Below are 60,948 nucleotides of genomic sequence, written 5' to 3'. Positions count from 1 at the left end.
TTAATTTAAAAAATAAAAAATAAAAATATATGATTAGGTTGGTTTCTGTTCCGTCCTTCCTTAGTGGTGCTTGGTTGTTAAAGGTCACTCATGGTGAGGAGTTGGATAGTGGTCTTTTTCTTGAGATTGATATGGGCTACTCAAGTAACGAGACGTTCCTTCTGCAATAATTGTGTAAAATTGGAAATTCTACTTTCATATTTTCCTTATAAATCAATATTATTGTATTTGGTTGAATAATATTAGATATAATCTTAAAATATGTAAATTTCACTATTCTCTATTAAAATACTGAAATTTATTATTAAAAATAATTTTTTTATATAAATGTCATAGTTTTCTTTTTTTTTTTTTAAAGCATTCGCCACAACTAATTACTGAGTTGTTTTCCCTCCTATTAGTCTTCTTGACTTCTGACCCAGTCTTTTTAAGAAATTTGGGAAATAATTTATATGCATTAGCCAATCACATTCTCTAGTGATCTGGTAAGTCCCCGTTCGGGTGATAGAATCACAGCTTTTGGTAGTTGGTCTCCTACGCTGAAGGTGTTTATTTGCATATTTTTCCGGAGCATTCCATCTTTGAAAACAAAAATGCAACTCTCTTTCCACAGCATCCGTTCTTTCCAACCCCATTAGCTGCTCTTTCCCATTTTCTGACGACTTGTAACCCTTTTGGCCCAACTCTCAGAGACTCAGAGCATCGTTCTTCTCCCCTAAGTCGAAACAAAACTCTATACTTTTTTCTGTAACTTCACGTGAAAAAACACCTTTTCCTGGAATTCTTCTCGATTTCTCAATGGGAAGGACCGGATTGTTTGACCTTGAGAAGCATTTTTCTTTCTATGGCGCTTATCACAGCAACCCAATCAACATAGCTATCCACATGATGTTTGTTTGGCCAATCTTCTTCACTGCTCTTCTTATTCTTTATTTCACGCCTTCCCTGTTCAACCTCCCTCACATCGAGTTTTCTCTGCTTGGGATACATATTATCCTGCTTTTGAACATTGGGTTCTTGTTAGCTTTGATCTATTCGGTGTTTTACGTCTGTTTGGATGTGAAAGCTGGGTCCTTGGCTGCTCTGTTATGCGTCATATCTTGGGTTACTAGCAGTTTTATTGCGAGTCGACTCGGGTTTTCACTCGCTTGGAAGGTACGAATTGTTATTGGTTTCTATTCATAAATTTTCTATCGGTTTCCTTTATAGAAAAATTTTAGGTTTCTACTGGGAATCGTTTGCAGTTGCTACAGCAGACACCTTATGGGGTTCAGAATTTAGATCATCCATGGTGTTCTTCATAAGGGAGTTCTTTTTTTTTTTTTTGGGTCTCTGACAATTTTTCATGGGCCACTTTTACACTTGTCACAACACCAACTTGCTTGTTAATTTTGCATGAGGTCAATGGAATTCATGTTCAAATTTTGCAACGAAAAAAAAAAAGCACTTTTTCATTTCCCCTTATTCTACTGAGTTTGTTTTCAATGTGAATCTTTATATTTCTGAAAGTTAGTGGGAGTTTCCGATTAGTTTTAGGATAATTTTATTATTACGAAAGAGCGTGTCTTGTTGAATGATTAATTTTGGTTCCATGTTGCTAGGGATGTCCGAGCTATATTTGATGAAAGCAAAACGCCGAGCTTTATTTGATGAAAGCAAAACGAAGCTTGCACATTATTTTCTTTGTTGCTTCTGTTATTTTATCTGCGGCCTTATTATATCATATGCCGAGATGATTGCTCTGACTGATTTTACTAAATTGCCATATTCGCATTAGATTAGTGATCAAGACTTTGCCCTACTAGAAACGTTTCTTCTCTGCATCTTAACTCTGCTTGTTAAAAGAGAGCCCCCGGTTTATTTTGGTTCGCTTGGCCTTTTGAGTAGGAACTTTGTAATCAGTATCAGGTAAAAATTGCGGGATGAATTAGTGAAAAATATGGGGGCATTGATATTTAGATTTGTTGACTTCTTTGTATTTCTCTGTTCATTGCAATATTATAATCATAATATAAACATAATAACTATAAAGACACCTTCTTCTTGGAATCTTGCGCTTGTATTTCAATTAGTTGACACTCTGCCCCCCATTATGATATGGCTCAAAACAAATGGCTTGTTCTCGATGTCATAAGGTTGTTTGATGAGTTAGAAATCCTATCACATTTACTTCTTGGTGTAGTTTTTTGCACTGCAAGCATTGCAAGGTTAAGCATGAGAAGTTGGACCTGAGTTTACTCCATAAAGGCCCTTGGTCTCTGTTTGATATAGTTGAGTGAAGGAGGTAGATGTGTGAAACTCACAGAGCATATGGGGCTTTTATCTGTCTAGGTTTGGCAGTCGGAGATGTTTTCTTCTTACATTGCATTTGCTTCTGTTTCTCTGGAAGAAAGTTTCTGGACTGCATTAACACCGGCTTTCTATACGTCCGAGCTTTTCTTGTTACTGCTTTGAGCCATCTACTACTTCTTGATTATCTTCATTATATGAGGGATCTTCGTTTTATCTCATTTATGTTCAACCGATACAAACCTATCTTCAGGTTGTTTTGGTGGCTCAGCTAGTGTGTTGGACTGGACAATTTATTGGCCATGGTATTTTTGAGGTAACTAAATTTCTTGTTCCTGACATGGTTAATGACATGTCATATTTATAAACGCCTTAAACTCAATCGTGTTCTACAGAAACGAGCACCAGCTCTTTTGGACAACCTTGTTCAAGCCTTTATAATGGCTCCTTTCTTTGTGTTGCTGGAGGTATTTTTTTTTAATGTAACTTCAGTTTATTTTCCCGATCCATTATCCTTTCTGATATAGGACTGTTATATATCTGCCTTTTTCATTCCCTCAGGCACTTCAGAACTTCTTCGGTTATGAGCCATACCCAGGTTTTCAGGCAATAGTGCATGCAAAGATAGTGGCTGAAATTGATGAATGGAAAGACAAGAAGCAGAAATTAATTTCTTAGCTTGTGCTAGTGTTTCTGTCATCACATCTCCCTTCGCTTTAGTTTCCAGGAAAAAATGGAACCATAAATACTTTCGTACTTGTATGTATATAATATAAACATTATGACTTATAAGCATCAGATCAGGTTAGATTTGTGATTTTTCCTTTTTTGGATAGCTTCAGATATAAGCTATGAAAGAGTGCATGAATTTATAGCTTTCGCCGAGTCTGGCACCGTTTATTTATCTTCCTCCTCATTGCCCACAACACCCTTGGATACCGAAAAAGCAAAGTATCCCCTCTAAGATCATGCTCTTTTATTTTGTAGGTCTTCAATCAGGTACACCAGAGTTCTTGTTTTGATGGATATTACAAGCTTACCTTCATTATCCCCACTATGGCACACTGTCCCATTTGGCTTCATTTTTTTTTTTTTTTCTTTTTTTCTTTTGGGTGGGATGGGATTGTTTTCAAAATCGAAACAATCTATTGAGCCTTTAGGTTACAACCTGATATCATTTGCGTGACAATGAGTTGATCATATTTGAAGCTTATTATTACATAACGTTACTTGGATCAAATGGGAGGTGAGCCTGGACATTTAACCGCATAATCTTTGTCATATATATACATAACATACTGATGAGACAGAGACATAGGCAGAGCAAGTCTTAGGAACGTCTCGATAGGCTAAGCTTCAAGCCATGAGCCATTGATAGTATTGTCATCATCCTGTACTTCACTGGATGACCTGGCACCAAACTGAATTTGTAAAACCTACACAAAATGGCCAGAGCCATCTTCATTTGAAGGTATGCAGAGTCCTTCCCAAGGCATATCCTTGGCCCAGCCTGCGTGTCATTAAAAAAAAAAAAGAAAAAGACACAAAACATGAATCACTGTAATGTCCCGTGAAGTGTTTATTCTGGTATGAAGCGGTTTCTCAGAAAATACCCAAAAATGAATCCTTGATCATGGACTTACCTGAAATGCGGTGAACTTGAAAGGGGTTGCATTTTGGAAGAATCCATCTTTGAGCCATCTTTCAGGTTTGAATGAAGCTGCATCAGGGCCCCAGTTGTACTCCATTCTACCCATTGAGTAGGGAACATATGTCACCATGCCTCCTGCTTTTACTTTCGTCCCGTCTGGCAGGACATCATCCTCCAAGATGCCCTTGGGGTCCTATAATCGCACAATGTTCATTCGGTGAGTTGGCTCTTAAAATGAGCTTTAGAGAGCATGTTGGTTAGGGAAAAGTTTTAAGAACTTGTGCGAACCCTGAAAAGACAAACTTTAAGATGTGTTTTGCTATGGGTTTTGTGAAAGTAGAGTAGGAAAATTGAAAAGTCGTTTGGATAAAACTTTTTGAAGATGAAAATATATATTCCATTCCCGGCATGCTTTTGTACCAAATGCATATTTGGAGTGGTCCTAGTTTTACATCGAAAATTTCTTTTACTTTGGATTTGTTCCCAACTCCTTAGCACACTCCAAATGGTAATCATTTTAAATGCAGAAGAGTTGCAGGTTTTAAAAGCAATGGTCTACCCTAATGCCCAAGTCGTATGTCATGTAGTGATTCCTGTTCAAAGATGAATAGACTGGGCTTTTAAACCTTTTTCCTTTTTCCCTATTATAGTCATGGCATGCAACAATATGGATTGGGGCAAAACCTGAGGGACTGCCGGGTATAGCCGAAGCGTCTCCGTGATCACTGCATGCAGGTAATATAACTTTCCCAGCGAATCATAATTCAAGAGGCTTGCAAATTGCATTACCCTCTGATTAAATGATTCAGAGTCCTCAATATCATATTGAATCAATGACACATTCTCTTCTTTTGCTTGATCTTCTTCCAATGTTCTGAGCTCCGAGTAGAGCTTGTTAGCTACATCGGCATGTGTCAGTATCATGTATATAGCCCATGAGAGAGTAGTTGCTGTTGTGTCACGACCAGCAATCACAAAGTTCAGGACAACATCTCTGAGATATTTGTCCGTTGAATTTTCCGAGTCTTCACTCAGCTCGATAAATCTTGACAGTATATCATGCTTGATCTGAGAGTTTGGTTGTGTTGAAAAAAAAAAAAAAGAGGTTTTTTTAACAGCCAATATGAATATTCTAATATTGCTAGACGGCTAGAGAAAAGGGCTTTCGAAATAACAGAGTTTCTGCTTTATTACCTTGTTATTTCCGCCAGTCGCTCGAGCTTCTTCTATTTCAGCTTTCCTTCTTCGAATAACCGAGTAGGTGAAATCATCGATGATTTTAATGCTCTTATCAAGTAAAGCTTCTGAGCCCACATTCAGAAATTTCTTTATTTTCCACAGTGGATCAATGAAACGAAGTGTCACAATGATGTTTGCAGTGTCAAAAGCCTGAGCAAAGCGATTGTCTGGCAGACTAGGAGCTAGAGTTCCAATTTCTACACCAAATCCCACCTTGCATATAGAGTCCAAAGTCATCCTCATCAACAACTCCTAGAAAAGGAAATGAAATTTGAATTCTTTATTTAGTTTCCAGAGGGGCTTCTGAAAACTCTATGTAACGAATTTAATAAATTTATAGGAATTTAAAGAGCTTTTGAAGTGACCTGCATGTCTACTTCTTGGTTGTGGAAAGAAGCTGGACTTAGGATATTGGACAGCTTCAGACTATAATCTCTGAAGACTAGAGTGCTGAAATCCCTTAGGTTCCTGGATGCAAATTCAAAGCTTGCAGTCTTCCTCTGTTTCCTCCAATGCTCACCATCTGCATTGAAAATTCCATCTCCTAGCAGCACTTCCATATATGAATGATACACTTCACCCTTCAATCAGAATTGTTCTCTCTCGTCAAAGACAAAAAACATAGAAGATAGACAGGACATATGTAGGCTCAAACTTTATAAATCCCACCATATGCTTGCCACTTACACAATTGTGAACGCAGAATATCATATCAATAATAATATGTGAAACTTTCAAGTGAATATTGCCATCTTTTACCTTTGGATAATTTGCAAAGTTGGTTTTAAGGACATGTTCCACATTTGCAGGATCGGCAATATAAGTGTATGTAGTGAATGGCATCGGCACCACCACAGTTTTCGACTCTGAAAGGTAATTGACAAGCCAGTCGTGCATTCTGTCATAGTTCATGAACTGCTCGATTGCAGCCCCCACAAGTGGCCATGTTTTTGGACCTCTCTTCTTCCTTTGGTACCATACGTGGATAAAGATCCAAGACAAAACCATGCAAGCAAGCATCATTGATATTCCAAAGTTGCATCCATCTGAAGAAGAACAAATTAATGAAAGATTCGTTTCTTCCCCCATATCTGATGAAAAATGAAGGTTAACAAAAGAAGATCTGTGTTACAGGGAAATTAAGCCTAGATGGGGTTGTTTCTTATAAGGAGTATGATAGAGATAATTGAAGTAGTGGTTAAAATGTAGGTAAGTGGTGAGGCTTGTAAATTAGCAATAAAATAGCTATACTTCGTCAGCAATCTTTGTATGTATGAGGATGCTGTGAATAAATAATTGTTTCACCTTCTTTGTGTCATTAACCTAACTCGCCCTAAGCATGATCATCGAAAGATGCAGTAGGAACAAGTGAACAACATAGAGAGAGAGAGAGAGAGAGAGAGAGAGAGAGAGAGAGAGAGAGAGAGAGAGAGAGAGAGAGAGAGAGAGAGAGAGAGATTGTGGCTTAACACGTACATGGAAATGAAATTTTTGACGTGTCTATTTTTATTTACCTAAACAAGAAGTACACATTATACATGTAGAGATCATATGTATGGTGTATTTATGTAGATTAACCCCTTTATGGAAAAGCCTAGCTAACATCTTTACTCTTACTTGAACTTAAATATTTGAAAATAAATAAATTTTGCAATCCAAATATGATCATTTAGACCAAATGGCATAAGGTCTGGTTTCCAAATAAAAAAATCAGCTTTGAACCCACGTCTCCTATATGATAAAAAAAAAAAAAATATATATATATATATATATATATATCATCGATACTTAAAAACATTATCAATAGTCAAAACAGTTCTCGTCAATTTTTGTTATGAATAAATTAAAAATCAAAACAACTTTTATACAATTCAACAAAAACTCTCACAAAGATTTTCTTTCCATACATATTTCAATAAATCCCACCATTCTTTCGAACCCCTAACTCAATCCATCTTTTAAATACTCATTTTTTAAGATTTTCTAAAAAATTATCAAAAAATCTTATATCCAAACATGAGTCGATCGATGGTTGGCTTGCATGACTGGCGCCTGCCAATTTCGTACGACGATGCAAGTTAGTATTGCCATCCTGTCTGGAAGAGTAATTAGACAGCCATGAAAAGACTTTTATGGGCTACACATGAAATAACGAAACACACGAAAAAAAAAAAAAAAAAAATCGTTCACCACACATGTAATTCCCTTTGTATTTATAAGACTCCTTTTATTAGTTTTTTTAAATTTAAATCTTAAATTTTATGATTTTTAACATGTCAATAATTAATATGTAGAGAAGTAAATTTTTGATAATTTTTTCTTAAGTAGATTTAATATTTTCCTAATATTTATATTTATAGACAGCCAATTCTAAAGCCGTAAATAGAAACGGCACAGATGAGTGATAGTGACGTGAATGGTTGACGTTTGTCATACCTTTTTGGATAGGTTTTGAATGGCTAGCTAGATATCAGAACGATTAATTACGTTTGGTTACACATATGAGATAATATATTTTAAATAGTAATAAATAAAATATTATTATAATATAATTTTTTAATATTAATTTTGTATTAGAATTTGAAAAGTTAAATTGTTTATTATATTTTATATAAAAATTTAAAAATATTATAATGATGAGTTGATATGAGATGAGATAAAATTTTTTATTTTGATTAACCAAATAAGACCTTAAAGAACCACCTCCTTCCATAATGATTCGCTCTTATTATAAACTCATTCATATAGAATTCCCCCTTGCCGGGGCCATTGCATTGAGAAGTACATACTATTTATGAATTATAAATGACTCACTACTTATAAGTCTTGAATATACAAATTGTACGAGGATATTTTATATAAATATGAATTCCACTAAAAAATTAAGTTTTTTTTTTATACTTTTTTATAATAGTCTACTTTTTTTTATAAATGATCTATGCAGAATATTTATTGGAGTTTGTACAAATTATTTCTGTTATATACAATTATTAATTGATTAAAATAATTATTTTATATTAAAAAAAGTGATACAGTTAATTATATTAATAAAATATATAAATAATATATAAAAATAACTTAAAATAAAAGTTTTAATAAATATGTTAAGGTACGAAGAAGTAGTGTCTTACGATTATTAGGGTTTGAAATGTCCTCATCACTCCCAACGACATTTGATATCTGCGTGCATGCACTGAAGTTCTTAACAGACGATCATCCAAACAAAAAGTTGCTTTCCACGCAGTTTTTTTGACCAAGCATGCCAGCTCCTTAGGACTGCGTGCATTCATCCTTTCGGATAAGTAACACTTTGATTTATAGCCAATGGAGCAAGGAATACTTGAGGAATTTTTTAGCTTGAATTTGAAAAGATTCCCGATTATTCGTCAAAGTATTCGGTGCCATAATGTCCTGTTTCACAAAAAAATCATGAATGCGACTGATCAATCAAGATATCTTAAGAGGTGTTTGACAAGTTAGCTAGGGAACTGCATCTATAATAAATGGTATAATAGGTTTTCATATACGTGTCGTGTTTATAAAATTTGGGGGGAGGGGGGAACGCATTTAATTAATCCTTGAATTTGTAGAAATTTTTAGAAATAATATTTATAGTCTTATAATATGCAAGTTTCACATACTCCTTTTAAAAAAAATGATTAATTTTGAGACTCACGTAAAAAAATAAAATAAAATAATATTTTTTAATAATGTATCCAACTTTTTTTTTTTTCAAAAAGAATGCGTTCGTGAGACTAGCACACATTGGAACTATGAAAGAGAAGTTCCAATGTGGCCTAGACGGTGATGCCACTGTGAAAGAGAAGTTCGTTTGCCAAGATAGGAAGAGGCTGAAGCATTAACAGACGATTTTATTGCTGGTGGAAAGGCGTAAAGGCCATTTTTAGTAGGACAGATGAGGAGGCATTTCTTGGTCTGAGAGTCCTTCACACAAAAATGAGAAGAATGGAATTCAAAAAAGCAATTGTTATGAAGACAAAACTGAAGAACCGAAACAAGATTTTTTGAAATATCAAGTACATGAAGAAGATTTTGGAGATGGAAAGAGGTGATGTTAGAGGTAAGAGAAGTATTACCAGAATTTTGTATTGGAAGGCACATACCATCACTGATGCGTATTGTCTCGGGACCACCATAGGATTCACTGAAGAGATTGAGATTGCCAAGATCGTGGGTTAGATGGTGAGTAGCTCTAGAATCTGGGTACGAAGTAGGGTCAGAATATGAGGGTGGATACGGGGTGGTGTTTGGGGTTGGGTTTTGGTTTTGGTGTGGAGAGGCATAATTTGTAGAGAATGAGGGTGGGGCTTCATACTGATAGGAATGGTTGAACCGATTCCTGCATTGGAGGGCAATGTGACCCTGTTTGTTGCAAACTTGGCAAGTTGGGCGTTGTTGGATGCTAGGTGTTTGATGAAAGTTTCCAAAGGGTCCACGTCCTCCTCTACAAGAGCAACGGCCCCTACTTCTCCCCTGTCTTCCACCACGAGTATTGCCACGTCCATCGCACTAATCTTTATTACCATAGGAGCTAAAGTTGGTTGAGAACTCAGTAGCAGACTGAGCAGGATGAGTGAGCCTATTTTCATGTACTAACAGAAGTTGATAGTTTTGTTGAGGTAACGGGATCATACCTTGTTGTAATTGATGTTACAAAAGAGTCATAGGCTGGTCCAAGACCATTGAGTAAAAACTGACAATTTGCTTGTCTGGTTAGGGATTTCCAGTGGAGGAAAATGTATCAGCAAGTAGGCAAGCTTTACCAAGGTAGTCTGTAATGGACAAATCTCCTTTAGTTAAATTGGTAAGCTGAAAACGCACTTGGTACTCTTTTACTTGGGATTGTGAAGAGAGAAGACGAAGAGAATTCCAGAGATTACAAGCACTTGTGGCTCGGAGTACGTGACCAAGAATTGAGTTTGACAAGGAAGAGAAAATGATGCTAAGAACTAGCTGATCATTCCTCTTCCAAGTAATGTATTCTGGGTTGGTTTTTGGAATAGATTCAGTGGTAGAAGGAAGAAATTGTGTAGGTGAACGAATAGTTCCATCCACATATCCGTAGAGATCTTGTCCTCTAAGGTACGCATATATCTAAACTTTCTAGAGCAAATAATTCTCAGTAGTAAGCTTGGTAATCACTACGTGAGAGAAGGAAGAAAGAGAGGAAGATGAAGGCGTAGCCATGGATCAAGAGAGACTACTAGTCGAGCAGCTCTAATATCATGTTAGCAAAGAGAGTTTCCTGAATAGTTTTCTATGTATTCATTATCGAATCAATTTATATTTATACACTGTAACAGAGAATCAATTCTGTTACAAATAATATGTAAAATAGCAAAATACAGGAAAATAAGAGAATATTCTAGACTACGTTACAGCAAAGGGTATATGGTTAATATGGAGAAGTAAATTTTTAATAATTTTTTCTAGATAAATTAATATTTTTCAAATATTTAAATTTATAGATGGCCAATTCTAAGGGTGCAACTTAACCCAAAAAAAGAAAAAAAATTTAAGGCCGCAAAAAGAAACAGCGCAGATGAATGACAGTGACAATGGTTGACACTTGTCATACCTTCTTGGGTAGGTTTTGAATGGCTAGCTAGCTAGAGATCAGAACGATTAAAGAACCGGGTAGTGATAGGTTTATTACTTTATCACTATCCATTTACTACTTATAAGGTATTAGAAAATTTTTATTTTTTTATCATTTTCTTTTAAGTATATTTTTAGCATCCTTAGTTATTAAGAAAAAATTAAAAAATATATAATTTGCTAATAGTCACTTCCTTAACCATTAAGTAAAATAAAAAATTAGAAAAATTAAATATAAAATGAGTAATAAATATATAATAAAATGGTAGTAACCCTATCATTTTTCTAAAGAACCACCTCCTTCCATAATGAGACGCTCTTATTATTAATATAGAATTCCCCCTTGCCGGGCCGTTGCATTATTTATTAATTATAAATAACTCAGTAAAAAATATGAATTTATGAATTTTATGCAGATATTTTATAAAAATATGAATTCCATTAAAAAATTAATTTTTTTTATACTTTTTTATAAATGATCTATGTGGAATATATATTGGAATTTTTATAAATTATTTCTATTATATACAGTTATTTTTAAGTACTCATTATATACTTCACTGATATAATTAATTAAAATAATTATTTTATATTAAAAAAGTGATACAATTAATTGTATTAATAAAATATAAAAATAGTACAAATAAAATTTTTAATAAATATATTAAGGTACAAAGAAGTCGTGTCGTCTTAAAATTATTAGGGTTTTCTTTTCGATATTTAAGATTATTAGGGTTTGAAATGTCTTCATCACTCCCAACGATATTTGATATCTGCGTGCATGCACTGAAGTTAAACAGATGATCATCCAAACAAGAAGTTGCTTTCCACGCAGTTTTTTTGACCAAGCGTGCCAGCTCCTTAGGACTGCGTGCATTCATCCTTTCGGATAAGTAACACTTTGATTTATAGCCAATGGAGCAAGAAATGCTTGAGGAATTTTTTAGTTTGAATTTGAAAAGATTCCTGATTATTCGTCAAAGTATTCGGTGCCATAATGTCCTATTTCACATAAAAAATCATGAATACGACTGATCAATCAAGATATCTTGAGAGGTGTTTGACAAGTTGGCTAGGGAACTGCATCTATAATACATGGTATAATAGGTTTTCATATACGTGTCATGTTTATAAAATTTTGGGGCCGGGAAAAAAAGCGCATTTAATTCTATCCTTGAATTTGTAGAAATTTTTAGAAATAATATTTATAGTCTTATAAATTTATAATATGCAAGTCTCATATATTCTTTTTAAAAAAAGTGATTAATTTTGAGACTCACGTAAAAAAATAAAATAAAATAATATTTTTTAATAGTGTAAACTTTTTTTTTTCCAAAAAAAATACGTTTGTAAAACTTGCACACATTGGACTATATGTAACATTATCCAATAATTAGTTGATAAGTGAAAACTAACACTAGTAATTTCTCATGAAAAGATTATGTGCACACTCTATGAATAGTAATCGATGCTCTTATCATGAGAAATTATATAATTTGTAGTCTTGAGTGGGGTACTGTGTCCCATTAATAAATAATGGTAAAAATGGAAAAAAATATTATTTTAAAATTAATATTATTACAATTTAAAATTTTTTTAAATATAAATGCAGGAGCTTGCATGAATCGTCCTCAAATAGAGATTGTATATAGACTATGCAACAATAAAAGGACCAATTTTTATTTGCTTAGCGGTCAAAGCCATGCAAATCATACACCGGATTCACAACTATAGGCTGGCTAAAGCTGCCATCCTGATTCACTTGGGTCTTCCCTGAATACATGTATGGGTATTGGTACGGTATTTCACCAAGCTTTGGGTTTTCAACATCGTCAATTCCAGCATTGCCAACGGTGTGGTGGAAATCAAAGGTCGCATCGTATGAATTATTGTCATACAAAAGTTGTGGACTCAAGTATTCCATATCCAATAGATGACTAATGGAACAGATCCTTGGAAATTTTGATATATGTTGCTCACTTGCATCATTGCCAAATGTTACTAAATCATCCATTTGAGCAGGCTGGAAGACTTCCACTTTCTGCTCCAAAAGATCTCTGGCCATATTCCTCTTCTTATAGATCCTACATAGGACCCAATCATCCAACTGCAATAAACAAAAACAAACCCAAACAAAGATCATATTAAACGAAGAACCTGACCAAATTCTTGAAAACTGAACATGCAAACAGCAGCGAGAGGCTTACTCTCATGGTTCCCTTATGCGGATTAGGTAGTTTTCGAGGGTTATTTAACCGATATTCATGCATAATCCAATCAGTCTTCACACCCTTTGGCGGCCTGCCTTTGTAAAACACAAGAGCTTTCTTCACCCCAACATAATCAGATCCACTATGGATAGCCTTATCCGTGCCCGTGGCTTTCCAGTACCCAGACAATGCTGCTCTATTCGGCCGCACCCCATTTGGGTATTTCCGATCACGCGGGCTAAAGAAGTACCACTCGTTTTCCCCAAACAATGCTTTATCTGTATTACACAAACTAAACTAAGTTACACGTGTACGCATTATAGATTTGAAGTCAATATCAGGCAGTCTATATTGAGTCCAAAATTTAAATTAATCATTCGTAATTATAATACGATAAACAATACGTTATTATATAAAATATTTTTATTTTTATAAAATAAGATTTTATTTAAATCTTTAAATAAAATTTTTTTGAATGTATATGTAGTCCAATAACTTAAAATGAGGTCTCAATGTAAATTTTATACCTCAATTTAACAAGATCTTAAAAAATAATTTAAAATATAAATAATTTATTGTATTAAATATTAAATTTAGTATTATAAGACCTTGAACATTTTAAAAAATATAAAATTTATTTGAAATTTTATTTAATGAAATGGTTTTTATTTATTTTTTTTTTAAATTTTGAAAACTTCATATAAGATAAGGGCGCTAACGCCGCTAAGCAATGTTCTCAATGGCCTTACTATTGAGCCAATCCTGATATCAAGCAAACAGGCATGCATGCAAGTTATTGCGACTTTAATCAATTAAACACTTACCGGGCAATTGCCATGGATCAAACTTGTAAATATCGACCTCAGGGATGATTGATACAGGGCATGGCCTTGACATTGCTTGATTACGAAGGTAATACACGATCAGTTCCTCGTCAGTTGGGTGGAACCTAAAACCGGGAGGAAGGTCAGAGCTACTGGCTTTGCCCTCCATTAATCCACTCCTGCAAAAAACAAGTTAATACAAGAAACAGAGAAAATTCCTAGGACTGGAATGGTGATATTTATGCTTTTCTTGGCCTACAAATGGGTAGTAAGACAGGATTTCGAAAGAAACGAAGAAGCGTTTGAAATGTTGAGAGATAGATGGCTGCTCGCTTTTATTTGCGACGTGTTTTTGTCGTTAATGTGCCCATGCCGTGATTTTGATTGGTTGTTTCTTTGACCATCATTCCTCGTACAATAATTATTAGCTATACTCTCGCGAGTCGCGAGTACACAAAGTAGAGAAATCGACCTTGCATGGTATTTTAGTGCATTGGCAAAGCGCGATTTTTAGTTATTATTTTTTTAAAGACTTTTCAACGAATATAATACGTAATAAATAATTTACTCATTTGTAAAAATAAATTTACAAAATAATATAATTTAATATAATATATTAAATTAAATAAAAATTTTATTATAAAATAGATCTAACGAACTATATAAAATTATGTTAATTTATAAATTTATTTTTATATAACATTTTTGTGTCTGTAATACTTTCATAAAACATTAAGAAGATATCAATCCCTTGTTATCTCATCTCTATAATTAAATTTTTAAAAATTTTATATATTATACTCTTATTTCATTTTTATTTCATTGTGACGAGGTAACAATGTTTATTAACCTTTATAAACAATTAAAAAAAAAAGAATCTCAAGAATTATAAAAATGTTATATTTTATATAGTGAGATGAAAGTAAAATAACGATAGATTTTATGACATTTCTTTAAAATATCTGGATCTTGTGTGGCAAGACTATTTAGATGGAATTTATTCATAAGAATTTATCGTTTAGTTTCTTTTGTCATGTTTTGAGAAAAGTCTTCCTAGCCTCTCACAAAGTGGTATGTAATCTTTTTGGAATCAGAGTTCACATAGAAATTTGAAATTGTAGAGTACGTAAGTACCACATTATTTTTTTAAAAAATTGAGTAAATACTATTGGAAAAAAAAGGAAGGAGAGAGAGAGAGAGAGAGAGAGAGAGAGAGAGAGAGAGAGAGAGAGAGAGAGAGAGAAGCATATAGAAATTTACTAAATTACTTATTGACACTTTTTCCCTTTATATTTGATTTTGTAAGGTTTGAATGAATTATGAAAAATTACAAAATAATGTGAAATTCAATTCTCACCATAATGAAGAATTACAAAATAAAAGTGATCTAAATAGAAAACTTATATAATAAGCAACACCAAGGTATACGTGTATCTAAAAGGTCAAAGTGTTCTTCGATTCTTTATCCATTGGAATATATTAATTTGTTCTATTCAAATAGAAAGTCAAAATGATTATATATCTAATTACTTATACGCCAAGTCTCGTATAAAATACATCGCGTATGCTCCATCGATGAAACATCATATGCCTTGTCTTTTGTTATATATAGACTCTACATAGTAACGCATGATAGAATAAATTAAAATTTTAAAGCATATTTGAACAAGTACAAGATATAAAGTGGAACTATTAAATTAGTGGAAATCTTCTATAGTGTTGATAGTGTATATGCTGGATACTCAATATAATATACCATTAAAAAAGTTTTTATATCTTTTTGTCACTTTCACCGTTACGTGATATAAAAATTTTCAAATAACAATACTCAATATACTATTAGAGTCATATATCTCTTTATAAAAAGAAAAAATCTAGTTACAAGTATAATTATGTATTAATATGTGCATCAATTTATTGTGATTGGTCAAAAAGTAGATTTTATTGAAAATAATACTAATTAAAATTTTAAGTATGAAGAAATAAATATTGATATACAAATTAATACGCGACTTTATTTATATATAACAAAACTCTTATAAAAATCATTATAGTTACTACTTCTTTTCTTAACTTATATATATATATTATTTAAAAATTTCTCATTTTATATTTAACTTTTATATATATATATATATTATTAAAGTCGTGCAGTGAAAGGTGTTACCAACCCCTTATCCTTCCTCTCGCCTTAAAATATGATGGAAAAACAATTCATTGGTTGAGAAGAGAGTACGCCACTTTCCATTACTCGAAGTTACGTGGGTGGTTTTTCGAACTATTCCTGGAACAGTATTCTTGGGCTTGGGGGCTTCTTCGACGAATCGGTTCGCAGATGTCGGCAACAGGTCCCCTTAAAGAGATGACGCGTGTCCTTCCGAAACAAAAGTAGGCTAGGATAAGGTTGTGCGGGAGATGTAGGTCCAGGTTCGTTATGGCTCTTATCTTGCCATGTCACCACCACAGTTCCCTTATTGGAGCAGATGGTGAGCCCCTTGATTTTGACAAGATTTTAAGTTAAAAAGAAAATTATAATTTTCGATTTTTTTTTTACAATTATTTTATATTTTTAACTCAATTTCAGGGTAATTATATAAAATTAAAACTAATATAATAAATTTTTAACATTTTAAAATCATATTATCCACGTGGCATGATTGTATTATTTCTTTCTAATTGCTGATATTCTGAAATTGAAACAGTCAATTCAATCATTTACATTAGTGTGCGTGCAGTAGACTAGTTAGCTTTTTGTCTTTTTCGAAGAAGTTGTCGTGCTGTCTGCTGCTGATGGGTCTCTCTTTCTTTTCCATCTTTTAAAAAGAGGAAAAGCCGAAAGGGAACGAGCCAACAACGTGTTTGGATTTTTTTTTCGGAAAGCTAGTAGAGTTTTGCTACTTTTTTATCTTCATATATTATATATTATTCAAATTTTTAATTTTTAATTTTATTTTTTTAATTAATTAAATTCTTCTATTTATCATTTATATACCATATATTTAATAAGAAAAAAATAAAAAATAAAACTATATATAATGTGTGATATACAATGATAATAGATATAATTTTTTTTATATAATTTAACACAATTTTACTACACATAAATCCACATACCACACTTTTTTTTTTATTTTTTTTATTCTTCTTAAACTAATTAAATTTTTTTACTAATTATCCATATACTAAATATTAAGTAAAAGAAAAAAAAGTGTAATGTGTAATATACAGGCTTATGTTTAAAATTTTTCAACCTAACAATACATAGAAGGATAATGTTATATATAATTTTAGAATATATAATTTTAGCGTATTTTCTTTGGAAACAGTGAGGTCATTATTAAAAATATAATTTTTATGTAGATAATAAATTTATCTACCTTTTTTCAAATAAAATATATAAAAAATGCATACTCTGTAACTACAAATATAATCTTTTACAAAAAATAATATAAGTAGAGCTGTGGAGGGTAAGAAATCTAACAAATATTTCATAGATAATAATATGCCTACAACTCTTTTATAATTATTTTACTACTCACTTCAAATCAACAAATGTATTAAGAGTGGCTTTACAGCCACACATGGAGGATCGACTGGGATCTTGACAGTGCAAACAAATTATTTTTTATGTTTTTGCTTTTTTTTATGTGTATTTTTAAGAGTAGTACGACATATACTTACAATTTTACTTACATTTTTACTTATTAGACTCATTTTATTAGTTTTATTTTGAAATTCAGATTTTGAATTTCAAATTTTATGATTTTTAACATATCAATTACTCACATATGAAGAAGTGAGTTTTTTCGTAAATATTTCTTAAATACATTTAACATTTCCCTATTTTAATGTTTTTAAATATTTTTTTTAAAAAAATCGCAACATCATTAAAAAATACTTACTTAATCATTAAGAAAAAAAAATTACACTGTCGAGATCCCCACGTGACTTTAGTATTTTTTAATGTATTAATTGTGTCACTTTATTAAGAAATATTTTAAATTTTATATAATTATCCTTCATTTTAAATAGAATTAATAAAATAATTGTATACTAGTAGGTTTATCATTTTCCATATTTCATTACAATTAACACAACATAAAATAAAAACGAAATGCAGGCTTTGGGAATATTTGTTTGTATTTTACCCCTTCCCACCAAGGAGGAATTGCACAAAGTTACAGCTTTTGTATAATGAGCGGTGCTACTCTGCGGCCTGAGTAGAGCACCTCTCATTCAATTATCATATTTTGAATCTTTTTATTTTTTAATTTTTTTATATTTTTTTAATATATTTAAATATTTTTTTTAAAAAATATATTAATACACTTAAAATTATTTTTTTAAATTACTTTCTTAATTATTAAGTAAAAAAAATAAAATAATGAGCTGTACACTTAAGATAGCAAAGTAGTATTTCTCTTTGTACAATATGCTAGTGAGACTTTTAAGACTCATGGTTGGTATGGCTGCACTCCACTATTTTGAACCGACCCACTTTCTCTTCCTCATCATTCCCAGGTGAACGATAACTCTTGTAAAAGAAGCCCGAATAAGAAATCTAGATTCTACACGTAATGCATCTTCACGAAACTACACACTCTCTCTCTCAAAGGAGTTGTATATTATAATGGGGGCTAAAATGAAGAAAAAGATGGAATCCTAAGAAAAATATGTTGAGGTCGGCTTTCACAGGTGTGGTTGGACACTTTTTAATTTTTCAAAAGGTGGTCTAATATTAGAAACCACGTGACTATTGTCTTATATATGTACCATCTTATTAATGATGTAATAATGATTAATAATAATTTAATAAACCTTTATTAATATAGGCCCAATATTCTCATTTGAAATGTAAATTGAGTATCAAAGAAGTAAGATTGATAGACTCTTATCATAAATAATTTGTTGTTTATAAATGAGCTTCATGAAATTTTTATTTTAAAAAATGATATTTGCAGTCGTAGAATATATAAGCACTGCATATTTTTTTTTTAAAAAAATGAGTAAATACGGGTCCCATATGAAAAAATAATTAATTTTTTAATAATTGACCCATCTCTTTTTCAAAAAGATTGTATAATATTTACGCATTTCAATATTGGATGTAGTATTACTTAACAAACATTACATATTCATCTAACAAGATTTTCACTTTATCTCCAAGTTATAAGATTTTCACTTTTATAGAATCGATGTGTTTTTGTTAACAGGGCGTTTGGACACTTTTACTTTTATATCATCTCACATAGTAAAAATTTTCATCTTATCCGTGTGTCATCTCATATGCCAAACTTGCCCTAAAAGTGAAAGGAAGAGATGTAGCTTCTCGATTCTACCTAACAAAATAACTTTGTGATTGTATTGCTTTACAAGTTCATTTTCCTAATCCTTGTGCAACACTACTAGTAAATCCACAATCAATTTATTTATTTATTTATTAACATGATTCCATAAGTTTTATAAGCTCAATTAATTAATAACTCCATCAATGATCTTATAACTTGGTGATGTTTATCTCATTTTTTATAAATGTGAATAGCAGTGAAAAAGTAAGTGAAAAGTAATAATAAAATATTGAATAATAGTAAAAAGTAATGAATAATAATAAAAAATAGATGAAAAGTAATAATAAAATAATAAATAGTAATAGAATATGTTAAGAGTATCTCAACACCTAAACACGTCAATGAAACAATCTTATTCATTCCCCTCAAGCGAATACTAATATAAATCTCGTCCAGTAAGAACTCTTATCAGCTTTGTACTTGTACCCTCCAACTACCTTATCAAATCCTTAACCAATTCTAAAACGCTTATACACACACACTCTCTCTCTATATATATGTATGTCCTTTGCCTCCTCTTCAACATTGATAGAGAAATTTGAAATTTTGGTTCAAAAGAAAAATGCAAGCGAGTTCAATATTACTCTTACTACCCAATCCTAGCTTCGATCTTTATTCACCTCCAAGCAGATTTGCAGAAGTCGCTACCAAAGTTACCAAAGATTTGTGTCAAAGATGAAGTTTGACATTTTTTATAACAGAGTTTGACGAGAGCTAATTTCTTCAGCGTATGGCTGACTGACCCTAAAGTGTTGGATTCACTTTGTTTGACAATATGCCCAGCCCCAAAACGAGTACCAAACATTTTGTCAATATCAATCTTGTCGAGAGTTTAACGTTTATTTTCAAAACAAACCCATCTACAAAAGGCCAATCTCTACGTTGTAAGGGGTGAAAAGGTCTATGAGATGAGGCAATTAAGATGTTGCAAAAGACTTGAAGGTGGCGTTTGGATAGTTAGTTGAAATGAGATAAGTTGAGATGAAAATTGAATAAAATATTATCAGAATATTATTATTATTTTGAGAATTAAAAATATTGTATTATTTATTATATTTTGTGTAGAAATTTAAAAAAATTATAATGATGAGATGAAATACTTGTACCACCTCCATGAGGTCTTAGAGATATGGACTGAAAATAAAAATAAAAATAAAAATAAAACCTAAATGTTTATAAGCCAAGTTCAAAGAGAAGAGAGATGGCGTATATGATTGCATAACGGTCTTCGCACATAGTTCAAACATTAAATGGACATGCTAGCAACTATTCGGATGGTGTGCGGTTTAAAGCCTCATTGTACCAAAATTATATGAAAGAGTGATATATGAATTAATGATATATTTTGATAAATTTAAGAGTTCTAAGAGTTGATACATGAATGGGCTAAAATTCTAAGGGGTGAAATCTAAATAGTCATCCACCAAGTTCATGCATTTACAACACAATTAGAGTTGTTATATTCTCAAACCGGTATATAGAGTATACTATTCACATTATTTAAACTATAATATTTAGATGTAAGACTCAAATTTTAAAATTTATAGTCAAAATTAAATTATGTCAGGTAAATATTTTATGAGGTATGAAAATAAAATTTTTCTTATCCATTTAAGAGCATTGGCAATAGCTTCGCCATTGCTCAATGCAAGTCTAAATTAAAAACAAATGTGAGGAAAATCTCTTGCATTGGCCTAGCGATAGTTACAAAGTTTGACATATAAACTATAGTAAATGTTAGGAGCTCGCCATGTTTGGCGAGAGACTGTTCTGGGATCAAACGAATATTTTATTATTTTTCCACTACCTGCTGTTTCTTTCCCTTGTTTATTCTCTTGCCTCATCCCGAAAGTCCCCATTTCCTCTTTCTCTTCTTTCTTTCTCCAAAAACCATTTCCCAGGACTTCCTCTATTTGCCTTAGCTGCTGTGCGATCCCACTCCATAGAACGAAAAAATGGGGAGTTTTCGAAGAAGTCTAATTTGCTTGCACCGAATCCTCAATTCCAATAGAAGTTCCATCGCAGCCCCTTTGTCTTAGGCCATTTTTGGGCCTCGATATTGTGGGGTTTTCGATTTTTCCATGGATGAGAAGGGTATTAAAGCTCTCGTTCACATCCTTGACCTGGTATTCTTCTATGTTCCTTTCTTTGTTCTTCTCATGTTTTAGCTTTGATCATAAGCCCTTTACATCTATCTTTCTTTGTGGGTCTGTGTTGATTGAATACGTTTAGGCAAGTATGTATGTAGGGTTTTCGTTTTTGTTGTTTTGCTGATTTCCTAATTTATTTAGATACCCATGAATTACGGTGGCTTTGGAAATGTCTAGAATTTCTTTAATTTGGATAACTAGGAAATTAAACATTTTTTTTTTCTGTTTTTAAATTAAAGTTTCGGATTCAGCAATAACCGAATTGATATGAGGAAGGTTGATTTGATGATGATATGGGGAAGGTTTGTTTGATGATAGCATTAAGCTCTCTAACTCTGTTTCAAGCCTATGCATTTTTCTTTGGATCCAGTGGTGTATGTAGGAGTATACTACGAATTATAAATCCCCATTTGCTAATTTCCTAATATCTTCAAGAAAGGAAAAACATACCTACTTTGGTAATTGATTTTCCTCTCACCTCAAGTTAGTAGAAGCTCTCGAGTATGAAAATGTTACTCCTGGACAGGATATTGATGAAATATTAGACTTCATGTCCAAAGACATGCATCTTCTTCATTTGTAAATGGTTTATGGATGGCCCAAGATCAACATACAAAATACTCCAATCCAAACATCTCTCGGCCTGGTTATGCAATGGTTACCCTTCTTGCTGGTGGGTCTGCTAAAGGTCTATTTAATATATTAATTTTTGTTTCTGCTTTATCCTACACAAATGGTCAATGAATTGATGTCATTGACTGAAAAAATATTTCAAGATTCAAATTTAGCTCGGTGATGAGATAACAACCTTGATTTTTGTTTGCAGCTGCACGTTTTGTGCATCATTAGCATTGAATTTGTCTTCTAGCTTCTGGAAGCAATATGGGAGAAATGGCAAAGATAAAAAAATCAGTGAGCTACATATTTAGTGTCCAAGAAAGAATTCCTTATATAAAATTATGAAAAGACCCAAACCAAGCCTACCCACTCAAATTGTAAAAGAAGATGTTGGATTCATTTAGAGCAACAATGTTAATCAAAGGGCATTTGGGTTTTGATTCTACACCATATTGATAATATCATTTATATTTTATTGTAATTTTTTTTTGTTTATTAAAGTTTCATTGTTGCATTACTCTCTATATTTTGTGCAATGACACCACTGACTCTCTATATTTTGTTCATTTTCATGGTTCCATGAGTTGTCCTTCCCAGTTCCATGAAGTGTAAAAAAAAAAAAATCAAATATTATTAAAATAAATAATATTATATTATTATTTGGAGTTTAAAATAACTAGTCTAATGTAGACTAATTTAACTAGAAATCTATATTATAACTAAAAGATCATATTTGAATTTCATTTTAGAGTTGACAATAGCTAATACTCTGAGGGGCAAAACGGATGGATCGCTCGTCAATTTGGGCTGGACCATGTTTCGAACAAAGTCATATTCGAAGCAAAACTTAACGCTGGTTAAGAGCCCAACCAGTCAGGGTCAAGCCCGCGAAACCTGAGTGATATTACGCAGACGAGCATTAGGATTAGGGGTTTCTCGTCGCTTGAGTCTTTCGGAGTCATCGTTCTATGTGTTAGGGTTTTCGACTGCTCGAGTACGCAAAAGTTTCTATCGCTTGTAAGTCCTTCCACCCCCATCACTCTCCGTTAGGGGCTCTCTCTATCTCTCTCTCTCTGGGTACGGTATTTCCTCCAATTTTTCTCCCAAATTTTGGAATGTCAACGAAAAAAGTAAAAATTTCACATAAAAAACCTTCTCCACTGCTTCAATTTTGTTTCTTTGAGGTTAAGAAAATTAAAAATATCTGATATTTTCTTATCTAATGTCGTTTCGGTGATATGTTTTATGTGCAGATTAATTTATTTGTAATATACATATCGCTGTATGTGAAAGAACATGTATTCCTCTAGAGGTAGCAATGCGTACGGGCAGCAATCGTACGCTGGGCAATCCACATACGGCGCAAATGTAAGTATTTTTTTTATTTGTTAATCTGAATAAAGATATAATCTTTGACTCTGGATTTAGTTTAGATTGCGAAAGAATGCGTAGTCTCGCATTTTATTATATGCACGGTGTCTTACTCCACCAGTGCCAGTGTGTACTTCTACTTGTTGGAATTAATATAAACCGAAATAAGGGCATATATTGCACCTCGTTCGAGAAACCATGAGGATGTTCTTTTACCGTCTTTAAGACATATGCTATATCGATTCTTTTATGCCTATAACTCAAGGAGTTGTCAGGTCATGTGTGCACCACATGCCTTGTTTGTGGAGTGTGGGCTTGAGGCTTCTTGATATATTGGGGTTCTCATCTGTCCTTGTTCATTTTATTTGGTAGCTGGGAGCTGCTTATTCTGCCAGTTCTGTTGGAAACCCTGATGGGGCCTCGCAACAGTCATTGGCTTCTCGGCATTCAACAATGTTAGGTGGTTCTCAGGAAACTGATGGTGGCGGGTACAGAGCTCATCCTTCAGCTGCAACTCACTACGGGGGGCAGTATAGCTCTGTGTATGGGGCGGCTGCTTTAGGTAGTGCTCAGCAGGTCAGTGGATTACATTTTTCAAATTTCTTTCCTTGTCTTGTTATTTATGAACTATCTCATCCCTGCTCAACCAAACTTCATCCTGAGTCCTGACCATTTTTCTAGGGGTGTGCAATATGTGTTATTACCTGTCTCATAACTTTCATAGCCAATTTAATGATGGTCAGATTAACATTCAATGCGACAAAGATGCTAATGTCTTGCGACCATGATACCCCATATAGTTCTTATTTACTATTTATCTTAGGATCTGGTATTACGTTAATGGGCACCTGTTTACAACTTGTATTTATGTCCTGTCAAGTATGCTCCCAAGCCGCAGACTATGTACGTGGTAGTACTCTTGGAAAGTTTTGTTGCTTGGACCCAACCTCAAGTGTTGTTTCATTTTAGCCAAATTTGTTTGTGGCTGTTCCCTTATCCAATTCTTGGCCTTTATTAGCTGTGAAGTTTGTGCGAATCATCTGTGCCATATAAATATAAGCAGATCTTTTCTCTGTATAGGTTCCTGCAACGAATGTGAAAGTTGCTGGACCATCCATTTTGGAAGGTCGTGGGAGCTATTCTTCAGTTAGACCAGATTCACCTAAATTTGCATCGAGTGACTATGTCTCTTCCTCAAGCCATGGATATAGTCACAAAGGTGATCAATTTTATGCAGAGAAGGTTCCTGATTATGCTGGAATAGATAGACGGCAATATGGTGATCGACAAAGTACTTATCTAGGGAGGGACTTGCAAAGTGAACCAACTGGACGATATGCTGATTCTCTTGGTCTTAGTCATCAAAATCAGGTATGGAGTTTTCATTATTTCTTGACAAGTTTGTTATGTTCTATAGATAAAATATACTTTTTTATTAATCCTGAGGGGTAGTTCAGTTGGTTAGGCTCTAGGTTTGCTCCCCAATGGTAACTAGTTTTTGAGTCCCCTTAGGGTCACTAGAGGTTTACCTAGCCGTTAACTTCAGGGCCCCGTGGGATTAGTCGAGGCGCGCGCAAGTTGGCCCGGACACCCATGTATATAAAAAAAAAATATACTTTGTTATTGAAATTGCTTGTATTTGTTTTTTGTATTGATGATAATATTTGTCTTTTTTTCTAATAAAAATTAATATTGTTCTTGTTATCTAATTTTCCAGAATGATATGTATGATCGCATTGATCAGGCATTGCTTCGACAAGAACAATTGTTAAAAGCTCAATCGCTGCAATCTGCTTCTTTGGATGGGACTGCAAGGTACTTTAGCTTTTCATCGATAGATAGTGACTGTATGATGTTTTAAAATGAACCTTCATTTTCTCATAGCAACAATAATTACTTATGGACCATATGCTTGTCTATATAACGAATGTTAAAGGTCATCTTTGGCTTAGTTTAATGGATTAGTTTTCCTCTCAATGGTGTCGTCTATGCATACTTATGTTGGATGGTAATATATTCCTTACAACTCTAAGTAGCCCAACATTTCTGGCAGACAAGCAGATTATCTTGCAGCAAGGGGTACCACTAGTCATCATCCCACCCAAGATCTTCTTTCTTATGGAGGAAGAATGGATGCTGATCCTCGCAGTTTATCAATGCTTAGTGCTTCTTCATATAGTGGACAACAAGCTCCATCAATATTGGGAGCAGCTCCGCGTAGAAATATGGATGATCTCACGTATACACAAAGTTCTTCAAATCCTGGTTATGGAGTGAGCCTACCTCCTGGTAGGGACTATGCCACTGGAAAGGGGCTTCATGGCACATCTCTCGAATTGGATTATCCAAGTAACACGTTGTCACGTGGTGGTCCTACAAGGATTGACGATCACAAGGATGATAGGGCTGCTTATCTTCGGGAGTTTGAGCTAAGGGAGGAGGAGCGGCGTAGGGAGCATTTGAGAGAGAGAGAGAGGGACAGAGAAAGGGAGAAGGAACGGGAACGAGAACGAGAACGGGAAAGAGAACGTGAAAGGCGTATCTTGGAACGACGGGAGAAGGAGAGAGATCGAGAGCGCAAGCGTGGACTTGAAACCAAGCATGATCGAACTCCACCAAGAGTATCTAGGGACCGGCGTGGTTCCTCTTTGGCGAAGGAGGGGAAATTGTTGCGACGGGATTCTCCACATCGTGATGCTTTGCATAGGTCGATCTTGATGTTTTATTTGCGTCCTCTAGTTCTGAATGTATGGCTGCTTGTCCATCTCTCAGACCTTTTAACTAACTTGGTGTTCTCTTATGCTGAAGGCATCGTTCACCTGTTAAAGAAAAAAGGAGAGAATATGTCTGCAAGGTAAAGAAACCAGTAAAGAGAGAAATTGAATGATATTCAGAATATTTCTCAAGGATCTGCTGTTTTTCCTGTGGGGATGTGGAGTTGAGGGCTTCATAGGATTTAATTTTTACTTATTGCTATAGCTGTTAGTTGGGGCTTTATCTTTGCGAATGGATCTCTCATCTTTAGCTCTGGGTTGAAACTTTTACTCCTAGGGTTATTCTGTCCTGATCATTCCTCCCGTATTGCCGTCAAGACTCAATTTGGTGCCCTCTTCTTTCTTCAATATTCCCCCCTGTTGGTATTTTGGCACTAACTGGGAATATCTATGCCTGAGATTTCTTCTTTGCTCTATTTCATCAATTTCCGTAGCTACTTCATTCTTACAATACATCTCCCTTCTCATTATTTGGCGCTCTGTTTGGTACATCAGATTGGTTTCATATGTCCTTTCTATGGAGAAACAGTTGCTGTCCTTTAGCTTCTCTAGGATTCAGGGCCTTGAACTTGTTTTGGATCTAGTTGGTTTATGAATAGGATTTATATTGATCTTAGTTGTTCGTGTATTTTTATTGATCACTGTTGCAAGTAAGTTCACTGATCTTCTTCAGAGAAGTGAATGAACTTTAGAGTCATGAGATAATTTTATGAAAATTTTGGACTATGTATTTTTTATTTGCTGCTTTGTTAGTCTGCACCTTGAAATGTGCATGTATTTTATTCCCTTTTGTAATCAATGATGCATACTTGCAGGTTTACTCTTCCAGTTTGGTAGATGTGGAGAGGGATTATTTGTCGATAGATAAAAGATACCCTAGACTCTTTGTGTCCCCAGAATTTTCCAAGGTGTGTCTTCGATATTTATTTTCAAGGAGATATCATACTTAGTTGAATATCTGGCTTAATGTGGCATTTTAATTGTTTAGGCTGTTGTGAACTGGCCAAAGGAGAATCTTAAACTTCCAATCCATTCACCTGTCAGGTGCCAGTCTTTGATTCTGTTGATTCAGTGGTTTTGAAAGTTTTACTTATGCTATAATATGCATTCATGCTATTAACCTTTTGTGGGCAATGACAATTTTGTAGCGTTTAACAGTTTTAGTGAAATTACCTAAAAAAAAATAATTTTAGTGAAACAATCTATGATGCATTCTTCTTAGAGCTTGGTTCAGTTGCTGGAAAAAAAGAAGATAAAAAACATGAAATCCAAATCGCAGAACTAACCTTTACTCGAACTAGTCTTGTGATTTCTGACATCCTCTGTTTTTCTATTTCTACTAAAAATTAAAAGGATGGTCATTCTTTTACTCATTTATTTAAATAAGGGAGATATAAGTAGAAGTAATCATTTAATAACTTGTTGAGTGGAGCAGTTTTGAGCATGATTTTGTTGAGGAAGAGAAGCTAACCGTGAAAGGTTCGTCTGCTGAGCTTTTGGCTGAAGAAACCACAAAATCTGGAAATACGGTGTGGAATGCAAAGGTAATTCCTTTTTATTTAAAATAATTAAGTTATATAAGCTGCATAGTGATGGTGTTAACAAATTTTTCCATGGTGTCAAAGTATTTTTTTTTTATCAGTAAGGATTTTATTAATGAGAACTAGGCATAGCCCAGGTTCATGGGACATATACAAGAGCAGCAACTAGGCCTGACTGGCTAGGGAAGACTTGAGCAATTATATTGTATATTGTATGAGCTAGTTGTAAGTCCACGGATAATCGTACTTTTTGTTTCTCGCTCTTAGGGATGAAGTCTTTACTACTTGCTGGAGATGGAAGAGTGTTATTATTCGTAGTGATTACTGCTTTTTGATAAAAAGTTAAGGCATGGTTTGCTATGCAGTAAATTGGTCTGTAGGATAGCATCATGCCGATGTCTCTAAGTCAGGCTGTCATGGGTGCTATTTCAGAGTTTTTCCATGAATAAAATGGATGCCTTCCCAGCTATTAAATGGAAGATTTGCAAAAAAGGATTTTACCTGTGAATTGTTTTGGTCTAAGTAACACGTACGGGTCGGATGAAATGATATGGTGGAACCCACAGGACAAATGGAGTGTGTTGACATGGCACACATGTTAGGTTTTTCATGTTCAAACCACACGTGTAGGATATATCATAGGAAGAGGGAGGGATAAGGCTATGAGGGTACCCTTGTCATAGGACCAGTTGCTGGGGTTTGGAACAATCATGGAATCTTTGTGAGAGAGATGCTGGTTCTTTGAAGGTCAATTTGTATTTTTCTTTATTTTTTGGTCTTTTCCCTCTATTGATCAAATATGACTGTCTCGTGTATGTAGGTATATACTATCAATTGTACTCACTTGATTAACTCTTAAAAACAACCTTCCCTCAATGCAGAGTATCTCAAAGCCTAGTACCCTTGTGATATAGGAGAGGCTACCTTACATTTACGTGTACCCATAAAAAAAAGCATTCTAAATTTTGACCAAGCAGTCTTCTTTAAAGGGACAAAAGAAATCCAATTAAGCTATGTACATGTATAAATCCTTGTAAAAAATAATATATAACTACTTAGAAAAAATGAAACATAAACTTACCCCATTGTACTATGATCTAACTTAAGCGGTGCATTGCAAACAGTTGCCAGTCTGCGGAGGATAATATTACTGCTTTGATCTGTTTGGACTTCTAGGTGTTTTGTTGCAATTGATATATCCGAGGATGGAGTGCCAGCTCTCTTTACATGTTGCAGAGTTTTTCAGCTGATTTGTTTTACCATGATGGAACCATTATTAATGTGTTAATATATTATATATTTATTTCACTCCTAGGCGTTGCTTTTGTATATGACCCGTGTAGTTGGGCTTTTGCCTATTCTTATGATCAGTAAAATTATATTTACTGGTAATTTTTTTTTTTTTCAAGCTTATGGGATAGTGAATTTTATCATGAAGTTCGTTGTGCTTGAGTAAGGTTTCTTTGTCTTCTTGGTTCAGATGATTTTGATGAGTGGACTTAGCAAGAATGCCATGGAGGAACTGTCATCTGAAAACACTTATGATAATCGCATACCCCATATTTGCAATATCATCAGGTTTGCTGTGCTTAGAAAGGACAAGTCTTTGATGGCAATTGGTGGTCCATGGAATTCTGCTGATGGTGGCGACCCATCAGTTGACGACACCTCATTAGTTCGAACAGCCCTTAGGTTTGTATTCGCTATTAGTTTTTTGCATCGGGATATCAATAATTAACTTTTTTTTTTTTTTAAACTTAATGTAATTGTTTTTGTTATGCAGACATGCAAAAAATATTACTCCACTTGATTTCCAGAACTGCTGCCATTGGAATCGTTTTCTTGAGGTAGGACTTGCTTTTAATGATTGTTACATTTAAAGGACCTCTTCAGTTACATTTGAGTTTTTTGATAATTTTGAACCTAGTCCTTGTGGCTTTTATAGCAAATTTATCATGCCTTTTGGGTTGTTTATGGATGACCTGGAATGAAATCCCTGCAAGACTTCTGCTTTGTATATGAGCCATTTTCCTTTTTGAAATATTAGGCTTGTGAATCAGGAGATGGTTTGGTTGTGATTTAAGCTGCCTTGTTATGTTTCAACAGCATGAAGCCTATCTATAACTGTGATGTGCCAAAAACTGTATTTTCATTTCAAACAAGATAGTTTGAATAAATATTCTTACTCTATTCCTCAGTTTTGGCCGTGTTTTAGGATCATAAATATTAGTGATTTAATTTAACCTTTTATATAGCCCCTTTGAGGCTTCTTGGTTTCATCAAATAGGTGGTGTTCAGTGTAATTTTTGTAATCTTTGGAAGCTAACTTCTTCGCTGGTATTTTGTTTTGTTTGGTTGCATCTCACTCATTATATGCCCTACACACAAACTACATAATTGTTTCCACGAATGGGGCATATAAATTATTGGCTAAGTCCATGCAAAGCGATTTATTAAATGCGAATAATATCATCCAATTTAACATCCTAATCTGACCCAAGAAAGATTAGTTGTCACGAGTCATTGGTTGGAAGTTTGTTCAAGAATAAAGTTGTAGTTTGAGGGGGTTTTTGTGTTATTTACCCAGGAAAGATTAGCAACAAAAGAAGAGATCTAATTTGGATGTGCATTTGAGAATTGACATGGTAGTTTGAGGTTGATTTTTGCAATTTATCGGTCTTTTTGTTGAGCTTTTGGCCAGCTGGTCAATTCCGGGTGGGGCTCCTCAAATCAAAGCAGTGTGGAAGATGATCCCCATCTGCATTATGTGGTGCTTATGGCGTGAACGTAATGAGTGGACTTTTGAAGATAAGGAGCGGTCTTTAGAGGAGCTTCGGTCTTTATTTTTCCGTACTTTATGCCTTTCGGCCATAGCTATAGACTTTCATGGCCTAAATTTTCATGATTTCCTTGTTTCTAATATTTCGAACTAGATGGGTGCTCCGCTTGTATACCTTCTGTGTACTTGGACTCTGTCTATTATCATTAATACTAATGTTTACTTACAAAAAAAAAAAAAAAAGATGGATGGAAATGAATTCTGTTCTTGGACTCTTGATTTCCTGGCTTGTACTCGGATATTTTCTGTCTTTAATTACTTGCACGTGCTTCTTGGATTGGGATCTAGTTTTCAATTCTTCTTGGCACATGCAGATACACTATGACAGAGTCGGAAGTGATGGACTGTTTAGCCATAAGGAGGTGACTGTATTGTTTGTTCCAGATTTGTCCGAATGTCTCCCCTCATTGGAAGCATGGAAAGACCAATGGTTTGCTCACAAGAAGGCTGTGGCTGAGAGAGAGCGGCAACTTACATTGAAAAAAGAGGTCTGTAGTTATATTATTTGGAACTGTGGTCTTGTCAGTTTTTTTTGGGTAAGTAAAAATTTAGAGCCAAGTACTCTGGATTTATACAAGAGAAAACACCTAGTTGGGGTGCCAAAAAAAAAAAAAAAAGGATAAACCCATCTAGGAAAATGAGCCTAACAAAGCCCTGTGGTTTTGTCAGTTTTGCTAATGCCAAAGTGTTTTTCAATATATATACACATTTTGATAGCTTTTTTTTCATTATATGTACGGTTCATATTCAAGCAGAAACAAGAACTCAATACGTGCTTGCAGAAAGCATTGTTATTCGTGTGCTTCGAGTATGATGCTTGATATTTTTCAATTCTAGAAAACATTTTGTTAATAAAAAACCATTTTCAACTTTCAAGTCTGTAGCACTACCTGGATGTGCAGCAATCAAACTTGAAGAACTTGATGTGGCATGCATGGTATGACATTAATGTAAAAGTGGTTTTGTTGAAATATGTCTGGACTTAACATTATTCAACTGGCCTCATCCACGGGTTGCCTTTTATTCATCCTTCTTATGGAGCATTGGTGCTCAAGTTTTGGCAACCTTGTCTTGTCATGGAAATTTATGCGCATTTGCTTATTTTGTACTTCAACCCTCTACCATGGGAAATCTTTGAATTTGTTGACTTCGTCACTAACATAATGGTATGTTGTTTCAGAGGTCTAGAGAGAAGAAAGATGGGATCAAAGGTAACTTATAGCTGTTGTGCATGGTTCTCTCTCTCTCCCTCTCGCTTTCCCTCCCTCTCATGAATGTCATCATGATCATTTTTTTCTCTATGGTTTTAATTTAGATAAGGAAAAGGATTCCACAAAAGATCTCAAAAAGATAGACAAATCAGACAATCTGAAGATGTCTACATCCTCTGGACAATCAGAAGATGTTAACAAAAAGGAGAAAGATGTCAACGATGGGAAAGGGATCACAGTTGAAGAAAAGGTTGATGGAAATGACAAAAGACTTGAGAAAAAAGGTGGGACTGAAACAGGTAAGGAAAACATGACAGTGGAGAAGAAGGAACAAGGAGAATCTGTTCATGCTCAGACAAGCGGCGGTGTGAAGCCTGCAAAGAAGAAGATTATAAAGAAGATTGTCAAACAGAAGGTTGTTGACAAGACAGCTCATGATAGTGCCAGCAAACGAAATGACAGCCCAGATGAGAAGAATAATGGAGATAAGAATGCCAACTCAGAGATTCCTGATCTACCAGATGTATCTTCAGGTGCTCCTGCTGGGGTTAAAACATTTGTTAGGAAAAAGGTGATAAGAAAGGTTCCAGTAGTAAAAACTGCTCGGAATGAAGATATTGAAGACAAACCAAAGGATAATTCAGATCCGTGCACTGCTACGGTTGTGCAAGGTACTGCTGTAAAAACAACTGTGAAGAAAAAAATAATTAAGAGGGTGGCTAAAAGAAAGGTTGAAGGTTTGGAATCTGGTGACAGGATTACTGATGCTAAGAAAGATGTGGACAGAGATGAGATTAAGGTAGTTGGGGCAATTGATGAAACAGAAAATATGGTGGGGCAAGCGGCAGATGTAGACAACCAGGTCAGTGAGATCAAAAGATCAGAAAAGAAAATGGTTCCCCGGACCAATACTAAAATTCTTATCACAAAGATGCAAGATGATACTGTTGATCCAAGCAAAACAGAAATAAAGACTGACAAGGATGATAAGGATGAAAAAAGATCGGGTGAGGAAAGTGGCCGGGGGATCAAAATGGAGATTGAGGTTGACAAGCAGAAAATTTCACCGAAGGACGACCATGGTAGCAAGGATGGAAAATCAAAAGATGGGGAGAAATCCAAAGATGAGAAAGAAAAAAAAGACAACGAAGGAAAAGATGAGTCTAGAAGCAAATCAAAAAAAGAATTGAAAGAAAAGAGAAGGCCTGAAGAGCCTCCTCGACACCCTGGATTGATATTACAGACAAAATGTAGCAAGGATTCAAAAGTAGGTTGATGATAGCATTCTTTAAATGAATTTTCATTCTAATTTTTTACCTTATCTAATATATATTTTATGTACCCTCTGCCTGATTATGGATCTTCTGTTACAGCTTCGTTCAGTGTCACTTTCTCTGGATTCAGTCTTGGATTATACTGACAAGGACGTTGACGAATCATCATTTGAGGTTTGCCTAGTGTTTGGTTCTTTTGATGTGGCTCCTTAGATCAAGATTATAGCTTGTTGCTCCCTCCTTAACTGTATTTTTTTTTTCCTTGCAGTTGTCATTATTTGCTGAATCTTTGTATGAAATGCTTCAGTATCAGATGGGTTGTCGTCTTTTAACATTTCTCCAGGTTGGTTTAGACAATCAACATGTACACGATTCCTTTACCAAGACATCTTGATTTACTTGCATTTTCTATTTGGACAGAAACTACGCATAAAATTTGTGGCAAAAAGAAATCAACGTAAGAGGCAGCGGGATGAAGCCCATGAGAAGGAAAGGGACAAAAAATCACCAGCAAAGCGACTGAGGACTAATGAGCTCCATGTGAAAGACAAATCTAGTACTGAAATAGATGGTGTAGCTCATCCAGATGCTAATAAAACCAAGGCTGAGGAGGATAAATCTGTTGATCATGTTGATGAGTTGAAAATGGAAGATGAAACAGATGGTGATGAAGATCCAGAGGAAGATCCTGAAGAATATGAAGAGATGGAGTCAAGTATGCAACATGAGTCATCTTATGTGAATAATGAAGAAGAGGGGAAGACAGACCTGAGTGCTGAGCCTGAAAAGGTGTCTGGAATGGAAACTGACAAAGCAGAGGAAACTCTTAAGGAGAAACCGAAAGCTGCAGAGACAAAGCCCAAGTCTGGTGAGGAAATGCGTAAGAGTAAAGATGGAAAGGCAGATACTGGAGAGATAGAGACTTCTTCTGTGAAGGAGGTTGCTGTTGACAAAGAACTGTTGCAGGTAAGGAACCTTTTGCTTGCTTTAATTATTTTTCTGAAATTATTTCGTGTCGGTTTAGATTCTCTCATAATCATTTTATTATTGTTATTTTTCAAATCTGAAACAGGCTTTTAGGTTTTTTGACCGGAATCGAGTTGGCTACATTAGGGTAAATTTTTTTTTATTCATTTCTTTTAACAGAGCATATCATGATCTGTATGATCAGGAGATTCTGTTGTGTTCAGGTTGAAGATATGAGGTTGATCATCCACAATTTGGGGAAGTTCCTCTCCCACAGGGATGTCAAGGTCGGAGTGTGCAATTCAATTAATGTTTCATTCCCGCCCTGTCCTTTTCTTTTGTTCTATGTTTTTATGTATCTAATGTATTTTCTCCCGCATCAGGAACTTGTGCAAAGTGCATTGCTTGAGAGCAACACTGGTAGGGATGACCGCATCCTCTACAATAAGCTCGTGCGAATGTTCGACACTTGAGAGATTGGAAAGGTCTTTTGATTTTCTTCATTCTTCAAATCGAACTTGCCTTATTTATTGCTCTTGAAAAATGAATACTTCTAGCCTACCGGGCTTCTGGTTTCTACAATTGGGTTCTTGTTTTGTTTCTAATTTCTGCCAAAACTATTCAAAGAAAACGCATTGTTTTGTACTGCTTTTCGATAAAAATGAGGAAGATGACTGATTTGCAAGTTTTCGAATGGTGTAACAAATATACAAGGCATCACTGTTACCAATCTTGCTCGCTGCTGGCACATTAATCTGCGTATGCTTACCTTGTCATTCATGACACATTATTCATGTCAATTACCGATTAGATTTAAAATGTTTTGAACTGCACGCACCGCTCTATTTGACGGCTAGCACATTTGTGCTTTTTTTATATTTTTTTAATATATTTAAATATTTAAAAAAAAAAAAATACTCCAATACGTTTAAAATTGCTTCTTTAATCATTAAGTTAATAATAAAAAAATAAAAAAAAAGCCCAGGTACACGATTGGCACGTACCGCTTTTTTCTTGTATCTAATCTCCCATCCATTGCCCCTTCTTCAATTATCGCCACATTGTACTGGGCCCATTTGTGTCTCCATGTTCCTATCAATGAGAGCGGGATATGGTATCGTCTGGTTAAACAAGATTTGCTAGAACATAACCAAGTATCTAGATCAATTTTTGTCGACTTCGGGTTAAAGAATCATACATTGGCAGAGGATTTTATGTATTTTTTTAGATTGGCACGATGGTTTTCTTGACCAAGCAAACTAGAGTAAAGTGATTCATGTAAAGTTTGAGGCTAGTCTCTAAAGGAACTTTACTTGGAAACATACATATGCCATGGAATATCATTGGTCGAGGACTCGAGACCCAAAAAAAAAAAAAAAAAAAAAAACAACTTGAAGTGTTTTCTGACTAAATAGTAATAGTCGGCAGAAAAGAAAAACAAAAGAAACTTCTTTTAGTTAATAAAATTAAAAAATATGAGAGCAATGCTAATGAAAGCCAAGCTCGAGTAGAGCCCTTAATGCTTGTTTCTTTACCGCCTTTCCGTAAACTCCTTTTCCCAACTTCACACTCCTCTCCATGTCCGCCAATCCATTAGTTTTCTTCGATCCTTCAACCTGCACCTTCACTAACCTCTCATCACTTCCGACTACTTCCAGGACACTATCCACCACTGCATCCACGGCCGGAATCCGCCTTCCCCACCGTTTCATGGACTTTTCTGAACAATAGGTCCCAGAGTATGCAGACCAGAAGGATGCCCTCAAGTAGCCCTTCTCCTTCCCCCTCACCACCCATCTCCTCATACCTTCCTCTAACCTGTAGACGGCACCACCCACATCCATCCCTCTTTCAAGACCCATCTCAATCTCTCTTATCTCTTGTTTTCCCCACATTTCCTCCTCAAACTTGCACCGCTTGCAATTGCACTGAAAACCCCATGTCTTTGACATTTCCTTGCGCTTGCCCAATGGCGAAAGCGCATCATAATACCCAAACGTAAACTCTTCACCTGCCTTGACATCTCTTGAAGCATGAACCATGACATAATCCCCCACATGCAAACGCCTTGCATTAGGATTACATGAATGGTTAATGAATGAAGCCAGTATCCATAGTCCAACACCATAATAATCACTATTCTTCCCCAACACTTTGGCTGAAACCGCATCTTCAACCAGAGAATTCACGTCCAAGATGTTTAAAATCCTACCCATATCAAGCTTCTCATTAGAATGACCAGTCTCCTCCCCCTCTGGCCCAAAGAGACTTATATCCGGAACCTGTAGCCCGTCCTCATCTTCGCTGATCGACAATGTACTAACCAAATTATGGGTTCTAGGACACTTTGTGATGGAGCCGGTAACTCTATCAATAAAATTCTTCCACATGACCAACTGGGCATTCTCGCCCGAATCTTCGCTAGGCAAAATACCCCTCTCCGTGGCAATTGCTTTGGTGACCAACACCAAAGTCCCGGCATCGACATTCTTTGTTGCAAATAGTCCACGCCCACTAATAGCAGATTTCCTTATCTGCGCCGGACCAATGTACTCAGCGAGTTCCGGAGACTTTCCTCGGTACCCATTGACAACCCAATCAGATAGATCAAAAGCTCCAGTCCTGGAGAGAAACTCGAGCCTTTTGCACTTCTCCAAATACCCATTAAGGCATTCAGCGTTTCCACTTGCGTGAGGATCGAGCAGAGCAATCTTGAAGCAGTCCAAAGCCATTGAATACCTATTCAGATTTAGGAGAATCTTACCTTTGCAGAGCAGGGTCTTGAAATGGGCACTCCCAATTTCTAGTGCTTGATCACAATCTTTCAAAGCTTCGGCAAATTCTCGCAGCCTGGACCGCGCTTCGGCTCTGTTGGAGAGGGCTAAGCAGAGGGATTTGTGGAGCTTGGGGAGGTTGTCTGGGTCTGGGTGCTGTCGAGTCTTTGAGATTTGGCCTTGGCAGATATTGATGAACTGAGAATAGGCAAGTACGGCCTCTTTCCATTCTTCTCTGAGGAGTAGCTCCGTTGCTTTGGATCTGAGCTGTTGCGTTAGGTCTTCGGCCATTTCAGGTTGTTGCTGTTCTTCTCCTACCATTTTGACACTAGCGTATAGAGGCAAGCTGGCCCTGCTCTCCTTTTTTGAACGGTAAAGCTTATCGGTGGATTTTGAATACGAGGGGAATCAGGAATGTAACGGTCACGTTCCCTTATTTCTATTCTCTTCTATTTCACCTTTGGTCTCGCGTTTTGTTTTGTAACGCCAACGGCTATGTCGGGATTCTTTTATATTATATTATTATGGTTATCATTTAAATTTGCTATTAACATAAGGGAATGCTTTAGGCTCCGTTTGGGTAAAACACTTTATTACAATTTATTATTTTATTATTATTTTTCATATGCTTTTCACTAACTTTTATTCATATTTATTACTATTCAATATTTTATCATTATCTTCTCATTATTTTTTTTAGAGTACTGCTACATAGCAGCCCTACACCCAACACACCAGTGTAAAATAACAGAAGGTAAAATAATAAATTCACAATTTTTCAATGGTGTGAAAAAGTGTGAGGCTGCTGTGTAGATTTATTCTTTTTTTTTTATTACTATTTATAGAATATTTGAGATGATCTCACAACTCAAAACACAATCTAAAACTAATTAGAGGTTTTTCACTTTTCCATTAACATGTATTTCTAAGTCTCATTTTTTTCACTCAATCCAGTTAAAATAGAAGAAAAAATATATTTACAAAGAGAAAACCTTCCTGTCGGTGTCTCCTATAACCTTCACTTATTGAAAACCAATGACTACGTGCCACGTGTGCGGTACATGAAGCTTCTATCCGAGCGGGCAATGGACCGAATCCCCTCTCTCTTCTCTCAGACTCTCGAACCCCATCTCTGAAGTCTCTCTCACTCTCAATACTTCTCTCAGACTCTCGATCCCCCTCTCTGCTTTCTCACGCTCAAACTCTCGATCTTCCTCTCTCTTTCTCACGCTCAGACTCTCGATCTCCCTCTCTCTTTCTTTGAGCTCCACTCTTGAAACCCCTCCATCTGCTCTCTCACTCTTAGACTCTCGATCTCCCTCTCTCCTTCTTTGAGTTCCACTCTCGAAACCCCTCCGCTCTCTCACTCTCGATCCCCCTCGTTCTGCTCTCTTTGTCAATCCCAAAAGGCGAAAACTTGAGGAAGATGCCAGGAAACTTGTAAGGTACTTTTAGATTTTGATTACGATTCTTTTCCTGACAGTAGATTAGGGTTTTATTTATTCTAATCCTTAATTTTCGGTTGTTTGTTTTTGTAGGCTTTTTTGAGAAATCGATAAATGACCAAACCCTAATCCTCCCAAATTTCACCGAAGATGAAGGTACGAATTTTTTTGCTTCCAGATTGCCCTATTTGTAGTATAAAGTAGATTGCCCTTTTTTTTTTTTTTGTTCTTCCAGATTGCCCGATTTGTAGTATAAAGTAGATTGCCCTATTTTTTTTTTCTTCCAGATTGCCCGATTTGTAGTATAAGTAGATTACCCTATTTGTAGTATAAAGTAGATTGCCCTATTTTTTCCTTCCAGATTGCCCTATTTGTAGTATTAAAGTGATGCCAGAATAATCTTTCATGGAGTATTTCTGTCTCTTCAGATGTTCCATAAAACAGTTTTGAATGATACAATCTCTTTGATTTTGAACAGAATGTTTTGATTGAAAGATTTTGAGCACAGAATATTTTGGTACAATTTTTTTGCCTTTTTTTTTGGCTGTTAGCTACTTGAAAGATTTTGATTGATACAATTTTTTGGGCCTTTTCAGCACATAATGTTTTTTGATCAACTATTTTCTTACTTATATAAAAAAAAAAAAAGAATGTTTTTTGATCAACTTGAATGTTCCATTCTGTTTAGAGGTCGGTCCCATGTCCCTGTTGTTGGATAGCATATGTTCTGAGGTGTTATATAATCCATTTTGGTAGTATAATTGACGTGTAAAATGCAGTATAACAGTGATGCTAGTTCTAGTTCTAGTTCAAGTTCTTGGATTTCAAGAACAAAAGATGAAGTTGAGTTGGAAAGACTATGGGTGAATTCGGTCGGGTCCGGTTGGTCCACAGGGGGATTTGTGGACCAAACCGGACCGAAATGCACTAAGGACCGGTCCGGTCGGTCCCTTTTGGGGGGTTCGGTCCGGTCAGTCCGTCGGTCCAAATATGGACCATGTGGCCCATGGGCCCAATCGGCCCAACAGTGAAATCACATTAATATTTTATCTAATTTTAAGTCAAAAAATACCGAAAAATAAAATATTTGAATACAAAATAAAATTAAGCATAAAAAGAAAATTATCTATATACAATAAATTTGAATAAAAGATTTTACAAGGAAAAAAAATAAAGAAAATTGAAAAAGACCCATAAATTACAAAAAAATCCATAACTTAATGTCTAAATTAATGACTTGCAAAGGACCTATGATTTCATTAAAACTTAAAGAGCACCACTTTTACATCCAAAAATAAAAAATCCAACAATTCATGTCAAATCCTCACATACAAGCAATATTTTATATAAAATGAAATTTAATACATCTAATTCTATGCCAACTAAACATCTATATTTCAAAAGAAAAGGAAAAAAGTTGAAAAGTACATCTAATTCTTAACTAAACATCCAACTAAACATGCCAACTAAACATCCAAAAGTCCAAATAAAAGGAAAAAAAATAAGAAACCAAAAAAAGTTAAGCGAAGGACATAAAAAATATTACAATTTACAATCCATGCATCTAGGCTTCTAGCCATAATAACTAATAAAGTGATATTACGAATTACAAGTGACTAAATAATAACTAATACAAATAACAAATAACTAAGATATGATCTCTAAACGGCAAATACTTAATCCCGTCAAAGCTTTCATCACCAAACGAAATGCTACCAAATAGGACACAAAAATTCAATGAGAGACAATACAAAAGTAAAACTAAATTGGACAAGTCACAATTGAAGAAAATAATCTAAAATTTTAAAGAAAACAATTTAAGTTCTCACCTCATGAATTTGCATTCGATGTAGACATTGTATTTGACGCCTCCATAGAATTTTTACCTTCCTGAGCAAGTGCTATACAATAAAGGAAAAAAAAAACAATTTATATAAATTTTCACTACATATATAAATCATAAAAAGTTATAAAATGAAGTAAATAATAAACATACCCATATCCAACTGCCTCTCAAAATCTTCCACATCATCCATTATAGTCCTAAGGCTGATTAGAGTAGATGAAGAACGAAGCTAATTTTGTGTACAAATGAGGCTCTTAACCATCATCGGAGATAAACTACTTCGGAAAGGATCAAGAACACGACCTGCTGGGCTAAAGCAAGATTCAGAGGCAACTGTAGAGATTGGTATTGCAAGTACATCGCGTGCAATTTTTGAAAGCACACGATATCTAAATGAGTTAACCTTCCACCAAACTAGAATGTCACAACTTGCCCTGTCTGTCTCACACTTTTCATCTAGGTATCTATCAACCTCTGACTTACTTTCAAGGGAGTCCTCCGACTGCAACCGTTGCTGAAATATGGCCATTCTCTGTGCACGAACATCCACGTCTGTACTTGCGCCATCTTCACCAGTAAGATTTACATCTTCATGTGATAAACTTCTAAGCTGTTGTTGTTGTTGTAAAGAGTTGCTCACATCTTCATTTGCAAGGTATGCCTCATACATGCGGGGTTAAAGTATTCTTCACTAAACAACTCAAATCAACTGCTTTTGTGGGATCATGGGCATACATCAGTTCCAACTCAAAGTTAAGATATCGCATCTTGTACCAAGAATCAAGAAGAATCCCAACAAACAACAACATATTCATATTATTCAAGTTGCCCCAATATTTGTTAAATTTTTTCTTCATATTTGTGGCCATTGATCCCACCACAAGTTTTTGATTTTGACACTCCAAATCGATTGCACCGGATATTGTAGCTAACTCTGGAAAAAAAGAGTTGCAAGTTGCATATAGACCCCCCGAAAAATGTAAAGTTGCATCATGAAATAGTTTAAGAAACTTTACAAACAATCTTGCCTTCTCCCAATCAATATTATTGGGAGGTCCTAACTTTTTTGACGTTCTCCTATTCACAACTTGCTCTACATCTTCCTCATCATCGTCATCATCATCTCCAATACTAGTAAGGAAAGCCGAATCTTCTTCTTCCAACCGTTCAAACGCTCTTTGAAATTTTATTGCTCTCTCTAACATAAGATAGGTGGAGTTCCACCTAGTCAGTACATCTAAGCAAATGCCACTTTTGCATGTAATTTCTTCCAATTGTATACATTTACCAAACATACTCCACCTTTGAGGTGAGGACTTCACATATTTTACAACACCTCTCACCTTCGCAATAGACTCATCAAATTCTATCAAACCTTCACGAACTATTAAGTTTAAGATGTGGGCACAGCATCGAACATGCAAAAATTCATGTTCCAAAATAGTATCCTTCCTATACTTGATTTTTTTCTTCAAATAAGAAAATGCACCATTATTAGAACTTGTATTATCAAGTGTGATAGCAAGATATTTTGGTCGCCCCCAATCATGCAAACACATCTCAATGGCCTTACGAAGTGTATCCCCTTTGTGATTCTCAACCAAACAAAAAAAAAGAATTCTCTTGTGTAGATTCCAATCATCATCAATAAAGTGTGCAATAAGACACATATAATTGAGATTTTGCACGGATGTCCATGTATCCGTAGTAAGGAAAATTCGTTGCCCTTGAAGAGCACTTCTCAACTTATTTTTTTCCCTCGTATACACACTAAAACAATCCTTTGCAACCGTAACACGGGATGGAATCGTTACCCACTTAGGGCAAACAGTAAGCATAAACTTTTTAAAACCCTCTCCTTCAACAAACCTAAAGGGTAACTCATCAAGAATTATCATCTCTGCTAAGCTTTGTCTACAAGCATCAACACTAAATGCTATAGACACAAGTTCTCCACTACCACTTCCTCCATCCGCCTTCCAAGTTAGGGTAGTTTGAGACTTATCCGTCCTATTAAAAGGACATTTCTTACACTGTTTTTCAATATGATATTTCATGAACTTTGTACTGTTGGTCTTCGTATCACATGCATACGAAGCAGTACAATAATTACATTTAACCCTAGGTTTACTTGGATCACCGTTTGGTATTCTAGTAAAATGATCCCAAACCATTGACCTATGTCTACCACTTACATTGGGTGCGGGTGGAGGTAGGGTTGTATGACTTTGTGTAGGCATACTTGACTCTACATCATCTGTAATAGAATCTTGAATCTGGTCCATCTACAAAATATACTAAAAGTCAGTAAATGAACTTGCATAAATGTTATTATTATATAAAAATAGTAAATATTATAAACTGCACAAAAAAAAAAATCAGAATATGGCCTAAAGTCAGAATATAAACTTAGGGAAATAGCAAATTTCCTAAATAAACTTAGCAAACTGCTCTTAAAGCCGTGTGGTTAAGCATATGAGTTTCTACTTTGCAGTTTGGTTCCCCCTGGAAATGTGCACTATGAATTAGCAGCACATAAGGCCAGCTTAAGAAGAATGGTTGAAGCGCTAATATCAACCATGGATTTAAGCTTCTTATGGACACTTGGTTAGCAACCAATAAAATAAACCTTAAAAATCTCTATTAAATGCACGCACAACTGCTTTAAAAATCTCTATAAATATCATTGCCTTTGTTTTCTTTAGGTTTCTTCTGTTTGGGGGGATTTGGAAGAGGGTTGAGACTTGGGCGCTATTAAACAACTCAGTAACATTATTTTTATAGGTAACTTTTCAGTAACTTGTATCATGGAATTAACTGGCTGCATTTTTTTTCCCCTATAGGGAGCAGGGCAGGAGGAGGGATTGAGACATTAGAGTTTTAATGACGTTCATGGAAAATAATCAACTGCATTCTAAACATATTCTTTTGGTTGTTAACTAAAATGCAGAAGCTATGGATCGGGAACTCATAAGCACACCCTTCACCCCACTCTTTCAAGGGGAGAATGTGACATTTGAGTTGGAGCTTTTTGGGAACCTGCAATTTGACCATACTCATCATCCTTCCTATTCATATTAAAGAACATTGACCAAGCTATGACGAAAATAATAGTACATACACGTGCATATGAACAAACAAATTGTTGGTGCTACAGCACCAAGACTGGCAACTAGGTAGCCTCTAAAGCAAACTGTGATCTCGAGGCAGAAAGGATACCACCTAAAATTCAGATTTCTTACTTTTCCTGTGCGTCGGTCATCTACGGTGCTACCATTAATATAACTAAGCAAATCACAACTTTATATCTCAACATGAAGAAAATATGATGATTTCAAAAAAAACAAAAACAAAAAAAATGAAGAAAATAGTAAAATACGGTAAATACCTAACCTAACCAAAAAATCAAACTACATTTGGAAATTAGAGGTATTTATTACCTTTAGAGGGAACTGGAAGGGTGCGAATCACCGTTTGGAGGGGTTGGACCGGCTGGTTTGTGAGAACTGGAAGGGTGCCACGGAAGGTGTAGGGTGCGACGGGAGGGGCTGTGATGGAAAGCTAAACTTTCGGAAGGTTCCAATTGTCTTGCGACGGCGCCGTTTGCGATGGAAGGGGGTGAAGGTCTGCGATGGAAGGGGGCGAATGGGTCGGCCGTCTGAGAGGTTAGGGCATCGATGAGCTAAGGGGGGAATTGGGAATTGGGAATCGATAAGCTGAGGGGGGAAGAAGGCTTTGCCTTCCGTTTAGGGATAAAACGGCGCTGTTTGGGGTTAAAATAACTCCAAACGGCGCCGTTTAACAGACCGGCTGGGTTTAAAAAAATAAACTGCGCCGTTTCATGCAACCCGATTTTAAAATTGGTCTCCACTGGACCTAAACGGCGCCGTTTTCTATAATGCCTAATATATTCATCCAATTCTTTTATCTTCTTGTTATTTAAATTAAAAAATATTTAAATTAATATAATTAAAGTTAAGTAAACTAATTGATGTAATAATGTGGATTATTTCATTAACTCAAAAAATAATTAATTAAAATTATATTAATATATTAATTACTATTTTATTACTAACTTAGAGATATAGACTTATAGTATGTCAATGAATTAGTGAGCTATATTAAACTTATAGATGCAAATTTTTTTATATGATCATGAATCATGATTCATAGATGTAGATGTTAATAAACTATAATTAGTTAATGGTGAATTGGTGATAGGTTAGTTAATTGATATCATATATTAGTTCATTAAAATTTACATTAATTGCTTTATATTTAGTTATAAGTTACAACTTAGGTATTTTACAAAAAAATTATCTGCTAACTTTAATTAGATCATAGATGTAGTGTAGTCTTGTATATGTTAATAATTAATAGTAACATAGTTAATGGTGAATTGGTGATAGGTTACTTAATTGATATCATATATTAGTTAATTAAAATTTTTAATTGATTTATATTTACAAAGTTACAAGTTACAACTTAGGTATAACTTGTTTATCTAATAACTTTAATTAGATTATAGATGATAGTTATATTAGTAATTAGTTAATTCACCTACTAATTAGTTAATGGTGAATTTAATCAATTGATAATAAGTATTAATAACTAATTGACATTAGTGTCAATTAGTTAATTACTAGAACATTAATTTAAATTTAAAGTTTTATATTGTTAAACGTAATGGTAATATTTTAGATGAAAATTGCATAATTAATTATACAATTATTATATAAAATAATATATATAATATATTTAAAAATAACATTTTTCTATTCGGTCCGGTCCAAAAAAGGCATGGACCGGGACTGGGACCGAAATTGAATTTTTAAGATCTCTTGGACCGAGACCGACCGGCTCTAAGGCTGGTTCGGTCCAGTCCGGACCGAAACAGTTAGTCCTATCGGTTTTCCCAGTCCGGACCGACCGGCTTTCACCCCTAGGAGAGACCACTTTGCCATTGTAGGATCCCATCAAAGTTAAGGATTTCTGCCAAAGACATTAGTTTTGGCAGACGATTTTTTAATTGTCCAAACTATAAGATGGGCAAACAATGCAGATTTTTTCAATGGATTGATTTTGAAATGGAACAAAATAGTTGTTGCAAAATGACATTGGAGCTTGCTCAAAGAAGGAATGCCTCGATCAATAAAGAACGTGTATTGGCTGAAGAAGCAAAATTCAAAGCTATGGAAAATAAGTACAAGAAAACATTAAAAGTTTTATTCTTGTCATGGTTTTCTATAGTTTTGCTTTGTGTTGTAATTTTATTTCATTGGATGGTTGTTGTAACCATTTAAGTGACAATGTAGTGACCATTTGGGTTCATGTAATGACTGCAAATAGATATCTATTGCAGCCCATATGTAATGACTGCAAGTGTTGTTATGTTTTAGCTATCTCCTTAATTTAGTGGTATTTGCAGGTTGTGTATTCTGGAATATTGTAAATCCCAAATTATTTGCTATTTCATTTATTTCTAGCTAGCATGTGTAGAATCCAATTTGTATAAAAATTAAGTACATTTTCCTTGTCGACCTGGACTAGTAAATGTCAACGCCTATTCCATATGGGAAATTGGATAGGTAGAATGTAATTTTTTTTTAGAATCATTATAATTACAACACAGGACAAATGCTTCTTTAGACACATATTGCCGTGTGCTTTGAGCTACTTCTTCGGACATAAGCTTCATACAACATTCAGCTGTCTAAATTAAAGACCAAATGCTACAACGTACATTAAACAACTACCTTACAAATGCCAACCTCTTCGGAATAATCAAATAGTTCTGAATATTCAAACACAAATACAAATGGGTCTAATAAGCAAAACACAAATATAAGTTCTTGGACTTTGCAAACCCAATAGACAAATACAAATACATTAGATGCTCTAAATACATTTTAATCCCATAAATTCTTGGACTCCATGGAAACAATGCAGTCATCAAAATAGGCATTTCCTGTAACATTAAACACCAACCTCATGTTTCTTGTTCAAGATCCACCCTTTGTGATATGTTGTCATTTACATTTCCAAAATCCCTATAGGGAAGACAAAAAAAACATCAAAATGAATTTATTAAATTAAAACACAAAAAAAAAAAAATTGTTTCGTAATATACCCCAATGAAAGACAGTTATTTTTGGTATGACTCTCAATCTTACAAATGCTACATCGGCTTTTCTTCACTGATTGAGTCTCTCTTGGGTTCTTTGCTCTCAAAGATTTTGGTCTTCCTTTCGTTGGCACCCGTTGAGGATCTTGTATAGTTTGTGAGAAATTTGATATTACTTGTGATCTTAATATTGGGGAATCATTACGTGACATGTCTCCGACTTTGAAATTTTGTTCTTCAACATTACCCGTCAAAAGCAACTCGTTGTGTACCTTGTCCAAGGCCAGAGAAATGTGGTTCATTTTAAATCTTGATTGTGAGCTAAGTTCTGCATTTTAGTAAAACTGCACCATCAAACAGCTTTTTCGCATTGTCAGATCTTCTTGTGTTGAAACATGCTCATCGGAATTTGGTATTTCACGGATAGCTCGACTCTTTGCATTGATGGTCCATCGCTCTAGAACATAGTGATGTGGCAAATAGTCTAAGTTATTTTTCTTCATGAAGACACATACGATATGCCTACACAAAAGGCCCAGAAATTCAAACATATGACATATGCATATTGCCTTTACTTTTCTACAGTCTAAACTGACATAATAAATACGTTTGTCCTTGCCCTTAGGTGCCACCTCATACGTCTTACTCTCACCCTCTTGATGAACTTTTGTTGCTTTATATTGTTGGCAATTGAATAGCTCGTCTTGAAATATATTGAAAGACTTCCTTGTATACACTTTGGCAGTCTCTTCTTCAATTTTTCAACATGTTTTCAAAACCAGCCTAGTGGATTTCATTCTCACATCCTTCTCTTTTTCCTTAAAATAGCGTGCATCTAAAGCTTTCTCGTACTGATGTACAAAGTCACTTACTATCGTGCTTAATCACACATAATCCTTAAAAAACTTATTCATACTCTCGCTCCTTTGTGTGGTTGACATACTGGCACAAAATGTAGTTTGCAAGTAAGCCGAAATCCACTTCTCCTGTCGGTTGTAAATATTTTGCAGCCAATCATTACCGACTAGACCATACTTCACTACTATTGAAACTCATTCCTCCTCAAACTCATCAGATGTTACAGTTTCATGTATACAATGATGGAACTCTTTTTGAAATTCCGGAAACTTGTTATAGACATGTGCCAAATGTTCTGAAAATTTTTATAAAATATACCACAAACACAACCGGTGAGTTGTATTTGAGAGTACCTCTGCAATGGCCTTGGCCATAGCTTTTTCATCATCAGTAATAATGGTTGAAGGGGCACGCCCAAGCATTGCTTCTTGCCATGTTCTCAATAACCATATATAGGATTCAGCTGTTTCATTGACTAACAACAACCAAACATTTTAGTTTGGTGATGATGATTAACTCTTGTGAACGGCACAAATGACATTTTATATACATTTGTGAGGTATGTCGCATCAAATGTGACAACATCTCCGAAATATTGATATGTAGATCTTGATCTTGCATCTGTCCAAAAACAGCTTCTCATACACCCATTCTCATCAATCTGCATTGAGTACACAAACCCAGGTTCTTTACATTGTCGTTCAAGAAAGTAGGCGTACAACTTTTGTACATCTCCCTTTTCAAACAATTTTCTTCTTTTATTTTCCAAATAATTCTCGACGTCCTTTCCAATACAACCAATGTTAAAATCACCACCTGCTTCCTTACTTAACACCGACATTATTTTCCTTGTCAATACACTAGACTCATTCAAAGTGAGAATGAGATTTTTTTTGCACGAGTGTTACTCCTCTATGTCCATGGAGCATACTGGTACTTTTTGGTATGAGTAGCTCATGATTGTGTTGAGGCACGAACTTGTATACTACCCACCTTTCACCGTCCTTTTTTATACACATGGTAGCTTTACACCCAATTTTTGTTTCAGTAGGTTTAGGAATTTGTCTTTCTTTTTATTTGAGACTTTCACGCCTAAATCCTTCTTTTGTATAAACATAGTGTACTCCAATTAATTTTTTGTCCCCTCTCGATAATTGCGTATGGTTGGTCCTTATTGCAAAACCTTTTCGTCTTGCATACGCCTTGTAAAATGTTTGCGTGTCCTCAACTTCATCAAATTCCTTTCCAATGAATGGGTTAAAAGGTCCACTACTAGAAGTAGAAATGAAATTGACTCCATCAACATCTCTCAAATTCACACCATCTATCATATTCAATCCATTGCCCACATTCACATCACATTAATCATCCAAGGTTTCATCCTCAATAGTTTCATTTAGAATTCGTGGACAGTTTTTACTCGTTAGCATCTCAACATCATCACTATCCGAACTCCACCTAAATTCCTTCATTCTAATTTAAAACAATGAAATTAATATTAAATAAATCTCCTAAACCACAATATTATCAAATTACTATTCAAACAAATCTCCATCAAAATGACTTTAAACATTCAGCGAAAATAAGTTTCTAATGCAAGGTAATATATATATATATATATAGGGAAACTGTACTACATCTCAAGGTACAGGAAAATTCCTTAATTTTTTGTCTGCCGAGAGGAACTCAAAATTCAAACTGCAGATAGCATGCAATACTGCAAACAAATACATTTCATAACTTCATAGTCCATTCATGACATTCTCTAAAATTAATCCAATTAGATTTACATAGAAATCTATACATAGACAAACATTGCCAACCAGCTCAAGGTAACACAGATTTCTCATTCTAGATTACAACTGGAAACTAGAGAATAAAAAAACACAAACTATGATTTTCACTGGTTCGTCGTTGTGCAAGTAGTGAGAAATCAAAGACAAAAACCCTACAACAAAATACACAAAACACAAACCATTAGAAATTAGGGATTACAAAAAATTAGGAATTACAAAATTAGAGAAATTCGTACCTGAGGTCCTCCAACGGTGAAGTTGCAATATAGAGAAAGGGATTAATAAATCTGGGTTCTTGATTTCGTAGGAGAGAGATCGTAAAACTGAGAGGAAAAGAAAGAAAGAGATTGTAAAACTGAGAGGAAAGGAGAGAGAGGGAGATTCTGAACTTCGTCTTAGGGTTTTCGTGAGGTAGATCAAAGGAGAGAGAGGGAAGGATACAGATTATGAAGGACTTTCTTGGATTTCAATTCCTTTTAGAATGGGAGAGAGAGAGCTTCAAAATCGGGTTGCAGCTCGTTCACTTCGTCTTCAAAGGAGAGAGAGAGAGAGAGAGAGAAGGAGATCGGGTTGTAGTTTGGAGCTCGAGCAGGAAGGCGTCTTCAGACATGATCATTCCCTGCTTTACAGCCTACATGGTTTCCCAAATTATTACTACATGGCAGCTCCTAATTGGTTTTTGATAAGTGGGGTTTATAGGTGACACCGGTCCGAAAAGGAACTGATTTACAAATCCTTTTACCAATACACTTGGCAGTTATCAGAGATGTGAAAACTTTCCACGTCAACCATCATTTTGTGTTTTGACTTCTTTCAAAATAGCAACAAACCCCATAAGTGTGTTTATACTGACTTAAATGTATATCTACTTTTCATATCACCCACAAGGATACAAATTACACTTGAGTCAACATAATGTGGACTCCAGTCTCCTACTTTTACATGTTCCAACCATACAAGGTTAAGCTGGAAAAAGGAAAAAAAAAACATAGAATTATAAGGTTAATAAAACTCATAAGTTGCCTTTTGCTTAAGAAATTATTAGAATCACCCGCAGAGTCAGCGTGGATGACACCTTAACATTGTTGACATGACAAGATTTGATTCATAAAAAAGAGTGCAAGGAGAGGAATTGCTCTTAGAAGCCATGTAAAAAAGGACCATGGAACAGGGACAGGGACATCTCAAACGTCACTATTCCTATACCAGCGTGGGTGCAGCACTCATAATGCATCAACAAATATCATAATAAGATTTAACATTATTAATGTCTCGCAGGAACGTGTCATGAATAGAACTCTTTAGGATCTTTAACTTCCTGCACTCACAGAACTCCATTTCCATAAGCATATGCATACACCAGAATACTCTTTTGACCACGCGGAGTTGTAGGTGATTTTCTTTAAGAATAACCCAAAAATGGCTCTCCAGAACTGGAAGTCCATTGGAAAGCCATTCCCAAAAGACACTCAAACCTTGAATCACACCACACGGAATGATGCTCAGGGAGTGTTCCAACCGAACGTGAGATAATTGCAACACTCATCCCACAATGATTGACATCGTCACGAGTCTCTGTTCAGACTGACTACAACTCATCTGACATTGATGCAATGCTTCCTGATACATTATCAGAACGAGGACAAAAAATTTCTGAGCATCAATTCACCGAGGAGAAGAATATGACAATTATAAGGTTTTCAAATATCATTCTCTGACCTGTTCACTTTTCCAGTTTCCAGTTCATTTGAGAAAAAGAGAATAATAAGTAACAACTCTCAAAGATATTAAAACAGACATTATTTGTATTCTTTCATTGAAATCTGAAAGAAATCTCACCAATGCCATGTGCTTAATGTTTCAGTGGAGAACGTATTGCCACTCAGTCAATTCATTATTTCTTCAGAACATACATTCCATCTCTTAGTTCCAACTTCTCTTCAGAAACTAGACCAGATAAGAAGCTCTGAAGCTGTTGTAATGTTTTATCATATGGGGGATCAGCTACACAAAACATCTGCAGCAATGTGTTAAAATAATAATAATTATTATTATTTTTATCAATCACGTTATTAGTAAGTACCTAAATCAAAATTATGGGACAAGTAAAATTACCTTGAGAGTATTATGAATGCGATCTAGTCCCATGCTTCCAAAATTTGTGAGCATCCCCATGATAAATTTCTGGAACCAAAAGCCAATCAGAGTTATAAATGGAACAAGATGACACATGATAAATTTCATTTAGGAATCATTACATATTCAGTTTGATTCTAATAACACTTACTTGACTAGGGCTTGCCAATACTGACATAGTTATCAACATTTCCCAGAAGCAAACATTTGTCCCTCAAACATTCACATTTTTAGTGCTTTCTTTCCCCTTAGTGGGAAAGCTAATTCAAGGATTACTATTAAACAAAGTTACGGTCATGAACAGCTATGAATGTGTCAGCAAAATCTGGCTATTGGCTGAGTGAAGTGAGAGAGTCCTTTCACTTCTTTTTTCTCCTTATGGGATTAATACATATGCTTGACCTTATGAGCTAGAGTAGCGTTTACTTAGTCTTTAGCCCAAGATGAAATGCTAGACCCAATTCACAATACATAAGAATAAACGTCCTTGAAAGCAAGTTCTAGAGTCCCAATAGTTTGGAATTTACATAAGATACACTTGGAATCTGACAGACAATGGACCAGTTCTAAATAACTCATCAATCCATTGATTAGTATTTTAAGTACAACAAAAAAGCTTCAGTTCGTATCACATACCTCATACACAGTCATTTCCTTGCGTATTTGATCCTCAGCAGAGGCCACAGATCTCTCTCCCTCCTCATCACCTACTAGAAGCTCCTCACAACTCCCACTATCTCCACCATTCTTACCAGTTTCAACCATCCCTTCCATCAGGGTAAATACATGGTCACTAGACTCTGCCCCAAGTGATTCTGCAAGGATTCCCTGATCACAAGAAGGGAGGTAAATACAATTAGTTTTCCTCATGACTCCAGCTCTTGAAGACCTTCATATATTAAAACCTCAATTACAAAAACTCTACCTGATCGAATAGTTTTAGCCAGTGATTGGAAATAAGAGACAATGTTGACTTCACAATAATTTGACAAACCATACAATTCAAATTGACCACAAAGCCAATTAAAATAAGATTGGTGCCATTGTTAGTATAGCATGGAAAATTATGAGCCAAAGAAGGAAAATTTCCCAACAGTAAATATCATATATCGCAGTGTTTGGCTACCCATATTCATCCAACACTAACTGATCGTTCAACAAAACAAATCTCTGAAATTGGTCATGTTTGTTCAGCACTGAGCCAGGTGTTTCCATTTTAAATTTAGCATGTATCAAACAATAAATGCTAATAAATAAAAATTATCAGATACCTTGTTTATCCAAAAATTTATCCTTCGATTGAGTACATCTACAGGTATCCCAATAGCAGCTGCCAGATTTTGAGAGGTCCAACTGAAAGTGGAAAATATAAATGTGTTTGCACTACAGATGAATGACATATAACACATTCAGATAATTCCCATGGTTACCTCGTTTGCTCTTGAAATTGCATAATAATCGCTGCATGTATAGGAGCCACAGTGAACTGCACTGCCCTATCTTCGAATTGCAACTCCAGCTGCACATCCACAATAAAAATATGTAAATACTATTTAAGTGTTTAAGTAGAAGAAAAAGGAAATCTGGACCAGTTTTGCTTGTTTAAGCACTGGAGGAAAGCAAATAAGTTAAAAGACATATAAATAGACATTAAAATAGAGCATTAAGTGGCATTTTCTATGTTTTTAAGCACCTAACCTTGACAGTCCCCAGATTTTTCTTCCAAAGAAGCTTACGAGGGGTTTTGATTTCATTAAACCTCTTTGCATAATCAGCGAGCAGCTTGTCAACAGGCTTGGGAACATTAAGGGTCTCATCCTGAAATTTGTCTTCAATGTTAATAGAGAAACAAGATTTCTTAATAGAAAACAATCAAATTGTTAAACAAAAGAAATTTGATTAAAGTATATATGTTGATTACAAGGGCCATAGATATAAGGTATGTATCACATGGTGCTTTCCTTTCACTTCTCTCACCAGAAAGGAGTAAACATGTACATCATGCAGACAGTAGAAAGAATACGTGCGATTGCAGAGATGTAAAATCTCCTCTCATCTTGAAATAGCTTGCCAAGGAATATTTTTTTACAAGTAATAAAAATTCATTTAAAACCAAAGGTGAGTATCCAAGTACAAAAGAAATATACAAGAGAACAAACTAATCAAAGGAAAGGAGAAAAAACCACCGTGATTGCAGAGATGTAAAATCTCCTCTCATCTTGAGAAAGCTTGCCAAGGAATATTTTTTATAAGTAACAAAAATTCATAAAAAACCAAAGGTGAGTATCCAAGTACACGAAATATACAAGAGAACAAACTATACAAAGGAAAAGAGAAGAAACCGCCAAACTAATCACTAAACCCATCTATTGCCATATCACCATCTAAACTACCATAAATTTTCCAACGATCACAATTCAAATGGCTGATATTACTATAGCAATGCTTTCCAATACCTGGATTGGGGGCCAGAAATTTGAGGATATGATTGTAGCATCAAGAAGATCCATGGACACTGCATTATCCCCCAGCTCAACCCCTAAGAATACATTCATCCAAGGTAACTTCAAAAATTTTCAATGCATGAGTAAATAGATATAAAATGCTAGGATGCCTTTTGGCAAATAATACCCAAGTAGCCCCAAATATATATATATATATATATATATTTTTAATGATGGGAGAACCACCCCACAGCAGAGCCCTTAGGACTCACCCATGGAACCTAAACCCTGGGGAGACTAGCACAACAACCCACTTAAAAAACAAACTATGATAATGCGGTGCACACCAAGTTTAGTTGGGACTCACCCATTTTATACATCGTTGGGGCATTTAGCAACAACAACTTTTGAGACTATTCAATAGAAAGAAAAAAAAAAAAAAAATCCATTTTCATAGTTTGTAAATTTCTTTAAATGATTTGGATAGAGAAAATATCTTGGAATGTTAATAAAACTTGGTGTAGTGTCTCCCTATCATAGTTGATCCCATTTTTTAATCCAAAAGCTACCTGTTTGAGATGGCTGAGTAATAGTTGCTTTTATATTTGTGTTTGTCCTCTTTGAATCTATCAGGTCGTTGAGCATTATTTCACATTTCTGCATGCTGCTCTCTCCAAAATGAATCTACAAGGTGACAGCCCAAAAACAATTATGGAGAGAAATTTTATCCCACAAAAAAAGAAAAAAGAAAAAAAAAGAACAGATATCAACTTCAATCAGGGAACTAGTGGAACAGAACCCAAGCTTCAATAAATAAACCACCTGCCTTGAGGAGTTCTAAAGTGCGTATCTCTGAGTCAATGTCATAATCAGATTTGTTCAGAAGCTTTTCTGCCAGCATAACACGGTATTCATTGACTAGTTGGTCCTTTGAACCAATTATGCCAACAATCATCCCAAGTATGTCAACCTTCCTCCGGTTCCTACTACCTTTCAACGGGTCAGCTTCTACAGGATCAGGCTCCCAGCTGAAAGAGCAGAACGCATGGGGAAATATATCAGCTGATTAAGAAGGCGAGCTGAAGGTTACAACTAAAATAAATATCATCCACAGCCATGAGCACATAAACATACCGTGCAGCATCAATCCATGCTTGCTTGTCATCGGTGATGAAATCATCATCAACACCACTATTTTCTTGACTTTCTTCATCTCTATTTAATTCTTCAAGAAGGCTATCCCCAGTGTTTCCAGATACATTTGGATTTCCACCACTCCCATCAGTAAGCATTGTCACAATACATTTTATGGTATCTTTCCTTCCCCTTAAATAATCTCTTATAGGTTCACCAACTGCTTCGAGAAAAACACCTGCTGGGTCTATTGTCCGTAGTGCTTTAATGGATGAAACATATTGATGCAATATATCATTGGTTGAGGCACCAGCAGTTAGCAAGCGATATCTTAGTGCTGAGATAAACGATTCAACAAGCTTAGAATGTTGTCCAGTATATTCAAGACATTGTTTTAAATCTTCAATAGCAGGAGAGCTGCAACATTTATCACAAAACATTTATTAGTTTGTGATACCAAAATCATTAGTTTCAATTCCTTGACAGACAAAATATTTGCGGTAAAGCAATTGCAATTTTTGGAAAAAAATGATGATGCAATTTAAAGGAGAACAGGGGTTGAACTTTTGAATCCCAGACTTCCACAGCCTTTAGATGGGCTATATTGGGATTCTGGTTTTTTGTTTCCAAAAAAAAGAATGTATATTTCATTAGTTTTCATTGGAAATGATTGCCATTCCAGTTGCCTCTTCTTTTTTCCACCATGAAGAAGGGTGGGGGGGGGGGGGGGGGGGGGGGGGGGGGGGCTGGGCTTCATATCCATGAACTACGGCACCTAAGTTCAACTCTAGAGACTTTAAACAATAGGAGAGATATAGAAAAAATAAAAGGCGCTTCAGCCAGTGAGAATAGTATAACATGTGTAATTGATGAGGCCCTAATCAATTGTAATGTAATCTCCTGTTAGCATAGCATAGATCTTCCAATTTCTTTTTTTCTCAACCACTGTAAGTTTCCTAAAAAACATTATGGTATCAGATTACAACAATTTTTTTTTCTAAGATTGCATGTCTCAGTATCTGTTACTTAACAGGTTTAATTAATTTAAATTTTAAATACCTAATTTATATCTCCTACACAAATACAAACTACATATGCCAATGGATAGATATTTTTATTATTGGTAAACAAATTTTTATTGATCAAAAGAGTAGGCAAGAGCCCTAGTATACTGGACATATACAAGAGCAACACCTAAGCGTGCTAGTTTATTGATACAAGGCATTCATGGATGGTCATGCCATGAAAATAAATTACAATCGACCGATGGAGTAAATTATTGGATAGAATTGAACCTGCTACATGAAATCATTTTGACACATATTTGATTCAAAGATAAATTGGCAATTATTAAGAAACTCTATCACATAAACAATGAGTCATATAGTAAAGTATCCCCCTTCGGTAATTTACCAGTCCAACAATTTTACAACAAAGATTTTAAGTTGGAAAACAGCATTAAGACAGCCACAGTTAGAATCATTCTGGCACATAAGTGACTGTATCAAACACCCACAAATTTCATTATCCATTTGATCAAGAGATAGCACAACACCAAATGTGCTGCAGTTCTCAATAGCTTCCATCCAAACCTTAATTCTCTTTTCCATTTTAAGATTTGAGTTTAGAGTAACTACTCACCCACTAAAACTATCACACTTACTTCTACGATAGGAACAAAGGAAAAGACCAGATCAAGACTATACAATGAATTACCTGTCAGGATAATCCACAATTATCTCAAAAAGCTTGGCTATTCTTAAATCTTGCAATGTCTCATAAGCAAAATATTCAAGCCGCAATTGCCATCTAACGAGTCCTTCAGAAGGAGTATCAATTCCAGGATAGCAAGATGAAGGACGTGAAGCCAAAGGTGATTTTAGGCCAGATGAAGGACTTTCATAACTAACAGAATCACCAAGATAAGCAAGCAGTGCACGCAAGAACTGGAGAGGCACAGCCTGGGTGATATGCCTCCAAGTAAAAGGAGTCATTTATTAGTAGCATAATAATATAGACCTAAGCAGAATAAGTGCAAAACATGGCATGAAAAACCATATCCAAGTTAACAATCAGAAAAGAAAAACCATATTAAGTTTATAACAGTTTGTTCATAGCATTGAATCTGTGCAGAAAGGAATTTTGGGTAATTACAGCAATTCCTATGGTCTAATTAAACAGCAGCTAATGCAAAGAGAAAGCAGATTTTAAATCACATATAACTCTATATGTGACTTAAAATTATTTCTTCAATACTATGTTTCTTTGGACAGCCACGATAGATTTTATGATTTTCTTGCATCTTTTTCTATTTCCAACTAGGTGTTTCTTTTGTATGCATCTTGTGCACTTGGGCTATTCCTTCTGAGTTCTAAGTGTTTCTTTTGTGGACAAAGCTAGGGTGCACACCAAATGTGCACCCCAAATATGCACACTAGTGCAAATGGTTTTTTCTTTTTCTTTTAAGTAGTTTTTAAACATCCTTAACCATTAGAAAAAATAAAAAAAATATAAATTCACTAATAGTCACTTCCTTAACCATTAAGAAAAAAAAAATAAAAAATAAAAAATAAAAATATACAAGTAGGCATATTTGGTGGGCATATTTGGGAGTCATGCTAGCATTTTCCTTCTTTTGTATGCATCTTGTATACTTTTTTTTCAATAAGTAATAAGAAATTTTATTGATATAAAGATAGACATAAGCCAGGTACACCAGAAGTATACATGTAAATACACCTCTTTAAGAGCTAGAAATTGTTACAAGAAATTCATGGAAACTGAGACCATTAAAATCTAAAGCAATGGCCCACATCTTGGTATACTTGGGCCATTCCTTCTGAGTTCTTTGATAATTTCTCAATAACATATCAAAACAAAAAGAAATATATATCTCATATTTTAATGAAACATTGACTACTCTTACAATGCCCTCAGACGGGTTAGGAGAAGTGAATTCAAAATTTGAAAAAAAAAAGTGATTTCAAATTTGGAAAAAAGAAAAGAAAAGATAGGTTCAAATTCATATGCAATATAGGGTGTCAATATCAGTTATGGAAAGTTCCATCCATTTTGTGATAACCTAAAAAGGAAAGCATTTCATCTATTGTAAGATGAATGCAGCAATATGATTCTGCACACATACCTCTTTTTCTTTTTATAAGTGATTCTGCGCACATACTTGTGATAACCAAATAGGTAACTTATATCAAAGACTGGAATATAAATATACACCAAACAACATGCTATGCTCAGCTGATACCACCATACGACCTTAGAGAATTGGTGAAAGACCTTCTCAACAATAGACAAGAAAACAGCCACCATATGAATGCACCTGTAAAGCTAAAGCCATAACTAAAAAAAAAAATACACTTATGAAAGCCAATGTACTATGCAAATAAAAACATCTTGGATAGATAAAATATTGACAAGTTAAGACACCAGGGACTACACAAATAATTGTTGGAAGAAAGAGAGAGAAAGGGAAGGTTACACAAACAAGAAAATAACCTGTATCCACCCTTTAATGGACTCCAAGACGGAACTTCTGTAATCATCGCCAGCTAGATTATGTACTTTAGCCTGCCATGCACACAGGATATTTAGATAAGAACCCAACATAAAACTGCATATACAGAAAATATGGTGTGGTTCTAGCATATAATAGATATTGGAAAAGAGTCTGTCCAACAAGATATTGGAAAAGAAAAGGAAAAAACAACCAACATGGAGGTGAAAAGATATAAGCTGGGCCACCTACAGCAGAAATGGAGCACATGCTCACCTTTAGAAGTAGAAAGATAGCAGAAGCATAGGCATCCTCAGTCATAGATGTAAATCCAAGACTTCTAAGATCACGAACAACCTTCCCAATGTTCTTCACCAATTTATTGTTCTCTGAGAACCTGACTTGGGGACAGCTTTCATCAATCTCCATCCTACCAGTCCGGTAAGATATTTTGCTTTTTTCATCTAAATACATGTCGTCTTTTTCTTGAGATTCATTTTCATCATCAATTTCTCCTGCCATGATTGTACTTAACTCCTCCAAGCTTCCCTTAAAATAGCAGTGGAGTATCTCTAAGAACATTCAAGAGTTTAAAAAATGGAAGTTACTATTGGAGCATTGGTAGGCAGAAAGAAAGGGATAATAACTGCAGCTACGCATGGAGTGGTCAAACTGCCACACAACAAAGCTTTTAGGAAAGACAGCAGAGATAATTAGATAATCAATTAAATCAAATACAGTGCATTTTTTTTTTTTCATTCCTACATCACAACTACTCTGCGGGTTTTCATGTGGCCCGTTTGGAATGGTGGAGATCTGAGAGGTGGCGGATATATATATTTTTTTTGATAAGTAAGAAGAAAATATATTAGAATAAGAATGGGTAAGGCCCAAGTACACAGGGAGTATACAAAGAGCCTTGCTACAGGCTAAGAGCTGCGAAGAGCAGCGTAAAGTTCAGCAAAAGAAGTGCCATGCAAAACAATAGAGGATGCCCATAAGACTACAGTATGGTAAAAGAAATCCCTAAAGCCTTCCGGAGATCGCTCCTTATCCTTGAAACAGAGATTGTTCCTCTCGGTCCATGTGCACCACATTAGGCAAAGTGGCACCATTTTCCAAATATTCGCAATCTGCCCCTTGCCCTGGATTCCTCTCCAACAAGCCAAAAGATCAACCACCTTTCTAGGCATTACCCATGCCAAGCCTAGTCTTGTAAAGATGTCATCCCACAATGCCTTGACAGCTTCACAATGAAGAAGTAGATGATCCGCTGTCTCACTGTTGTGTTTGCACATAAAGCACCAATCCGTTAGGTAGAGGCCACGTCTTCTCAGTTTATCGATAGTCAGTATACTCTCATGGGATGCTAGCCATACAAAGAAGGCCACTTTTAAAGGCGCCTTAGTCCTCCAAATGCTCTTCCAAGGGAATGCAGTGGAGGGGTGTGCCGAGAGTACCTTGTAAAAGGAACGTACTGAGAAACGCTTGTTTCCTGTGGGTGACCAAATGAGATGATCTTCTCCATCAGCATGTAGATTCGATGCTTGTAACATGCTGTAAAAATCAGCAATGTCTCCCAATTCCCAATCTTATGCCGCTCGGGTGAATCTTACTGACCAGTGCGTGAAGGTAGAGGAACTGTCGGAATTATCAGCAACTGTGGCCTCCTTATCAGATGCAATCCTGTATAGGGAAGGAAAAGCGATCTTCAAAGCAATCTCGCCACACCAAGTGTCGTGCCAGAAGCTAACTTGATTACCCCTTCCCACCACCAATCTGCAATTAGCAAAAAAGACTTCCCAACCGTTACGTATGAATTTCCACACACCTACGCCATAAGCCCCTCTTACTGCGTTGGAACACCAACCTCCACCCAAGCTCCCATATTTGCTGTCAATGATTTCTCTCCAAAGGGCGTCTCGTTCCCTATGGTATCTCCATAGCCATTTACCAAGTAGTGCCTTGTTGAGGATTCTCAAGCTGCGGAGCCCCAATCCGCCATTTGCCATTGGTGTGCATACTTTTTCCCACTTGATCAAGTGGAATTTTTTCACATCCTCCAAACTACCCCATAGGAAATCACGAAAGATCTTCTCCAGTCTATGCGCCACACCTGCAGGCAAGGGGAAAAGGGAGAGGAAGTATGTGGAGAGATTAGATAGAGTGCTCTTAATAAGAGTGACTCTGCCACCTTTGGATAGGTATAGTCGCTTCCAACCCGCAAGTTTACGTTCAATTTTCTCGACCACCCCATCCCACATAGACTTGGCTTTGTGAGAGGCCCCCAAAGGGAGACCCAAATATTTCATAGGCAAGGTTGACACCTTGCAGCCCAGAAAATCAGCCAATTCACTTAGATTATCGACCACCCCGACCTAAACCATCTCGGATTTTGCAAGATTAACCTTGAGTCCGGAGACGGCTTCGAAACAGAGCAATAGGGCCCTTAGGGAGCGGATCTGATCAGGGTCTGGCTCACAAAAAATAAACGTGTCATCTGCAAAGAGAAGATGGGAAACTGAGAGATTCCCATGGGTGGAGCCGCCCATTGAGAAACCCGAGATGTGACCGCCCTCCACCATTCTGTGCAACATTCTGCTTAAGACATCCATTACTAGGATGAAAAGAATAGGTGATAAAGGATCTCCTTGCCGCAGGCCCCGGGAGCTATTGAAGAAGCCTTCGAGAGTGCCATTCACCAAAACAGAAAATCTAACAGTTGTTATACAATGTTTCATCCATTGGCACCACCTTTCCCCGAACCCGTACCTGCCAATAATGTGTATCAAAAAGTCCTAGTTTACATGATCAAAAGCTTTCTCCATATCCAGCTTGCACAAGATACCCGGAATGCCAGTTTTGACCCGACTTTCCAGACATTCGTTGGCAATAAGAACGGAGTCAAGAATTTGCCTTCCTTTCACAAAGGCATTCTGGGACTTCGATATGATCT

General features: G+C 35.3%; 6 protein-coding genes across 17 annotated transcripts in view; 2 read left to right on the top strand and 4 right to left on the bottom strand.

The window, feature by feature from the left end:
- The first annotated feature begins 478 nt into the window (after positions 1–478).
- LOC122310530 (2-hydroxy-palmitic acid dioxygenase mpo1-like) lies at positions 479–3,193 on the top strand. Its single transcript, XM_043124483.1, has 4 exons — positions 479–1,155; positions 2,543–2,605; positions 2,685–2,756; positions 2,851–3,193. The coding sequence occupies exons 1-4, from the start codon at positions 799–801 to the stop codon at positions 2,965–2,967; spliced, it is 609 nt and encodes a 202-aa protein (XP_042980417.1). The 5' UTR covers positions 479–798; the 3' UTR covers positions 2,968–3,193.
- A 273-nt stretch (positions 3,194–3,466) lies between these two features.
- On the bottom strand, positions 3,467–6,574 carry LOC122310528 (cytochrome P450 704B1). 2 transcript variants are annotated; one of them, XM_043124481.1, is made up of 7 exons: positions 6,485–6,574; positions 5,939–6,225; positions 5,545–5,760; positions 5,135–5,431; positions 4,625–5,008; positions 3,933–4,133; positions 3,467–3,799 (listed from the first exon to the last, which is right to left on the bottom strand). In XM_043124481.1, exons 2-7 carry the CDS (start codon positions 6,200–6,202, stop codon positions 3,620–3,622), a joined length of 1,542 nt encoding a protein of 513 aa, XP_042980415.1. In that variant the 5' UTR covers positions 6,203–6,225; positions 6,485–6,574; the 3' UTR covers positions 3,467–3,619. The 2 variants fall into 2 exon arrangements, with proteins under 2 accessions (XP_042980415.1, XP_042980413.1); XM_043124479.1 differs by lacking the exon at positions 6,485–6,574 and having other exon boundaries at positions 5,939–6,450.
- Positions 6,575–12,457: 5,883 nt separating this feature from the next.
- On the bottom strand, positions 12,458–14,145 carry LOC122310529 (NAC transcription factor 29-like). Its single transcript, XM_043124482.1, has 3 exons — positions 13,833–14,145; positions 13,006–13,286; positions 12,458–12,905 (listed from the first exon to the last, which is right to left on the bottom strand). Exons 1-3 carry the CDS (start codon positions 13,999–14,001, stop codon positions 12,486–12,488), a joined length of 870 nt encoding a protein of 289 aa, XP_042980416.1. The 5' UTR covers positions 14,002–14,145; the 3' UTR covers positions 12,458–12,485.
- Positions 14,146–22,807: 8,662 nt separating this feature from the next.
- Positions 22,808–34,614, top strand: LOC122309042 (protein SHORT ROOT IN SALT MEDIUM 1-like). Of its 2 annotated transcripts, none has more exons than XM_043122392.1 (21): positions 22,808–22,965; positions 23,202–23,316; positions 23,692–23,895; positions 24,400–24,690; positions 25,037–25,134; positions 25,373–26,026; positions 26,128–26,173; positions 26,909–27,001; positions 27,082–27,137; positions 27,529–27,637; positions 29,115–29,326; positions 29,418–29,481; positions 30,788–30,961; positions 31,654–31,684; positions 31,789–32,951; positions 33,058–33,132; positions 33,227–33,301; positions 33,379–33,924; positions 34,031–34,072; positions 34,149–34,211; positions 34,308–34,614. In XM_043122392.1, the coding sequence occupies exons 2-21, from the start codon at positions 23,245–23,247 to the stop codon at positions 34,395–34,397; spliced, it is 4,158 nt and encodes a 1,385-aa protein (XP_042978326.1). In that variant the 5' UTR covers positions 22,808–22,965; positions 23,202–23,244; the 3' UTR covers positions 34,398–34,614. The 2 variants fall into 2 exon arrangements, with proteins under 2 accessions (XP_042978326.1, XP_042978327.1); XM_043122393.1 differs by having other exon boundaries at positions 22,895–23,025.
- Positions 34,615–35,307: 693 nt separating this feature from the next.
- LOC122309043 (methyltransferase FGSG_00040-like) lies at positions 35,308–37,161 on the bottom strand. The gene has a single exon (XM_043122394.1). It carries the CDS (start codon positions 37,017–37,019, stop codon positions 35,412–35,414), a length of 1,608 nt encoding a protein of 535 aa, XP_042978328.1. The 5' UTR covers positions 37,020–37,161; the 3' UTR covers positions 35,308–35,411.
- A 12,603-nt stretch (positions 37,162–49,764) lies between these two features.
- The window catches only part of LOC122309161 (anaphase-promoting complex subunit 2), a 16,536-nt gene continuing 5,352 nt past the window's right edge, over positions 49,765–60,948 (bottom strand). For 2 of the 10 annotated variants that reach the window (XM_043122528.1, XM_043122536.1), the window contains 14 exons: positions 58,245–58,564; positions 57,995–58,066; positions 56,198–56,442; positions 54,482–54,898; positions 54,174–54,375; positions 53,917–54,031; positions 53,360–53,442; positions 52,602–52,721; positions 52,334–52,422; positions 52,175–52,256; positions 51,540–51,731; positions 50,883–50,951; positions 50,607–50,784; positions 49,765–50,387 (listed from right to left, as the gene is read on the bottom strand). In XM_043122528.1, the coding sequence (XP_042978462.1) occupies positions 50,662–50,784; positions 50,883–50,951; positions 51,540–51,731; positions 52,175–52,256; positions 52,334–52,422; positions 52,602–52,721; positions 53,360–53,442; positions 53,917–54,031; positions 54,174–54,375; positions 54,482–54,898; positions 56,198–56,442; positions 57,995–58,066; positions 58,245–58,564 (2,129 nt within the window). In that variant the 3' untranslated portion in view covers positions 49,765–50,387; positions 50,607–50,661. Of the gene's footprint in view, positions 50,494–50,606; positions 50,785–50,882; positions 50,952–51,539; positions 51,732–52,174; positions 52,257–52,333; positions 52,423–52,601; positions 52,722–53,359; positions 53,443–53,916; positions 54,032–54,173; positions 54,376–54,481; positions 54,899–56,197; positions 56,443–57,994; positions 58,067–58,244; positions 58,565–60,948 lie in introns of all 10 variants that reach the window. The other 8 variants (XM_043122529.1, XM_043122534.1, XM_043122530.1 and 5 more) reach the window with 8 other exon arrangements.

This window comes from Carya illinoinensis, chromosome 5, assembly GCF_018687715.1.
Source record: "Carya illinoinensis cultivar Pawnee chromosome 5, C.illinoinensisPawnee_v1, whole genome shotgun sequence".
NCBI lineage: Eukaryota > Viridiplantae > Streptophyta > Magnoliopsida > Fagales > Juglandaceae > Carya > Carya illinoinensis.
Note: the sequence above shows the minus strand (reverse complement) of the source record. Positions and strands in the feature narration are given on the sequence as shown.

Bases quoted from the DNA above. Each gene is read 5' to 3' on its own strand.
- LOC122310530 (XM_043124483.1), top strand. From the start codon at position 799: ATGGGAAGGACCGGATTGTTTGACCTTGAGAAGCATTTTTCTTTCTAT. The intron at 2,606-2,684 runs GTAACTAAATTT...CGTGTTCTACAG, and splicing joins TTGGCCATGGTATTTTTGAG to AAACGAGCACCAGCTCTTTT. The intron at 2,757-2,850 runs GTATTTTTTTTT...TCATTCCCTCAG, and splicing joins CTTTCTTTGTGTTGCTGGAG to GCACTTCAGAACTTCTTCGG.
- LOC122310528 (XM_043124479.1), bottom strand. From the start codon at position 6,268: ATGGGGGAAGAAACGAATCTTTCATTAATTTGTTCTTCTTCAGATGGA. The intron at 5,761-5,938 runs GTAAAAGATGGC...TTCTGATTGAAG, and splicing joins ACTTTGCAAATTATCCAAAG to GGTGAAGTGTATCATTCATA. The intron at 4,134-4,624 runs GTTTTGCCCCAA...GTGCGATTATAG, and splicing joins TATACCCGGCAGTCCCTCAG to GACCCCAAGGGCATCTTGGA.
- LOC122310529 (XM_043124482.1), bottom strand. From the start codon at position 14,001: ATGGAGGGCAAAGCCAGTAGCTCTGACCTTCCTCCCGGTTTTAGGTTC. The intron at 13,287-13,832 runs GTAAGTGTTTAA...TGTGTAATACAG, and splicing joins TGATCCATGGCAATTGCCCG to ATAAAGCATTGTTTGGGGAA. The intron at 12,906-13,005 runs GTAAGCCTCTCG...TGTTTATTGCAG, and splicing joins CGCATAAGGGAACCATGAGA to TTGGATGATTGGGTCCTATG.
- LOC122309042 (XM_043122392.1), top strand. From the start codon at position 23,245: ATGTATTCCTCTAGAGGTAGCAATGCGTACGGGCAGCAATCGTACGCT. The intron at 27,638-29,114 runs GTAATTCCTTTT...TTCTTGGTTCAG, and splicing joins ATACGGTGTGGAATGCAAAG to ATGATTTTGATGAGTGGACT. The intron at 30,962-31,653 runs GTCTGTAGTTAT...ATGTTGTTTCAG, and splicing joins AACTTACATTGAAAAAAGAG to AGGTCTAGAGAGAAGAAAGA.
- LOC122309043 (XM_043122394.1), bottom strand. From the start codon at position 37,019: ATGGTAGGAGAAGAACAGCAACAACCTGAAATGGCCGAAGACCTAACG.